The sequence below is a fragment of the Vigna unguiculata genome, chromosome 6 (assembly GCF_004118075.2).
Source record: "Vigna unguiculata cultivar IT97K-499-35 chromosome 6, ASM411807v1, whole genome shotgun sequence".
NCBI lineage: Eukaryota > Viridiplantae > Streptophyta > Magnoliopsida > Fabales > Fabaceae > Vigna > Vigna unguiculata.
In genome coordinates, this window is record NC_040284.1 from 19,709,350 (window position 1) to 19,781,438 (window position 72,089).

The 72,089-nt window shown below is 29.5% G+C and overlaps 6 protein-coding genes across 9 annotated transcripts; 2 read left to right on the top strand and 4 right to left on the bottom strand.

The window, feature by feature from the left end:
- Positions 1-3,877: 3,877 nt before the first annotated feature.
- Positions 3,878-9,398, bottom strand: LOC114187221 (uncharacterized protein At5g43822). Its single transcript, XM_028075405.1, has 7 exons — positions 9,106-9,398; positions 8,869-9,011; positions 8,653-8,771; positions 7,561-7,740; positions 6,584-6,640; positions 5,353-5,417; positions 3,878-4,221 (listed from the first exon to the last, which is right to left on the bottom strand). The coding sequence occupies exons 2-7, from the start codon at positions 8,998-9,000 to the stop codon at positions 4,178-4,180; spliced, it is 597 nt and encodes a 198-aa protein (XP_027931206.1). The 5' UTR covers positions 9,001-9,011; positions 9,106-9,398; the 3' UTR covers positions 3,878-4,177.
- A 5,057-nt stretch (positions 9,399-14,455) lies between these two features.
- On the top strand, positions 14,456-23,382 carry LOC114188965 (enhancer of mRNA-decapping protein 4-like). The gene is made up of 12 exons (XM_028077650.1): positions 14,456-15,320; positions 16,317-16,366; positions 16,446-16,602; positions 16,704-16,925; positions 18,390-18,518; positions 18,752-20,287; positions 20,701-21,060; positions 21,149-21,268; positions 21,404-21,574; positions 22,433-22,591; positions 22,708-22,833; positions 22,935-23,382. Exons 1-12 carry the CDS (start codon positions 14,682-14,684, stop codon positions 23,241-23,243), a joined length of 3,978 nt encoding a protein of 1,325 aa, XP_027933451.1. The 5' UTR covers positions 14,456-14,681; the 3' UTR covers positions 23,244-23,382.
- A 9,071-nt stretch (positions 23,383-32,453) lies between these two features.
- Positions 32,454-33,182, bottom strand: LOC114188912 (chaperone protein dnaJ 11, chloroplastic-like). Its single transcript, XM_028077581.1, has one exon. The coding sequence runs from the start codon at positions 33,138-33,140 to the stop codon at positions 32,685-32,687; it is 456 nt and encodes a 151-aa protein (XP_027933382.1). The 5' UTR covers positions 33,141-33,182; the 3' UTR covers positions 32,454-32,684.
- Positions 33,183-41,046: 7,864 nt separating this feature from the next.
- On the top strand, positions 41,047-53,373 carry LOC114188956 (vacuolar cation/proton exchanger 5). Of its 4 annotated transcripts, none has more exons than XM_028077638.1 (12): positions 41,047-41,428; positions 49,087-49,186; positions 49,613-49,873; positions 49,957-50,024; positions 50,112-50,140; positions 50,498-50,694; positions 50,781-50,993; positions 51,298-51,432; positions 52,281-52,397; positions 52,466-52,519; positions 52,926-53,042; positions 53,151-53,373. In XM_028077638.1, the coding sequence occupies exons 3-12, from the start codon at positions 49,613-49,615 to the stop codon at positions 53,244-53,246; spliced, it is 1,287 nt and encodes a 428-aa protein (XP_027933439.1). In that variant the 5' UTR covers positions 41,047-41,428; positions 49,087-49,186; the 3' UTR covers positions 53,247-53,373. The 4 variants fall into 4 exon arrangements, with proteins under 4 accessions (XP_027933439.1, XP_027933437.1, XP_027933436.1 ...); XM_028077636.1 differs by lacking the exon at positions 41,047-41,428 and adding an exon at positions 48,682-48,911; XM_028077635.1 differs by lacking the exon at positions 41,047-41,428 and adding an exon at positions 48,688-48,911 and having other exon boundaries at positions 49,087-49,126.
- A 1,679-nt stretch (positions 53,374-55,052) lies between these two features.
- LOC114187194 (H/ACA ribonucleoprotein complex subunit 2-like protein) lies at positions 55,053-56,518 on the bottom strand. The gene is made up of 4 exons (XM_028075362.1): positions 56,223-56,518; positions 56,084-56,153; positions 55,890-55,995; positions 55,053-55,353 (listed from the first exon to the last, which is right to left on the bottom strand). The coding sequence occupies exons 1-4, from the start codon at positions 56,350-56,352 to the stop codon at positions 55,192-55,194; spliced, it is 468 nt and encodes a 155-aa protein (XP_027931163.1). The 5' UTR covers positions 56,353-56,518; the 3' UTR covers positions 55,053-55,191.
- A 1,663-nt stretch (positions 56,519-58,181) lies between these two features.
- LOC114188959 (protein STRICTOSIDINE SYNTHASE-LIKE 11-like) lies at positions 58,182-59,638 on the bottom strand. Its single transcript, XM_028077641.1, has 3 exons — positions 59,374-59,638; positions 58,833-59,123; positions 58,182-58,739 (listed from the first exon to the last, which is right to left on the bottom strand). Exons 1-3 carry the CDS (start codon positions 59,613-59,615, stop codon positions 58,247-58,249), a joined length of 1,026 nt encoding a protein of 341 aa, XP_027933442.1. The 5' UTR covers positions 59,616-59,638; the 3' UTR covers positions 58,182-58,246.
- Between the last annotated feature and the right edge of the window lie 12,451 nt (positions 59,639-72,089).

The window sequence follows — 72,089 nt, forward strand, 5'->3', positions numbered from 1 at the left end:
ATGATATACAACCATTGTAAATCAGAAAGTACGTTGTAAATTAAATTAAACTTGTAATGTCTAATAAAAAAAGGTTACATAAGGTATAGAATGTAGTGTTTGAAATTTTAAAATAAGATAAAAATGTATATAATTTAAATTGAAGTGAATTTAAAGTTTTGAAGTATTGTGATAAATAATATATCTATAAGTAAATCTTAATAGTTAAGATTGTTTTGAAGAAAATTCACCTTACAGTAAAGAAGTTAAAATTCAAATATTCATTTATTTTAAAAATTAGTATATTGAGTTATCATCTTAATAATTTTCATTATCTAAATATTTAAAAAATATTTTGCTATCTTTGATTATCTCAATATTTTAATATAAAATATTTAAACTGCCATTTTATTTTTAAGATTGTTTAAAATATTAATAGTTTTACCATTTTGCAATAAATGGTCATACGTCTCTTATAAATGGAACAAGCTACTTGATAGTGGATTTTTTTTTTCCATGTAGCACACTTTTTCCAAAATATTACCTGGATACCATACTGTGCACAATATTTGCATGCATAGCACAGTTTTATTTTATGTTGAGAATTCGGTTTCCGGGTAACCGAATTCTAAATTCAATTTTGTAATTTTTTTTCTTATACCAATCTAAATTCGGTCCCCAGAGACCAAAATTCTGTACTGGTTTTTTTTTTTTAATGATGGAAAGATAAAGTTTTTTTAAAATAAATCTAATTAATTTTTATTTTTGTTATCAATAAAATAGAAATAATTAAATAAATTATTTTAAATAATAGAATTATAAATGTGTTATTAGTTATTAGAAATAAAAATAATTTTATTTGTTTTTGAATTTGTTGATTTTAAAATTGATATAATTAATTTTTTTTTAAATAGATAAGAGTAAAAAAAAATTAAAAAAAATCGAATTAGTAATGTTTTATTAGTTATTTGAGGTGTTATTTGAAAAAATAGTAAAATAAAGAATGATTTATTGTGTTTATGAATTTGTAAATTAAAAAAATGAATTTGTATTGTATAGTAAGTGATTTTATGTGTAATTTCAAAATATAAAATTCAATTTAATTTTAAATTTTGTTTCATAATTTGTGAAGTATGATTTTTTTTTTTTAATATGTGTTAACAAAAATTGGAATTATAAGCTTCTTTTAATTTTGGATAATTGTTAAAAATTGTATATTTTAAACATTGTAAATCTGTCTAAATTAATTTAGAAATGAAGGAAATAATTAAAATAATTTAAAACGATTTCATTATTGTATATGAAATTAATTTTTTATATGTTTTTGGTTTATGTAAAATAAGTAAGAATAAAAGATAATAAGAAAAGACGTGCCATTGAATTGAATGAAGTTTATATTTATTGAAGACAAATCAAAGTACAACATAAACTAAGTGGTTTGATGCAGATCATGAAAGTGCAGGGTTTTTCTTGTGTGTCCTTCAGTTCTACAATAGGACACAAATTCGCATATCAGTAATGCAAGAACTTAATCATTCCAAATGCTTCATTGCTAAATAGTGAACAACAACTTCTTTAGATAAAGTGAACAAATTCAACCATCTTAAAGTACAATGTTAAAACATATAAAAGAAAACTAAATATGAACAAAGTTGTCACACTTCTCAAGGCATGAAAGTGCCACTATTGAAGTTCATGTGCAAAACATTGCACTTGGGTTACCATTTATTAAGTCACGGGTTGACACATAGGGAATGAATTCATATGTTGTTAATTAAATTACAAAAATTTTATTCCTTAACTCACCAACATATACTCCCCACTGGTAATGACGAGAGTGAAGATTGAAATAAGTTTTGTACATTCTTTCACACATGTTCAAAATGTATACCACAGATTAGCACTTATGTAGCAATGGGTAACCAAAAATACTGCACACTAGTAGTGAAGAAGAAATATATACACCTTTATTTTCCTTTTCCAAACAACAAATAGGGGCAAACTAGACTCACTTGAAGGAATATGAGTATGAAGATTTAACTTTATCATATGAACTCAAGGCATGAAAGTGCCACTATTGAAGTTATTGAAGAAAGAAAAAATTCATGTGCAAAACATTGCACCTGGGTTACCATTTATTAAGTCACGGGTTGGCACATAGGGAATGAATTCATATGTTGTTAATTAAATTACAAAAATTTTATTCCTTGACTCACCAATATATACTCCCACACATGTTCAAAATGTATACCATAGGTTAGTACTTATGTAGCCATGGGTAAGCAAAAATATTGCACAGTGGTTTCACACATCCTTTCACACTTTCTGCTTTTTCCCTTCCAATTTGCATTTCCACCTTTTGTTTTTTCTCTTTTCGCTTGCTTCCAAATAAAACCAACGTGAAAATTGAAAAAAATAAAAAAAAATAGAAAGTGACAATAAAACGTCAAGTTGTCAGTGAAGTTCTCAATAAATGGATGTTAATATATCATTTTCCTTAAACTTAATACCTACTATAAATTCTAACAATAAATTTTACATTATTTATTTTTGTATAAAAATAAATATTTTATCAATAAAATTCTTATAAACAAATCAAAATATAAATATATAAATAAAAGATAATTTGTACTTCAAACAAATTTTTTAATTTAAAATATTTAATAAACATTAAAAAATAAATAATAAAACACCACATTAAACATTATATATTAAATAATTTATTTAATTATTTTTATTTTATTGATAACAAAAATAAAAATTAATTATATTTATTTTAAAAAAACTTTATCTTTCCATCATTAAAAAAAAAAACAGTACAGAATTCGGGTCCCAGGGACCGAATTCAAACTGGTATGAGAAAAAAAAAAATTATAAAATTGAATTTAGAATTCGGTTACCCGAAAACCGAATTCTCAACATAAAATAAAACTGTGCTATAGATGTAAATATTGTGCACAATATGCTATCCGGGGAATATTTTAGAAAAAGTGTGCTACAAAAAAAATCCTTAATAGTGATCATAATTGGAAAATCGTTGGAAGAGAGATCATTGAAGAAGAAATAAATATATAAGGTCTAATATTATTTTTAATAAAAACAATAATATCATCATTAATATTAATTTAGATTGGGTAAATGATTTAAATTCAGAGGAGTCGAAAATTATAGAAAACATGTTGAATGATCAAGATTCACACACTTATGTAGAAATCAATTACATCAATGATAAAATATCCAAACTTTCACATACCGAGGTATTTTATATTCATCATTTATCCCTCATTCCAATATTAGGTTTCAACAATATTTTCCTATTACAAGTTTTTTCTTCCACTGTTATTATCATCTTCTAATTTTTTTTAAATAATTTGATTATTAATAATTTTTTAATCAATTATGATGATGTTAATGTACTCATATAGAATCCTGTACAATAAGCTCAATTATTGAATTCAAAGTTCACTTTTCTAAATTTCGAAATATATTATTTATAGTTTTTTAATCTTTCTAATTTTGAAATATACTAATTTTAGTTTTCCAAATTATTTTGACAACTTTTTATGAAAAGAAAAATAATATATAAATGATGTTTGACCGACTAACAATTGAACATTTCAAACTTTAAATAACCCAAAATAGACAACATAATTTAGAGAAACTTAAATTAAAATTTAGTTATTTCAGGTGGAAAAGCATATTTTACCAGATAATACCAGATAACAGTCTATATATACAATGAATTTACTTATATAGTACTCGAAACCAATCTAAAAAGAAGCTCGCAGAGGAGAGGATAACCCATAAATCGCAATGCGAAACCAAAAATTTTATTATGAATGTCAATGTTTGAATAACATATACATCTAAAGATATTCTTGAAGAAACCCTAATCGAATATAAAAAATTCAAGGATTACATATATTTTCAGTCAATCTAAATATACAAATACTTTCTTTTAATCCCAAAAAAGACTGTTTCCTTTTGCTTCCTTATATTTGGAAACGATATTTAACCCAAATCCTAATGTTATATTAGTTTCTAAAATTTAAAATCCTAATCAATTCAAAGAAAACTGGAAGTCCAAATATGACAGTATATTGTCAAAAAGTATTTAAATAAAGATAAAATAAAAAAAAAAAAAAAACTGATGCATAACCCAGTTCCTAGTCAACATCCATAGTAGAGAGAAGGATCATCAACTCAGTTCTTCGGCAAATATCATATCAAATACAAATTGAACTGCGGCCAAAAGTCAAACAGCAAGAAAGGACATTAGTACAAGTGTTTCATTCAGCAATGGTTAGTGTAAAAACTTCTCCATACTATCATCCTATCATGTGTTTTGCCACATTCAGATTAAATCATAGTTAGCTGAGAATAAAATGAATAAAAAGTGCACAACTCCCAAGTACTATATTCTTAGGAAAAACTCAGGCCTGCATATCAGGTATTGTGTTTCTAAAACAACGCAGGAAATGCATAAAAAAATAACAAGAGACCAACTCTAGGTAATATGACAGTATCCAGTCTCTCTCTCCCAAACAGATATTAGTATCTGAAGCGATTACTTTCAGATTTTCAGATAAAACCCAGATTCTTCTTACATACACCTTAGTTATCTTGTGGTTCTATCAATAAAGAACACCAAAGACAACGTATCTTAAAAGTTAAAATTGTTTTGTTGTACTGGACTATCTATATATTCTCTTCTTCCCCTTTCCTCACACCCCCCCACCCCACCCCACCACAAATAAATGTGTTATAAACATCCCAGAAACTAGATCATCTGAACAAATTAATAAAATGTCCATCTCTTTAGTTTAACATATTTAGTTCTCCTAAAAATGAGGGGTACCAGACTTGTAGAGTTTTAGTTTATAGATTCTTTAAACAAAACAATGTAAAATTTCAGTAGCAAAAACTTTTCCAAACCAAACCCATTGTTTTCATGTAAGCAACACCTTTGTTCCACACAGCAATTATACTTGCAGGGCAAGTTATGGTTCCCCAAGTCCCAGAAATTTAATGAACTCCAATTTACTTTAGAACAGTTGAATCAAATTTGACATCTTACAATGTCTATATAAAGCAATCCAGAGTGAAGACAGTATAATAGTAGATTCTATTCATTAACAACAGAGTAATTGTGAAATTAAAAATAAATAAAAAAATTAACTATGCTCCAACAGTAGTGACCTAAGGATTATATAGGAGGTCCCAGAAGCATACGGAGGTCTCATTCAAAATGAAGCATTCCAAATGACTATCATAAGCATTGCATGAAATTAATGGTGCTGACATGCGTATACATTTTTTATTGTTAATGACCAAAACATCACTTCTACTACCTCACAGATAATTCTAGCATACCTTCCTCAGTTTGGATATTGGGTTGATCAACCAAGAGTTGCTGAAGTGCACCAAGATCACTAACACTGCAATGCAGTAAATGCAATGTACAGAATAAAACATTGGACAGCATAAGTACAGGCATTGGAAAATGAAGGCAATTTTTTTCATGAATGAAGTAAATGATGAATGTAGCTATCTCAATGTATATATAATTGGATGCAAGAGCAGAAACATATCACTAGTTTACATCGTTGCCTTTGCTTTCCTTGATAGAAAGATTCCAATGCTAAATGCAGAATGTAGATTTTCGGCTACACTTTCTATGACTATGAATAACAACAAAGTATATCATGGTTTTGGGAAATTAGAAAATAAGTGATGCAGACCGCCACAATCAAATAAAAGAAACATAGAAAAGAACTATGCAAAGGTGGAGTAAATATGGGAATAGTATTATTTATCGCTGAAATCGGCAAAAAGAAGAACGTGCACTAGAAAGGATAGTTCCTTCTAATACTCCAGAGCAACATCTCCTTACAGAGTAGCGTAACAACTACCCGGTCCAACCATAACACGTCAATAATCATTCCCCTTCCTCATACTCTCATACTCCTTAATAAAAGGGATTCTATTCTCTCTCTATAACTAATTTTTTTGCCAGCTCATTATTCCTTTTTTGCTATATCTGATCTTTTCCCTTTTCTTTTGTAAACAATCCACTTTTTGGGCTTTGTGGCAGCTTCTTGGACAATTCCTCGGGCCCAATGCTTACTGGTTGATCCCCATCAATAAGGAGGTAGTAGGTATTGTAAATTTTTTCTACTTTTGTAATTCTGTAACTTAGTAGAGAGCTCACTAAAGGTATCAAAGTTGGCTTAAAGGAAGTTGAGGTTTAACATCTTCATTTCACTGATCACTCATCTTCTCAAGGAGGAGAAATAGTGATGCCTTTGTGAATTATCTGAGTATACTAAGTTAACTAAGTCCATGAGAGCGCTTTTGTTTAAAGTTTGACTGAAAAAAGGCCACCTGATTTGAATGGGATAACAAAATTCTTTTACATGCTCTCGAGACTGGTTCTAAAGGTTACAGGCTTACAGCACCATCTCATTTACATTCCCACACAGTCACACATATATTGTCAAAGCAACAAAATATATTCAAGTGCATGTGTGGGCATGGACGCACAGTCACACAGATACACAATCATGACATTTGAATGGCTAAACAGTAGCGTTCGTATTCATACCTGGGTTTTAAAGCCATTTCTGATAGCGCAGAGATCACTGATGATTTTAATAAATATCTATTACAAAAGAAAAAAACTAGTAAATATTTTTTTTACTCAATCAACATGGTGTTATCAGAAGTAGAAACGAAGGAAAAAAGCATTTCTGCACAAAGCCTTTTAATGGAAAAAGTTGCATTCCATCAATCATCTCGAGAGAGGAACCAGTTGCTGATAGTTTTGGGAGAAGGTGTATTTTAAACTTAACACAACCTCACAAAATTGACTTATAGAGTGAAGTTTACACCTAATTATATATTATAATTTAGTTGATGCGGAATCTCCAATTCTAACTAGGTTAGTGGGTGTTGATCTAGTAACACAGCCGAACTCACTTTTTCTCAAACCAAAATCTATAAAACTAGCAACATATATCAATCGTACTCAATGTCCAAGCCCATGCAACATAGGGCAACAACTATCCCTATCCAAAGAGTACAAAGGCACACTTTGAGCTCCACTCCTTTCCTTTTCAGTTAATCCTTCCTACCATGTCAGTCCCTTCAACCAACTTATACTACCAACAGGTTGGAAAACTCCTACTGAATTCTTTATATAAGACAATACTTTTCGTTTGATAATTTAGACGACATCATTCTAACTAGGATAGATCTAACTTAGATAGTTGAGGCCTTTAGTTATTTATATTTTTTCTTTTCCTTCAACTTTCATTTCTTCTTCATTAAGGTCTTACTATGCTCAATATACATTACAAATCAATGTTTGACTTTTCTCTTGAAAGAGAGTTAAACTAAAGTAATAACATTGAAAAAAAAAACAACAAACTTCATAAATGAAATGCAATTCAAATGTTGCCATGTTCATCACACTTCCTGCCCATCTTTGAATTTGATATATTCAAATTTAAGTTTACGTTACTGCATTTCTGGTTTGTCAAGAAGCACAATAATATACACTAAGAAAAAGTTGTTCCTTACTCAGAGTTGTATATCTCATGTATAAACATCAGGCTATCAAGGCAATAAATAAGACTAGGTTTCATGCCAACTTGTTGCTGCAGTTGTTTCTTATTCAGGTGAGAAGAACCGCCGTTCACTAGTTGTCTACTGTCTCGGTGAATTTTGTCAAGAGATAAGGCAATACAACGAAACTCTTCCCTGAAAATTCGAATTAAAATTTAGTCACAAAAACAAACAAACCATCCCCCTACAGATCATCAATGTTCATAACCTTGATCATAAAAGCTGAACGAGAAACACTTCATAATTTCTTATTTTGATTATGTACACCTAAAGACTCAAAGAAGGATAAAACAAAGACAATTACCATTTCATCAACATCTTGAAAAAAATAATCACTATGCATTGGTCTAATCTCTATGGTTCTTTCATATAAAAGATATCATATATAACTTGTATACATTGCACAGCCTTCTCTGTCTAAACTTGATACAATGATATAATCAATCCATGTCAACAGCTGCTAGTAAAAGAGACTGGAGCTCATTTCAAAAGCTGTTCTCAAGAAATGTTTGGCCAAAAGTCAAAAATATTTAAAAAACTACCATACAAGTGCACTTCAATGTTGAAAAGACCTAACTAACACACAAACGTAATTTAGTGAAAACATTTTGGTCATTCTGCATGAAGCACAAAACCACATTTAATCTTTGAAAACGCTCCTCGAAGAGTTGGGGTTTGTGCATTGTAGCTAGAAGAAATTAGGTCCTACTTGGTTTGGATAATTTTTTCCATATACACTTCTAGAAAAGAAAATAAAAAAGGGAAATAAAATGAAATATTCCATACGCTAAAGGAACTTATTTTAACTTATCTGCATAAGAAAATGTTGGCCTATGGGAAATTTTATTTCATTTTTCCTTTTAAGCATCCCTCTTATAAATGTTTAAGGAAAAACTTATCCAAAACACTCTTAGCCAACATTTTAGTACCTATGTCATTAAAAAAAATTGGGAACAACTCCAAAAAGAAACAAGATTGAATTAGCCATAAAATTAAATTAAAATACCTATCAGTTTTACATATCACTAAATATCAATAGAAACTCACAAAGTCTTTCGCATGGAAACCAAAATGTTGCTGAGCGATTCAATTTGCTTCTCCAAAAGAGCACCTCTCATGCCACTGACACAATTTAGAACACCATGATTGTTGGAATTTTGAAGCAACTACAACATTGGCAGTATCAAGGTCAAATCATTAATAAATAGGATAGAAAAAATAAAATAAAAGTATACAGTAAAAGTATAAGGCAATTCAAATAACCTGTAACCTATCGACAATATGGGAAGCGTTCCTAAACTGTGAAATTAAGCAAGATTGAAGTTCGTCCCATCGATTTATCTCTTCCCTAACTTTTAGGAATTTTGACCGAAACTTTTTCACTATCGATTCCATTATTGTCAATGCTGAACCGACCAGTCATGAGGCAGAAAAAAGTAATTGTCAGCTACAGCTAAAAATCGCGTTTTGAATCGTTTAGGTGTTCGTTTCGAAGCGTACCTCACAACGGAATGTTCAAAGTCAATGGCGGCTGAGCGATGACCGTTGCTTGTCGGAAATTAATGCAGCGCTGTAGACGTTGCTTGGCGTGGTGGGATTTAGTGTCGCTGTGGATGTGATGGCGAGCTCGAAGGTGGCGCGCGGTAGGAGTTGTGGTGTGATGGGAGGTAGTGACGCCGTGAGGAGTGGTGGTGGTTTCACAGTAGGAAGCCGGCGACACTCGCGCGGTGGTGGAAGGCTGGCACAGTTGCTGTGGAATAAGAGACGGTACCTTAGGAGAAGAGGCGAGTGGCACGTGCATTTTGTTTTAATAAAATAAAGTTACTTTAAAATTATAAATTGACTACCCGTCCTCCTCCTAGAGAGAACAATTCGACTATCCGTAAAATTTGTCAATATTTTAGGATGTAAAACTTTTAGTTGAATTATTATTTTGATATTTTTTTATTTAAAAATATTATATTGATCTTTTAATTTTTTTTAGTCTTAATTTGATTTTTATTTTTTTAAAATTGATATAATTTAACTTTTTTTGTTAAAATTTTTGAAGTTGAACAAGAATTTTTTAGTAGAATCATGTCAATTACAATAACAAAGGAAATTATTTTAATTTACAACTTTAATTTTGATGAAAAAATCTTGATCCGATTTAAGATATTTAACAAAAAAAAAGAATAAATTGCATATTGAGAAATACTAAGACTAAAAAATATTGGAGCACCAATTTGATATTTAAAAAAAAAATAATAATAACCAAGAACGTAATCCCATAATTTTTATATAAACTAGTAAAAACATTGTATTTACTTTTCTTATAATAATAAAATTATTATTATTATTATTATTATTATAAAATTAAGGTTAAATTATGTCTTTGATTTTCATTTTCGTAGTAAAATATTGATTTTGTCTCCTTATTTTTTTTATCTCAATTTGGTTCTTATTTTGAGCAATTTGATGCAATTACGTTAGTAGTGTAGTAACATGGTGTCACATATCAGTTCCTGAATTTTATTTTTTTACTTTTTTTATATTTATTTATCTTTTAAAAAAAATTGCCACGTGTCATGCTATGTCGTGTCGTGTGGTAGTGACAATGCCACATGTCACTATTATGCCAAGTGTCACTTCCTCATTCTCGATTTGGTCCCTGTATTTTTTATTTTTGTCTCAATTTAGTCTCATTTTTTATAAAAATTGAGGAATTTTGTCCTTCTCCAAATTGAAACAAAATTTAATTTTTTTATAAATATACAAAAATATTTCTATCAAAATATATATTCAAATAAAAAAATAATATTAAAGTATGATGTAATAAAATATCAATATAATTTATAATTTTTTTTCTATTAGCATTATTTTCTATTAATAGCTTTAAAACAATTTTAAATAAAGTTAAATGTAAAATTTAATTTAAATAAACTTAATATTGTTAAAAATATTTACTAGAAATATCAAATTTAATAAAAATATTTGTATAACATTTATGTAAAAAATAATTTTTGTTTCAATTTGATGAGAGACAAAATTGCACAATTTTTACAAAAATTATGACTAAATTGAGACAAAAATAAAAATACAAAGACCAAATTGAGAATAAGAAAATGACATATGATATAATAGTGACACATAATACTGTCATTACCACATCACATTTTCACTGTCACGTGGCACGATGTCAGCTGAACATGTGGCAAAATTTTAATTTTTTAAAAATTCAAAAAAAAGAAAATTTGGAACTGATAATGTGGCACCCTTTTAATGTTGTTACTATACCACTAACGGAAAGGGTTTAATTGCATCAAAATTTTCAAAATAGAGACCAAATTAAGATAAATAAATAAAGTGACAAAATCGATATTTTGCTACGAAAATGGAGACCAAAAACATAATTTAACCTAAAATTAAATATAATATTTTTTATGATTTTAATATAATTTTTTTTTATTTATAATGATTAAGTTTAAACAAACAATCAAATAAAAAAGAGTTAAATTAAAAATATCACTTAAAAGATAATATTAATAAAATAATTAATTTTATTTAAAAAATATTTAAAAGGCCAAATTGAAAAATAGATGTGGGAAAAAAAGACTTTTCCTTATATATAGACACAAATGTATAAAAGTTTTTTAGAATATCAAATACATAATATATATTAAAAATATTAAATTTTAAAAAATTAAATTTAAAATTCTATATTAAATTATGTAAATATAAAAAGAAATGGGGATCATGGCCCCCCTTAGTCATAACAAATGACCGTCACTGTTAGAGACAACACAACAATTGGACTATTTGTCCTCGCTTATAGGGTAACGACCTTAAGAACCACTGTAGGACTATTTGTCCTCACAAAATATTCAATTGACATAATTAATAATTTGGTTTCAGACAAAATTTGGTTACAAAAGAACCTCAGGTACCTGAAATTGTTAAAAATGATGATATCTCAATAAATTATGTCATGAATAAGATAATATGGAATCAAAATGAAGTTAACGTTGACGATGCTTTAGCATATAATATAACGATGAATGTTATGAGTGACATTGAGGATCAAGATTGTCAACAAAGAAATGGTTGACCAAATTGAAAAGATGAAATAGAAGTAAAATTATATTTGTTTGTTAAACAAAAAGGCTTTTGGACTTGTAGTCCGCACATCTGAAGGTGTAAAACTCATTGAGTTCAAATGAATTTTTGTGCAAAACAATATTATAAAGAATGATAATACATTAAAATCCCTAAAGGATTTAATTTACCCAACAATACAATTTCTAAAGTGGATTATTCAATAAAATTGAACAAGTCCCTTTTATGGATTAAAGCAATCAAGATATATAGTTGTCCTTGTAAGTACTTGTTAAAAGAAAGGTACTCATCGTTGTACTTATGTAAAAATATCGAAAAATGAATTTGTCATGTTGTTGTTTATGCATATAACATAAATATCGTTGAAACTCCTAATGAGCTCACAAATGCAATTAATTGCTTAAAGAAAAAATTTAAGATGAAAGATATTGGAAGTACAAAGTTTTGTTTAAGATTACAAATTGAGTATTTAAATACAAGTGTTTTTATGCATCAAGAGGTTTATATAATGAAGGTGCTTAAAAGGTTCTATATGGACAAGTTATATCATTTTTGCACTTGAATTGTGAGGTTCGTAGATGTTGATAAATGTCCTTTTAGACCTCACAATGATGAAGAACTTTTTGGTTATAAGAAATACCATATTTTTAATGTTATAAGAGAACTTATGTATTTTGCTTATTGTACTCGACTTGATATAGTATTTGCTGTAAATTTGTTAAGCAACATATAATTCTTCACCTACTAGAAGACATTGAATTAGTGTCAATATATATATATATATATATATATATATATATATATATATATATATATATTTCGTTACCTTAAAAGTACTTTGAATATAGGCTTATTTTTATCCAACTGATTGAAAATCAAATGAGTTATGTAGATGCAGGTTATTTATATGATCCTCACAATGGTTGATCACAAATAAGATATTTTTCACATGTGTTGGCACAATGATTTCATGGCGGTCAGTGAAACAAACCATAATAACAACATCGTCAAATAATGCAACTTTTAACATTACACGAGGAAAAATGGAATCGACAACCATATATGAAAACAACAGTGGATGTATTGGTCCATTGGAAGAATGATATATTAAAGATTTATTTACAAAGTCTTTGCCAAGGAGAATCTTTGAGCAATTGATTCACACGATTGGACTTGTCATTTCAAATATGTAAGTTTACATGAGGGGAGAAATAGAATATGTGATGAATAATATTATATCAAAGAATAAATATGATGTACTATTTTTCCTTGACTAGGTTTTTATCCCAAATGTTTGTTCTTAGTAAGGTTTTAAATGGACATCCAAGGAGAGTGTTATAAAATTTATGGATGTCCATTGAGTTGCTAGCAATTACCTATGATTGATTGTTATTCATTAGTATTATAATCATTGAGTTGTATCCCTTAGATTGTCTTTTATATCTATAAATATGAACTTCTCCTATTGATAAATGACAAAAAAATCAGTTTCTATTCTCTATTTTCTTTCTCTCCTTTATTTTATAACAGAAACTTATTATAAATGAATTAAATTTATTTTTTATTTCAATGGGTAGTCAAGTTAATTACCTTAAAAAGTTACACAAATTTCAAGAAATTATTATTGTTTTCTTATAGAATTCTCTTCTTCCATTTTTTTATATCATGATGCAGTTTATTATTTATCTTGTAAGAGGAATCATATCGTGATTAGTTTATTTAAGATGAATGTATTGAATAATATATTACAATTTTGAAAATATGTGATATATTAATATATTTTATAAACTTCAATTCTGTAGTTACATTATGTAGGAAAATATTAAGTTTTACGTGACAAAGGTTCACTATTCGGATAAAATATATATATATATATATATATATATATATATATATACTAGTGTAAATACATGCGCTATTGCGAGTATTATATTATATTATAATATTATTAAGTTAATATATAAACTAAAATTATATTTATTAAAAATAAAGTAAAATATATCATAACAGATGAAAGAATAACAATTGATAAATAAAAAAGAAGAGAAAAAAGAAGCAAAGATAATCCATTTTATAAAAAATTTGTAAAAATAACGGTCAAATTTTAAAAGTTTAATAAATTATTATATTTAAAAGATAAAATTGATAGTTTGAAATGTAGACACATAAAGAAGAATCTCTTTATATATATATATATATATATATATATATATATATATATATATGATAACCAAATATTAATAAATTATACAAATGCATTTATTTGTACCAAATAATACAAGATAATATCATACTTATTCATACACAAAAATCATTCTCAAAATAATTAAAGAGATGAAAGTTGATGTAATGTAAAAAACATTCATGACATGCTTTAAATAAAAAATCATAAATGACCCTTGATGTATGAATATCCTCAAATATATTTTGTTAAAATATCATATAAATACTTCATTATGTAATTTAAATTTATAAACTACTCTAACCAATAATTTTATTAAAATTTAGTAAGCTAGCTTATGAATAAATCACTACTAATTTACAAACTTTTCCTTTAATGATTTTTGTTTTTATTTGGCATGGTGTGTAGTATAAAAAAAGGGAGGTGAAAAATAATTACGTTTACAAATTATATATAGTATAACCACGAAAATAGGATGATCTAATGGTAAACATTGAAAAAACAATACACCATATATTATAATTATTACATTTATAAAATGTTTCATAAAATTTAGTTTTAGAAGTGAATGAAAAATTGTTGAAGGGGCTTTTTTTTCCACTTCCCTCCTCTCTCACCGCACACACTCTTTTTTCAACTTCCAATCTTTCATCTTCCATCTTTCAGATCTCTCTCTGCACTCGTCTCAATCCCAATCTCGATCTATCTTCTTCTTCTTCTGGTTCTTCTTCTTCAAGAATTCCCCAATCTCATTACTTTTCATCAGATTGAATTGCGAATTGGCGCTCAATTCAATCTGATGATGGCTTCCCCAAACAACCACCACCCCAACCCCAACGCCCACCCTCCTCCGCCCTTCGACATGCACTCCTTCTTCAATCCTCCGCCCCCTTCTTCCAACCCTAACCCTAACCCTAGCCAATCATCCCAATACCCTCCGCCCTTCCCCGCCGCCGCGCCCTTCCCCTTCCCGGCCTTCGACCTCCCTCTCCACCACCACCGTTCCCTCTCCTTCCCCACGCAGCCCATCCCTCCGCCCTCCAACCCCAACGCCGGTGCTCGCCTCATGGCCCTCCTTAGCAACCCCTCCCCCCCGCTCCCCGACTTCGCGGTTCCCTCCTCCTCCCCCTCCACCGTCCTCGCCGCCGCCACTGCTGCTGCCGCAGCCCTCACTCGACTGCCCAGCGGCAAGGTCCCCAAGGGAAGGCACCTCTCCGGGGAGCGCGTATCCTACGACGTGGACGTCCGGCTGCCTGGCGAGATCCAGCCGCAGCTGGAAGTTGCTCCGATCACGAAATATGGGTCGGATCCTAACCCGGTTTTGGGGAGGCAGATTGCGGTGAATAAGTCGTATATATGCTATGGGCTGAAACAGGGGAACATTAGGGTGCTTAATATCCACACTGCTGTCAGGTCTCTCCTCAGAGGCCACACTCAGGTTTGTTTCGTGTGTTGAATTGTTTTAGTGTTGCGTTGCATTGGCTTATTATTCTGTTGAGGCCTTGTATTGTGTTGGTTTTGCCATGAAACAAAACACTATGTGGCAGCGCTTTTAGTTATACTAAGAGGTGAGTCAGGTGGCCACCAATGGGAGTTGATTATAAATGTGGCCAAACTTAGTTCGAATTCCACATGAAGGAGGTGCTCACATTTAGTGTCTTATCATCCTTTGGATAGGATTGCCTATTAGAGAAGATACCTCCGGGCAATGAAATAATTTTGGAGAGGTAGGCAAAAAGAAAAAAGATATAAAGTAAATTAACAAAAACAAAAAAAAAAGGGAAATGATTTGGGTAAACAATAATAGAGGTTCGAAAAGTAAAGCAGGAGTGGTAAATATAATAAATGGTTGGTGTTAATACTTAATAAGGTACAACAATATGGCTTTTCCCACCAGGTTGGCTTTAGTGTGCAAATGTAGATGAGGGTGTTGATGCACCACGAGCTTTGAAATATATTAGCTTTAGGTTTGTCTATGTTTTTAACTGTTTTTAAGATTCATTTTTAACATTTGTGGTTAGTTGTGTCCATAGTCGGGTGTGTAAGGGGGAAATATGAAAGTTGAATTATATTGTTCGAACATGTTATGCTAATTTTGTTAATTTCTTGAGCCTCAAGTTCAAAGGACTAAAAAATAGAATATAACTACAACAGACGTGGGAACATTTTTACACTGGATTTCACCACCAGTTTTCCTTGTTTCTTAGTTGAATTTACTTTGACTGGCTGCTATAATTCTAGCTTAAAGGAAGGATTTTATTTTTGTTAGTTGTAGTAGAGTTATTGTACGCATTAAGGTTATTTTATGGCTCGTTGCCTACGAAATACTGAGCCGGTTTTCAATTTCATACTATACTGCTACATGTGTTTTTAATGGGAAAATTATCAGAGCACGTAAATTTATCCTTTGATTAATATTTTTTCCCCTTGTCAGAGGGTCACAGACTTGGCGTTTTTTGCTGAAGATGTTCATCTCTTGGCTAGGTAGTTTTTTGTTTCCTGAAAACTTTATATGGTGCTGTTTGTTTTTGTGTCTGTCCATGGGAATATGCTTTTTCTGCAGTGTTGGCACAGATGGCCGTGTCTACGTGTGGAAGATCTCTGAAGGTCCAGATGATGAAGATAAGCTTCAAATTACAGCCAATATTGTTATTGCTATTCAAATAGTGGGGGAGGAGAAAGTTGAACATCCTCAAATTTGCTGGCACTGTCACAAACAAGTAATTGCCCCGTATTTTCCTGTTTCATTGTTCTCAATTACAAAATCTTGAAGCAATGGTTTACCTCTCTTGTTATTTTAATTCAACCTTTTAATATACAGGAGATTTTGATAGTTGGTATGGGAAAACATGTTTTTAGAATTGACACCACAAAGGTTGGAAATGGTGAAGCGGTTGTGGCAGAGGATCCTCCTCTGAGATGTCCTGTTGACAAGCTCATTGATGGGGTTCAGCTGGTAGGCACACATGATGGAGAGGTGACTGATTTATCCATGTGCCAATGGATGACCAATCGATTGGTATCTGCATCACAGGATGGCACGGTTTGTGTTTTTATTTTTTGTTATTATTAACTGCTACGTTTTGGTTTCCCTGGTTTTCATTCATTTTATTGGTTGAAATGTAACAATTTTTATTATAGCATTTTTCTAATCAGGATAAACAATGTGGTGGCATTAATGTTCGTTAAAAGTCTATATGGTTTTCTTTTGGCTTGCATTGGTATTTACTATAAAACCAAGCACGCAAACATATGGGTACATTCAAGAATATGGATGGATAGAGAAAATGAGTAATTCTTGTATGAACAATACTTGTCACAGCAGTCAATAATAATAATATTAGCGGTGGATGATGGCAAGCCAAAAATCTGCCCTAAAATTATGGTGGATGACATTGCAGAATATGGTGGAAGCTTGACATCTATAATTAAAATAAAATTATATATACACAGGAAGTATGCTTAGAAATAATGTCTAAAAGAAAAACCAGTGACACAAATGAAAATCAATAAATTAAAAACGCATAAAATTTATCAAAACTAGAAATATACAAAATCATGTAGAGGAGTAAGGAAAAGAGCATGTCTAAGAGTCTGAGCTTAACTATTTAACCATTATGATATGAAAGTCGAGTATGTACAATTGTTCTCTTCAATAAGCAACAACAATTAGATTCATGTGGAATGACCAACTCAATTTGCTTCCTCTAAAAAACATTTTTAAAAGTTATTTTTGTTTTCCTCCGTGTTCACTCCTTCTGCCATTGTTGTCACCCATCACATAGCATTGTTCTGTAGTGAAACTATGCCAACGCTTTTTTAATATTATCTTAAATTTTTGTTAGTTGTTCCTACAGGCACCGTGCCGTGCAAGTATATTGCTTAAAAACAATATAGTAGATGCAGTTACGAAAAATTTGTGAGGACAAGAAAAATAAATAGATACTATTATTCAACTGTTTTTGGTAATGATCTCTAAACTAAATTTGATTTTGAACCTTGGCAATTCTCATTATAAAAGTCAGCAAAATTAAGTTGGCATTGAATACCTAAGTGAAATTCCAATTTGATTGGAGAAGTGATACCAAAAGCTTTTAAAAACTGCATCTAAATCTTGTCCATATGAAACTAGGGTAAAAAGTCGTTGGATAACTTTTTTGAGATTATTTTATTTTACACCAACATTTCAAATCTAACAGATTAGAATGATCTAGATAGTCTGAAAAAAATACCAGCAGAAAACTACCTACTGTTTTCTTTATAATTGTGTGTAACTGACAAGTACCTAAACATTTGGGGAACCCACTCTCTCAAAAGCTAGCTATTAAAGACAGAGAACCAAACATTTAAACACTCCACCGAACATCCCATATTACTAGATATGTGACTTGGGCAGTCCATAATAACCAAGTTCCTATCAGTAACTTTATGTTGTGCTGCATTGCTATTTGTTTAATTTGTTATAGATGTCTCAATTGTATTTGCCTATTATCATCAAATGTGACAGATAAAGATCTGGGAAGATCGCAAGACACAGCCACTTGAAGTTTTGAGACCACATGATGGACATCCAGTTTTTTCTGCTACATTTTTTACTGCTCCTCACCAGCCTGATCATATTGTTCTTATCACAGCTGTAAGTGTATTCATCAGCTTTAGTATTTCAGGCCTTTATCTCAATTCTTGCTTTGCAATATCTGGACAATAATAAATTTTATTTACATTTAAAAAGCTTATAAAAATTAGCAGAGATCTGTCCACTGTTTGTTGTTTCAACCAGATAGTCCGCCATAGAACTAATTTATCATTGTGACTAGTCTAGTAATATTTGTTTTCCTTGTTTACAAATTATAATTCACACCCGTGTAGGGACCACAAAATAGGGAGGTGAAGCTATGGGTATCAGCAAGTGAAGAAGGTTTTCTGCTCCCAAGTGACACCGAATCCTGGAAATGCACTCAGACGTTGGAGTTGAAGAGTTCAGCTCAACCATCTAGAGATGCTTTCTTTAATCAAGTTGCAGCATTGCCTCATGCAGGTCTACTTTTACTTGCAAATGCCCAGAGGAATGCTATATATGCTGTACATTTAGAATATGGTCCTAATCCAGAATCAACACGCATGGATTATATTGCTGAGTTTACTGTGACCATGCCCATTCTGAGTTTTACTGGGACAAGTGATATACTGCCTCATGGTGAACATATAGTTCAGGTTTATTGTGTCCAGACACAGGCTATTCAGCAATATGCTTTGGATTTAGCCCAGTGCTTGCCTCCACCACTGGATAACGTGGGACTAGAGAAGTCAGATTCCGTTGTTTCCGCTGATGCAATTACTGTTGAAGGATTCCACACGTTAGACTCTTCTGCTCCCAAAATAATGTTACAAGCAGGTAGTACTGAAAATGGACTCGGACCTAGATACCCTTTAAGCTCTGGCCATGTTGAGGCGCCTATTTCAAGTTCAAACACTGAAGCTAAGCCTGTTACATTAGCTCCTTCTAGTGGCGAACCTGATATCGTTTGTATTCCATCTCCACCTCTTCCTTTAAGCCCAAGGTTATCTAGGAAACTCTCTGATATCAGGAATCTACAGTCAAATTTGGGTGATCATGTTGGGGAACATCCTGTTAATGATTATTCTGTAGACAGACAAATGGATACCATTCACAGGAACCTCTCTGAGACATTTAATAGTGAGTCAAAGAATGATGAAAAGAAAGTGAAGCAGGATCACATTTCTAGTGTACTTAATCCTTCTGTCATGTTTAAGCAACCAACCCATCTAATCACACCATCTGAGATCACAAAGGCTGGTTCCTCTGAGAATAATATAATTGATGGGAAGAGCGAGGGAGAAGGAAAGATGCAGGATGTGGGTAATGCTGAAGTGGAAGTGAAGGTGGTGGGTGAGACAATATCTAATCAAATTGATGAATTTGGTAGGCAAGGGTCACAACAAAATCCAGTTTCTGATAGTAAAGAAAAAATATTTTGTTCTCAGGCCTCAGATCTTGGCATTGAGATGGCTCGAGAAGGCTGTGTGATAACTGCTGGGGACACATACCTTACAGAGGAACCTGGACAACTTGATTCAACAGGAGCGGTGTCACTATCTCAACCTCCTGATACTGGTGAGGATGGACTCCAAGATATGGCAAAAGATGCCCATGAAAAGGTTTCTGACTCATCTACATCTGTGGCAGTGCCGCCATCTCCTGTCCCTAATGCTAAAGGGAAAAGACAGAAGGGTAAAAATTCTCAAGCATCAGGTCTATCTTCCTCATCTCCAAGTGTGTGTAATTCAACTGATTCATCCAATGAACCGAATGGAAATTCTAGCCTTCCGTCTGCTGAAAATGCTTTCCCTCAAATTCTGGCAATGCAAGAGTCAATCAATCAGGTGATTTCTTGAGAGTTTTTGATTGGTCAAAGATGATTCATAGCTAATCATGCATTACATTTTAATTTATTAGCATGTGTTTGAAGGGAGTTTTTGTTGAAAACAGATTTTTAAAATTAAATAAACTTTTTTACAATAGACTAACTTTTCTTCTGAGAAAAAGCTGAAAACAGATTTTTATTTCTTGTCCTTCAGAGTGTAGGGGTTTTAGCTTCTCTGTAAGTGCTTGTCCATTAAAAATTCCCCAGTTTTTAATTTGCTAAAGGGATGTACATATTGTTTGTTTGTGTATGCACTTATTTTTTATTTCATTGAATGAGTATGAACAAATGTATTGAAGCACCATTACAAGAATGGTATTTTTGCATATCTGGGAATTTGATTTATAATTCATGATCCTTCTTATTTGGCAGTTATTGACAATGCAAAAAGAGATGCAAAAGCAAATGACAATGATGGTCGCTGTTCCAGTGACAAAAGAAGGTAGAAGGCTTGAGGCTGCCCTAGGGAGAAACATGGAAAAGGCTGTCAAGGCCAATAGTGATGCTTTATGGGCTAGAATCCAGGAGGAGAATGCAAAAAATGAAAAGTTGTTACGAGACCGTATCCAGCAAATTACAGGTTTGATTAGTAACTTTATGAATAAAGATCTACCGGCAATACTGGAGAAAACAGTAAAGAAGGAAATGGCCTCGGTCGGGCAAGCAGTAGTACGTGCAATGTCTCCTGCTGTGGAGAAAATAATATCTTCTGCTATTGTTGAATCCTTCCAGGTTTGCAAATTATTTTTCTATCCAATAGACATTATAATGAAATTAGTACATTGTCTTGCTGGGATCTAATTGGCATTTCATGGCATAGAGAGGAGTGGGTGATAAGGCAGTGAACCAACTTGATAAATCAGTTAGTTCAAAACTGGAAGCTACTGTAGCTAGGCAAATCCAAGCACAGTTTCAGACAACTGGCAAACAGGTGCTTCAGGTACACGTCTCTTTAATTAGGCTTTCGCTCTTGAGTTGTATTATATTGCATCATTCTTGGAGTTGGTGGTATTTGTATTTGTAATTTCTTCTAAGGTAGCATTTGTTATTTACTATGTACTAATTTCTTCTGTAGGAGGCACTCAAATCCAGTTTTGAAACATCAGCGGTTCCTGCCTTTGAAATGTCGTGTAAAGCCATGTTTGAGCAAGTGGATGCTACATTTCAGAAAGGCATGGCTGAACATTCCGCTGCTGTGCAGCAACGACTTGAATCTGCGCCCACTTCTTTGGCAATGACGCTAAGGGTGAGTAACCTGGAATGCTTGTTTCTTTTTGGGTCTTCCATAGAACTGTGCACCTTTTAATTTGGACAAAATGCCTTACTCAAGACATATTATCCTCCTAGAGAGATGGATTATTTTAAATGAGTTGTGGGGAAAATGAGCTAAGTGTTGGTATGCATAAAAAGAAGAGCACAATGATTTGTGCCTCAGAAACATTTTGTTTACATTTTTTTGCTGACATAGCATGGCATTTTTTCTTGGCGGGCTAGTGTCGACACTTCAAGTGGATTTGTTTCCATTCTTATTTCAAAATGTGCACCAATTTCTCTCTAAACCTCTGACACAGTGATAGAGTGCTTTAATAAGATAGCCTAGGAATATATCCCCTCCCTAAAACAGGTGAATCTGGATCTGGGTAAGGCAAAATGCTTACAAATTGTAAGAGATCAAGCTTTTGTAGTATTTTGTTGTTGATTGAGAAACACTCGTTCTAGTTGACTTCTGTAGGCTCTCCTGAATTTTAAATGCCTTTAGGTAGGTCTTTTGTTTTAATGGAAAGGCGGGTACTTTCTGCAAGAACAACTTTGCATCTTTGTGCATGACTGCTTCCACTTGCTGAGTGGGGTAGGGTCATTCCACCATCAGCAGCATAGAGAGAAGCTTGTTAATTCTTATTTGCTTATATGTCATGTAGATGATGCTAAGTATTGATTTTTTAAAATCTTAGTTGCTTAGTTCGAATATGATGTGACATACTTATCAGCTGTGAAAAAAATGATTCGTTATCAAAGAAGCTTTTCGACATGTCAGTGTTATTCTTACGTTACTTGTCCCTCATTTGTTTCTCAACAGTAGTATTCCTCTTTATGCACTTTTCAGGATTCCATTAATTCGGCATCATCAATTTCTCAAACTTTGAGTAGAGAAGTGCTTGAGGGCCAGAGAAAGTTAGTAGCACTCGCGGCTACAAGAACAAACTCTGGCACGTTAAATCCTATGCCGGTCCAGCTGAACAATGGTCCTTTACTTCGTGAAAAGGTGCGGTGACTTTGCTAACCATTTGTGGGCCATAGTTGTAGGTAGTGTTAACAGAAAGCTTTACTTTCGCCATTACATGGTAATAATTGGTCGTGCAAATTTGCATTGCGAAACAGGTTGAGGTTCCCCTGGATCCCACACAGGAGCTAGCAAGGTTGATTTCTGAACGGAAATTCGAGGAGGCTTTCATTGGAGCCCTACATAGAAGTGATGTATCCATTGTATCATGGTTATGTTCTCAGGTATGACTTGAGTTGGAGAGCATTAATTGAATTTCTTAATACTGATGAACACTGAGTACAGTAGTAAGTATTAACTGGATGAATCGATTTATGGTAATCAGGTTGATTTACATGGACTGTTGGCAATGGCTCCTCTTCCTTTAAGTCAAGGTGTACTGCTCTCACTTCTGCAGCAACTAGCCTGTGACATTAACAACGACACATCACGAAAGATCGCATGGTTAACAGATGTGGCTTCTGCCATAAACCCATCGGACCCAGTGATTGCGATGCACACACGGCCCATCTTTGAGCAAGTCTTCCAGATACTCAATCATCAACGTAGCTTGCCTTCAACGACTGCAACTGATCTCTCAAGTATCCGTCTTTTATTGCATGTCGTCAACTCCATGCTCATGCAATGTAAATGATTCTCTCTCTCTCTTTTTTCTTTTTTCCTTTTTTCATTTTCAGAAATGTGCAAATCCTTCGCCTTGTGAACCTCTAATATGATTGGAATTTTGTACAAAGCTCAGTGAGTTTCGTTCAAATGGTCGAATTTTGGTAGTAGGTAGTCCATCTTTAAAAATACTCTGCAGTTACTAAATTGGTTCACTCTAATTTCACGACCTCTTCCATTTCATATGGAAGCCACATAATCCCAGAAAGCGATAGTTATTTTACAATAGCTCTGTCAAATTGGGATTAGAAATGTACTAAAGTATCAATCCGTTTATGATTTATGCAATAAAATTTATCCAATTTACCATTGCAATTTATTTGGATCGATGTCTATAATTTTTTAAGAAATAAATGTTATAGTTATTTCAAAGTAAAGCATTGATTATTCTATTTATTGAATATAAACTATTTGGAATAGGTTATGAAGCTAATATCTATAAAGTTATTTAAAGTTTTTAACAGGTTTCAAAGTCAAATATGTTTAACTGGATTTGGTTGAGTTTGGCATGGAAACCAAAATGAACAATTAAAGTTGCCGACAGATATTCAAATAAATTCTGTTGCTGAAATCCTATAAAATTTTCTTAATTAGGTTTAAAATATAAATTTATTTTGTCTAACAAGGCTGATTATTTTATTATTTGTTATTCAATTTGGGATTGATCACTGCCAGGAAATAATGTTGATGGATTAATTCAATTTATAAGTATAAATTCAATTTATACTTCTTTATTTTGTTAATTTAATTCTTGGGAGTAAAATAATATTAATTTAAAATTAAATATTATGATGATTAATTGAATAGATTGTATTATTTGTAATTTTTAAATAAGTTTTAATTTAAGTCTTACTAAAATAATTAATTATAAGTGTAAGGACTTGATAAATTGTTTAAGAATAGAAATGATATAACATAAATGAAGTATACACATTTTCTTATTTAAGTAAAAAATTTATAAATAGAAATATTTAACTACTCATTTTATTTCATAAAAATCATCATCTTTCCAAAAATTTGTCTTCTCTCTAGATTTTTAAAGAATATATTCATCTTTTTTGTAAATTAAAATCCACCTTAAAAATTTTAATACAGAAAAACATGTTCACCATATCACAATTTCTTTTAAGGTAAGTTCCTCTTTGTTATTTTTTGGGTTAATTATGTTTTTCATCCCTCAAGTATTATGCGATTTTGTTTATAGTCCCTTAACTAACGTTTGCTCCAATTTGGTCCCTCATGTTTTGAAACGATTGGAAATAATCCTCATTTCTGGACGCCGTTAGTTTTGTTTGACACCTGGCAAACGAACTGCCACATATGGATCCCGTTTTAAGCTGTGTAAGTGGAGTGTGTTTCTGCACGTGCTAATTAAAGAGCAGCTTTAATTAAATAAAACGAAAATGTTATTTCTTCAGTGGGAGAGTTATTTTGTCTGAATTAAGTGGGTTGTGTTATTTAATTAAGTTCTCCGAATTAAATGAGAATGTCGCTGTTCAAATTAAAAAGATAGGAAAGGTCGTATCTTGAGTGGGAGAGTTATTTTGTCTGAACGAAAGCGTTGCACAGACTATTCTAGGGCTTGAGGGAAGGGATTAAACCATTACACAACAATCAGGAGGTTGAGGATAGGGATTAAAGCATCGAAGAGTAGAATCAGGAGTAGAATCAAGAGGTTGATGTAAGGGATTCAAGTATTGAAGAGTAGAATCGCGACCTAAGGTAAGTTCGTTCCTTCATGTTTTTTTTTTTTTTTGGATACTTGGTCTGGTTTGGTTGCATATTTTGGTTCGTGTATGGTTGTATTTGTTTAGTTTGTCTATTGATTGGAAATGTAGGGCTGGAAATGGGGTTTGCAGTTGCTTTTCATCATATGGGTCGATTCGAAAGGAATAAGGGATTAAAATACGTTGGGGGTGAGATTCATGTAGTTAAAGGGATCGACCCCGATTTTTGGTCTTATTTTGAAGCATTGGGCATCCTCAAAGAGTTTAAATACAAGGGTGATGTTAAACTGTGGTGGAAGGGTTCAAAAGAGAAGCTATTAAACAATCTACGGACGCTGAATGATGACAAGGATGCAATGGCTTTGGCTTTCTTTGCAGAGGAGACTAAGGGAGAGGTTGATATATACGTTCAACATGTACCTAGTCAGCCTGAAGTCGTACACTTTATTTGTGATGGTGTAGCAGAGGAGGTAGTGGGTGAAGAGAATGTTATACACCAAGAGGAAGTACTGGTTCAAGAAAGTGTGGTAGGAGAAGAGGAAGAAGTGACTGCAGCTAATGTGGTAATTGAAGAGGAGGGAGTGGGTGTAGATAATGTGGTTGTAGAAGAAGAACAAGTGGCTGCAGATAATGTGGTAGTAGAAGAGGAAGAAGTGGCTGTAGATAATGTGGTAGTTCAAGAGGAAGGAGTGGCTGTAGAAAATGTGACTCAACAGGTAGCAGAAGAGGAAGTAGTGGCTGAAGATGTAAATTGTGAAGATGAAGAAGGTTTAGGTGGAGAGAAATTAGATGACAGTGAAGAAGAGAGGGTGGCAGACGATGATGATGGGTTTGGGATGGATATTGATCCACCTGTGAGGAAGTTTGGGCCTGTTTTAGATAGGTGGAAATCATTCAAACGGAATTCAAGCAGCGTGAAAAGGAAAAGAGATATTGGTGAAGGGGCATTGTGACAAATGAAGAAGTTGGAGTGCATGACATTAATGAGGACTACGAATAAGATGAATTAGATTTTGATGTTGACAGTGATGAGGGTGCTGGCACAGTTGGTCCCAAATTTAGTAAGTTCAGACCTGAAGATATGAATAAAGACTTCAAATTTAAATTGGGAATGGAGTTTGGATCTTTGAAGGACTTTAAACAAGCTTTAATGGAGCATAGTGTTCTTAATGGAAAAGAAGTAAAGTTTGTTAAAAATGATCAGAAGCGAGTGAGGGCAATTTGCCAGAAGAAATGTGGTTTTCTAATCATGGCTAGCAGGGTTGGAGGGAGGGAAACCTACAGAGTCAAGACACTTATTGGGCGTCATAAATGTGGAAGGGTATTTGGAAATAAAAATGCAAATAAGGACTGGATTGCTCAGGTCCTTATAGACAGGTTTATGAATGTTGGTATTATGACTGTGGCTCAAATTATTGATGAGGTGAAGAAGACATATAGTGTAGGTAAGACATATAGTGTAGCTACAAGTTCCATTTTCATTACAAATACTAAGACATAACAGTAACCAAAAGTTTGAAATTCCATTACAATTCCAATAATATCATAATCACAACTACAAAAAACTTCCCACTACAGTAATCTCAAACATTGCAATTAACTTTGAACAACAACATGAACACCATTACAATTGTTGAGACCCACGATATCACAAATAAAAAAAACAGGAATGTCCCAATTTTTTTCTCTTGTTGCAATTTCATATTCAACTTCTCATTTTTCTTCATCAAATCAAGCATAATTTTCTCCCTTTTCAAAGAAACTTCATCTTCTTTACCTTTTTTCCCACCATCAACTCTTTTTCCACCACTGGCTTCACTTTCTTTTTCTTTCCATTGAAAATCAGATTTGTCGTCGTTAACCCATTCAAAGTAATTACAATGTGAATTGGTCTGCCAAAGAAAAAGATGAAACCATTACCACAAATACAAAAGCAACATCCAATAAGTCACGGGATTTGAAACTTACAGCCCAATTTCGACATCTCCAAAATAATCTCCCTTTGTTTTTCACAGTAGATGCCTTTAGGAGCAACAATCTTTCCCCACACCCACAGACTTTGGATGACATTTCTGAAGATGACACACAACTTTGCGACATTTTTGAACCTGTATTCCGCGGCGTACATGGAAACCCTTTGCTACCACTCTTCATCAGTCAAGAACACAATAACTATGCCAAACTTTGCCTGCCCAGTGACGATATGCAGCAATTCCTCACTATCTCGAAGCCCCAATTCACAAATTTCAATTTTAGGGTTTCAAAATTTCCCAACCCCTCTTTTATTTGGATGTCATTCTCTGTAATTAGCACGTGCAGAAACACACTCCACTTACACAGCTTAAAACGGGATCCATACGTGGCAGTCCGTTTGCCAGGTGTCAAACAAAACTAACAGCGTCCAAAAAGGAGGACTATTTCCAATCGTTTCAAAACATGAGGGACCAAATTGGAGCAAACGTTAGTTGGGGGACTATAAACAAAATCGCATAATACTTGAGGGACGAAAAACATAATTAACCCTATTTTTTTTGGTTGGTTTTGAAAAGTTTTGCATGTGATTCTAATAAGGTAAAGATGAATTTCTATTGGTCCAAACACAGCGGTGGAGCTCTTAAGAAGCACACGGGCCATGCTTCCCCAAACTTTTCTATTTTTATTTTTTAAAATTATGTTTTTAATTTTTTTTTCAAGTTATGTATATTTTTAAATTTTTTAAATTATATGTATCCTTTTAAATTAGATAGTATTATATTGAAAAAATAATAAAAATTAAATTAGGTATTTTTTTATTTCTTTTATAAAATATAATATTTAATGTTAATAAATAGTAAAATATAAAATCAAATATACTAAAGAAAAAAATTATTAAAATAATTTTCATTTTTTCTTCTCATTATTTTTTGAGTTTTTCATATGTTGTACTCATCTCTCAACCCCACCTGATTTCTTTTGTTATAAAAAAAAAAAAAGTTAAACATAAACTCCTTATTTTTACTCTCATTTTTTATATCTTTTCTTCCATTTTTAAAGAAAAAAAAGAGTTAATTTTCTCAATCTCTCTTGATAATGAAATACTTGTTTAATATTTAGTACTATTTTTTATCTCATGACATTTTGTATATTATTTTTTATGAATATAGAAGAGTAAGTAATGTATTATTTGATTTTTTTTACAGACAATTTTTATGTGGAGTTGATTATCATAATTTTTGTTATCTCTAAATTTTTGGTTAGATTATGATAAATTATTTTTTTAACTTGTTTTTTAAATAGGTATATTGATGAAAAAAATCCATTTTTTAAAATTGATAAAAGAAAAGTGAAGATCAAAACATGACAATATCGTTGGTCATAGCATAACAATGAAATGAAATATTTGTGACGACTTTTGAATCGATATATGCACATTAGTAAAATGGAAAATGAATATGTTGTAAATAATATGGTTATTTATATTGAAAAAAAAATAGTTGAAAAATTTAATTATGATTGAATTATTTGATTAGTCCAAGAATATGAAAAAACAATGGACAATCCTTCAGATATATATAGTTTTTTTATAGTTATAGCTATACTAAATTTTCTATTCATTTTTATTGAATTAGTGACAATAATGTTAAATATATAAATTTTAAGTATATTATTTTGGCTCCTCCAACAATTTTGGTCAAGATCCACCACTGCTTGGCTTGATATATTATGCATGATTTATGAATTATGTAGAGTTGCTAGACAAAAAAAAAACTATTGTTGGATGAAATTCAATTAATTGAAAACATGAGAAGTTTGGTAGTTGATTGGGCCAACTCCTATTGAACAAAGTTCAATTAATTGAAAACTTGAGAACTTTGGCCATTTGACGTATTATTTTGTTAAAACTTTCAAGGATTTTTTGATGGGTGAGCATCCCTTGTCATCGAGCAAGCAAGTTTTTGGTTGGACAAGTAAAATCTCTAACTTATCATCTTTTGTGTAATTATGTTGTTTATCAACTATAATGATTATGTATTATACGAGAACACATTATGTTGTAAGAGCATAGACGGACTTTCTTATAGACATAGGGGAGAGCCATGGCTCCCCCAAAATTTTTTTAATTAATTTTTTTTATATATTTTTTAGAATTATATATATATATATATATATTATTTATATTAATTTTTTAAAATTTTTCTTAAAATCTCATACATAGTCTTTTATCTTTATCTTTTTTCTTTTGTATCTCCACCCTTTTCTCACCTCTCCCTTTTTATATCAATTTTCACCCTCCATTTCCCATCCTTTTAAAATAAAAATGCAACATGGTAAAATTAAGGAGTTAAGTAATATTTTGGACCGGTCAATTTCTTCTGTTGAATACGTTTATTTTGTACTTTTTTTAAACAATTTGTTTTTCTTTTCCATGTGATAAATTTGTCTAGTGTGTACCACTAGGCGATGATAAAACTATTTTTTCCAAAATAGGCGATATGAGACAAGTTTATATTAGAAAAATTATGATGAAGAGTAAAAGAATTTGATTTTTTTTTTCAAAACAAATGCTTGTGATGAAGATAAAAAAAATGCATCTATCTCAATTAAACTTGAGAAATTTCATGAGAATCCAAGAATTAAAGACAATAAAAAACAATTCTCTAACATTCTTAGAGTTATATATAATGAATTTGAAAAAATCTAATTTGGCACCTGAATATTTTGTCCAAGTTCCGCCTAGGACAATCTTAGTAATGACGAGGTGAGGATAGAAAATGAATTATATTTTGTAGCTATTATTTTGTTCTCTTAAAAATGTATGTATATTTATATTTTGATTCTTTTGTAATAAATAAGTTTTATTTTGAAAGTTAAGAGAAAAATGTAAATATATTAACATAAATATCTTAAAAATTAAAAATTAAGTGTGTCGACTTTTGTTTCACCTTGACTATAATATTAATATTGTTAAATTTAATATATCATTTATGATTATATGAATCTATAATGTTGTTAAATTTAATGTATCATTTATGATTATATGAATCTATAATGTTGTTAAATTTAATGTATCATTTATAATTATATGAATTATAATATAATATTTTAAATAATGTCTATAATATTTTAAAAAGTAAAGATCTAATTATTTAAACAATTTTTGTGAAAAAAATATTTTTAATGGATTTGAATGGCTTACAAATCACATCTTTCTTGGAGTCAAAATAATTATTTTCACGTCATGTTTCAATTTATTTATCAAGAAATTGTTGCGATTGATGAGTAACTATAATTTTCATACACATTTTTTTACATTCATTTGACATTATTTTTCGTTACCTTTAACTCATCTTTTCCTTCTACAAATATAAAAGTAAGGATGACAATGCAGGATAGGCAGTCAAGCAGACCGATCCATAGACCTGTAGTGAAAAGCACAGGACAAACTGGTATTTTGAGCTTGCTAGCTTGCATAAGCCCGACCGCACAACCTGTAGCCTGTGTGGGTTTGGGATGGGACAAGACGGGCTGGCTTACTAGCCTGCATTACTTTTTGCATATATAATTTGATACATGCTTTTTGCATATTTTTTGAAGCTGCACATGTAAGTTGTTTACTTCCAGATAATTATTTATTTATGATGTTGCACATGTGTAGAATTAGCAGTTAAATTTTGTCCACAAATTCATGTATGCAATATTTATTTGCTATATAAAAAATATTTAATTACTGAAGAAAAGCATGCCAACATACCAATACCAATACCAATGCGAGACAAACCAATATTTTTAGCTCAGTTATTATCCCATAATTTAATTAAAATTTTAGAATATATATATAATTTAAATATAATATCGCAAACTATATTTGTATTTATAATAAATATAATACATTTGTATAATTTTATATTATATATATATATAATTTAATTTTACATTTAAATATTGTAAAATATTTATTTAAAAGTTAATTATAAACATAGCTTGTTCATGCGGAAACAATTAAGGAATATCAGGGAACACAAATAGCATCTACTCCAATCCTCGACTTCTCGAATTGGTCTCTTCTTGACTTGTACGTGTCGTCTCTTAACATTGGCGGTCCGGACCCTTAAGGGGTTACCTGTGGGAAGGATTCCGACCGATTAAGTCAGCAAAAGGCTCTCAAAAGTCAAATATCAGATTAATGAATTAATGAAAGCGTACCTTTAATTGTTGATGTCCACATGTATTTATAAAGTCATTAATTATGTCTGCCCCTGTTATGAGTTGGGCCCCTTATTAGCCATTTTGGGTCAATAATCAGGTTCTCGATGGGCTTGGGCTAAGCCCAAGTCCCAAGCCTCTGTGGGGCCTAAATTTGAAGTTAACGGATCTTGATCGCACTGTATCTTTTATAATAGGCGGCCTAGGCCGTTATGTATGTAATTTTGTGGTTGACTATCCGTCTACTGCTTTTATCGTAGGACTATATATAAACGTCACATGTTTATCTAAATGTGCCTTGATATACATAGCTACTCAAAAAAAAGTTATTTTCTATTTTTATAATTAGTTAATAGTATAAAATTAAATTAAATCATCACTTTTATATAATCTAGTACAAAAGAGATACGTATCTCTGTTTTTTTAAACATAATTAAAAAAAATGTAAATATGAAATCTGTTTGTCGAAATTTCATTATATAGTTATAAGTTATAAATATAAATATATAGTAGTGAAGAATTTATAGTATATAACTACTTCGCATATTAAATGTATACATCAAACTAAGATTTTTATTAGTTTCAAACCAAAATAATATATAAAAGGTTAGAATTTAGGACCACAATTAAATTCTGAACCACTTTAAAACAAAAAGATTTTATAATGTTTTTAAAAAATAAGATTTTTTTTTTTTGGAAAATAGTTATAGTGAAAAGAGTCTAGAAGGAAATACATTACATAATTTTTTAATATTTAAAGAACGTGACTTTTTATTTAAGTATATTTCCTCAGGAGAGAAAATTATTTATTTTTCTTAAAACCTTCTAAAAGAGTTAATCTTAAAGAAAGTAAAAACAATTTCATGAATAATTATAGAATAATTTTTATATCTAACCTTTTCCTCATATGACAGGAGAATCCATCCGTGGATTTTCCAAATCTTGGAATCATCTTTTCTTCCTCAATTAGTTTTTCTTAAAAGGTCTACTATTTTTTTTTTGTCTTTTTTTTTACAGTAACATGACATTAAGATAGTTAATTATCATCGTGACTCACATTGCAAATGCGTTTTCCTACCGTGAAAACGTCAGGGATCAATATTCACATTCTCATGAGTTTTTCATGACCATTAATTAATTCACAAACGGTTAATTTGAGATTTTGGAAACTCGCCTTCAGGATTCGAATAGAATCTCTCACTAGCTTTTTCCCAAATCTTCGTTCATCTTTCTCATCTCATCCTCTTTAATGAAATTGCCGCAAAAGAAAATTTTGAAAATAGGTATTCACACAACCAAAACATTTTACATTCTCACAAAAAGAAACAAAGCAAAATTTGCCTCATCCTCCCACTTTTTCGCTCAGTCTGTTTAATGTATACATCTAAGTCAGTAATTTCTGCACATCATTTTCAGTCAGCGATTCCTTTCTTGCCTGTGATTCAATCCACACTTTTCTGTTAATCGCCCGAGCGAAGTTAAGCATCCGAAGCAAGCTCCGCCTACCAGCATTGGTCCGTTTCCCATCTCCGCGTCGCGTAAAACGTCGACGAGTCATTCTGACTAAGAGGAACCGGAAACTGGCGGTGTCTTCCGCCGTTCACCGCCGTCAGCGTTCGATCGTACATCGCCCTTGCCGATGGATCCGATAGCGTCTCGTACGCGCTTCGGATCTGAATGAAGTTTCCGTCGGCGGCTTCGCCAGTTCTGACGTTCTCTGCCGAATGCCGCACCACCGCGTCGGGATGGTAGCGCTTCGCGAGGCTCCGGTAAGCCGACTTGATCTCCGTCGGCGACGCGTGGCGCTCGATTCGCAGCACCTCGTAAAGGCTCGGTGCCGGCAGCCGCACCTGGACCGCTTCCGCCGCAACGGCTCGGATAGAGTTCCGGCGGTGAGAGCCGGTGGATGAGGAAAAACGGAGCGAAAAATCTCCGGCGGCGAGATTGTGCGTCGTCATCACCGGAAATTGAACGTAACGTTTAGATAAGAGGTTCTTTTGCGAGGTTGAATTGAAATTGGGTTGAGGGGTTTTATATAGAGGTCAATGAAGGAAAGATAGATAGAGTAAGGGGTAAAAGGGTCATTTAGCGCCACGAGGGATGGGTGCTTAACTGTGTGGGGTCTCGATTTCTATAAAATCGCAAATGCTGACGTGTCCCTGATACTGTGCGTTTTACTACGGCTTCTAGAAGGCCCATATTTGTGGGATGGGTCAACACTTCGGGTCCACTCCACTTTCTTGCATTTTTTAGTATTTTTATGATAAAATATCTTTATTTGTTTTTCTATTGCCAATGTAATAATAAATAACTTATGCGATTTTGTGTAATGAAAAATTTGTTTCAACATTTCACTTTCTCTTAATAAATTTTTTTATAAATAAAAAATATTATTGAGAAAAGATATTTTAAAATATGTAAAACTTACTATCTTAATATAATTTTGTTAGTTTTATTTAAACTTTGTATTAGTATTAATCAAGTGAACCTATTTTTTTTAATAATTATCATTTGTATTTTTTGGAGAAAAGATTAACATAAAAATGTAATTAATCTTTAAAAAGGTTGTATTCAAAGTTAATTGTATATTAATATTAATTTTTCTCTTTAATAAACATATGTTTATTCAAAATAAAATATTTTTTAACATGCTTTGAATTCAAAGATTTGGTTTAAAAGAGACATGCATGGTTGTTAGAGTTTAGATTTTTCTTTTTTTGAAGGGTTGGTGTTTAATATTTGAGAGAAAAATGCCAAGAAAGTGAAGGCAATTGAGAAATGGAGTTGGATTGGTTGAATAATGATCTTTCAAAGTGGTTCCTTTCCTCTTGAATTCTATATTTCTTAGAGACTCACATTACTCTTCTTTTCTTAATTCACACGCACTTTGCATACTTTCCCTTTTTCTTCTTAATCCTTCACAAATTCATTCTTATGTTGTCAATTCAAAACTAACCTAAATTATAATGTACTTCTTTTACTTTCCTTATAGGTTGTTATGCATGAAGAAATAATAGAAAATAAAATGGTTCTTCTTCACATCATCATATAGTTTTAAATATATTTTGACTTCTTTTCCAATGATCTCAATCACTTTCTTAGTGCTTATAAAGGTTTTCTTTAATAAACATTATCTTCCTCCACTTCGTTAACTATGAACAAACACTTGCCCCAAAAGAGTCAATAAAATTGATTATTGAATTTATTTAAAATTGATTTTATCATAGGATTCAACTCGTGCCAACAAATCTAAGTTGTTATCATTAATCAAATCACGTTATGTGATTTCTGTAATCTAACAGTAACTGCGTAACTATTTTTGGATACGAACACAAATAATAATAAAATAAATGAAAGGTTTTTCAGTTTGTAGATAAGATTTCACTATCATTATTAGAAACGGATAAGGATAAGTAGTTTAAGAGGATAAACTAAGAAAAGAGATACACAAGTATTGTAACAAAATGGAAAAAGATAAAAACAAGTGCTGTTATTAATATGATCTAAATAACTTCCATCCCGCTGTAATAAGTTTATTGCTCTCAAAAAGCTTGAAACTCTATTTATGGACATTTATAATTCATTTAATATTAAAAAATAAAACTGTGTGTATTGTTTCTGGTTAAAATAACCGTAAAGAAAAATAATTATATGCATTACAAACATAATAATTTTGCATGATCAGTATGGTATTCAAACTATTTGGTATGTGATTGAAATAGATTTTTAATAGAATTCAAACTATTTAGTTATCATTTACTATATCATTTATAGATATACAAACTTAAATTAATAAACCTTCATTGATTATCAATTCTAAAATTTGTTAATAGATTAAATTTTTAAATTTTTAGACGGACTCATAGAATATATTTAATGCAAATCTTTCATATTTTAAATTATCAATTTAATCCATATGGATTCTTACTTATCTTCTTTTTACTATGTTTGGAAATTATTATGATTTTACTTAATTAGTAACTAGGTTGCAGATCCAATAACCTAATAATATATATATATATATATATATATATATATATATATATATATATATATATATATATATATATATATATATAACTTTTGAATCGCTGAGAATTTTTATAAGAATTTTGTAAGATTACAAAGTAATTTTGGTGTTTAATAACTTTAAAACAATATAGATTTTTTTTAAAAAATTACTTGAGAATCATCTTTACATATTTCTATCACATGATAAAAAATAACATGATTAAAGAGAAATAAACAATTATACTTGTAAAAGTAATTATTATAGATATATGATAATATATAAAAAAATAATTTTGTTTAATATATAATTTCGCATCTTTTCTCTTAATTATATTTTAAATTTTTTAAAAATATTTATAACAAAATATGAGAGAAAATGTTCACTTTCATCTTCATATTTTATATTTCTATTTTATCTTTGATTATATTTTAAAATAAAATTTATATATAATATTATAAAATTATATTTTTAATTTTCATCTTTAATTATATTTAATATTAAATAAATATATTAAAATGAGAGATTATTGAAGATTTGATTCTTTTTCAAGTTATGGAAGGAAGAACGTGCGGAAAAAAATTTCTTTCCAGAAGCTCTTGATTGATTGTAATGTTTTTCTTCCCTTATATTTTTCAATGATTTTGTCAACTTCAGATGTAGAAGTGCAAAAGTGAGTGATGAAAAAAAAATAATACTTTATTTTATTTCTTTAACAAGAAGAGTAGATTTATAAAACAAAATTAGAGATTTTTGTAATAATGTAACCGTTATACTCTATAATATTATATATTATAATTGACCTCCGTTTATATTGATATAATATTAAAGTTTTTTTTTATTCTTACAAAAAAAATTTAAGTTAAAAAAATTATTTAAATTATTATTGACTTGAACATTTAAATCATATAAAACTATTGTATATAGAAAAATGCACCTTCAAAATCTTTTTTACTTAGCCTTTTAGCCGTCAAAGCCTTTGTAACTTCTATTTGTACAACATCCTAGACATAAAATATTTAAAAAATTTTAGAATATACTAATTAATCCAAAGGCTTTCAAATTGGAATTGGAAAATTATACAAAACATTTTTTTTATTTTATAATTACTTCTCACAATTATTAAAAAACATTATATCAATACTTCTTTTAACATTATACTAAGCATTCATAAAATATTATAAAGTGTATTATGAAGATCTAGATATGAATATTTAAGTCGAATAGAGTTTAATAAAGTGATATTTCAATATCTTATTAATAAACAACTATGTTACAAATAAGTTTTCAAATCAATTTTTCTATATTCGAATTCATTACATAAAATCTTATTATTTTTTTAAAATTTATTTCTCTTAATCTTTTTCTACTTTTTTTTTTAAATCTAACTCATCATTCATTTGTTCTTCAATCAGACACCATTACTAAGTTCAAACATAGAATTCTACAACATAGAATTTTACAACTCTATCGGATCAAAATCATAAATGCAGTGAGTTCTTTTTCTACCCTTTTCTGGAGTCAAAATTGTGTTCATATGTTCCATACGAATACGATCAGGTTGCATGTGACTCAATTATACTTAAAATGATTCTCTGCCTATTTGTGATTTTAGTAATATGTTCAGATCATTGATATGATATTTTTGTGTGTAGATAGAATTATTTGTGAGAGTAAGCTATTGGAGCAATACTTTAAAAAGCTATAGAAGTATCAAACAAGATAAGGGAAACTAGATATAATTATTGTCGTTTTGTTTTATTTGGACTGACTAGTTGATCCTTAGTAATTGTGATTTAGATTGAATGATTGTCATATTATGATTGTTATTTTAGATGCATGGAATACTCTTGTTTGAGTTGGCTTGGTATATGAGAAGTGAAAATGTGTTATTTGTGATGATTGTTAAAGTTGTTTTTTGAGTTGTGAAATTAGGGGTTATCACTGTGAAAGGGTACTCGTAACTCTAATGAGTTTATTTAAGCACATCGGTTCTCTTTAGATGTGTATAGAGAAAGAAAACACTCAATTTATTGCCATTTTTGTTTTATTTGGATTGACTGGTTGATCCTTGATAATTGTAATTTAGATTGAATGATTGTCATATTATGTGATCTTAGATGTATAGACTAGTCTTGTTTGAGCTGGCTTGCTCTACGGAAAGTGAAAATGTGTTATTTGTGATGCTTGTTAAAGTTGTTTTTTGAGTTGTAAAATTGCGATTTAACATTGTGAAACGGTACTTGTAACTCTAATAAGTCTATTTATTAGTTTTGTTTAGATGCATATAGATAAAGAAAACACTCAATTGCAGTTAGAAGGACTACCTATTATGCATATTTTTAGTATGCGTTATGTAGACTCACTGAACGAGTATCAAATTTGGGTTTGGCAGAAAGTTAGGAGAGGCCTCCTTGTTGGGCGAGTGGACTCTTGCTGAGCGAGTAAGTGAACTCGATGGACGATTCTGTGATGTGGTATGAAATATATGTTTTGATATATGAATGATCTTTGAGAAACTATTGTGTTTTTGGAGTGATTAGAGTTTTAAAGAAAAGTAAACTTGCTTTATAATGAAAGAAATTGTTGTGATTTGATATGTTGCATGTGGTGGGATGAGAAGGTAGTAATTTCTAGGGAGAAATACTACTATGTTTGGTTGATGTGTCAAGTGTATTGATGTTAGAGTTTATAGTGAGACTACATGCCTTTACTAAGTAATTGAACTCATATAGGAGAAGATACTTAAAGTAAGAGTTGAAGGAGGTTCTTATAAGTAGATTTGGCGTTGGGGGTTAAGTTTACAAATAAGTGATTTACCCTATTATACTTCGGTATTAGATGTGGGCATGAGATGACAATGACCATTTAAGGGAATGATGAATATGTGCATGGTCTCATATTCTAAACAATATACTAAGTTCTTTGAATGTCGTGTTTCATGTATGATGAGTACGAAAGAGTCATGAGTTTTTTTGTGAGTGATAACTCAACTTATATACTTTCATATTAAAGTTTATTGTACTCCTTTAATATCTTTGTTTCTTTTATCTTTCAATTTTAACTTAAATTTAGATTTGTAATTTTTTAAAAACTTTAACAGCTACAACATCACTCGAGCAAAGATTGACAACATACATAGTTATAGATAAATATAAGGAAAATATTTATACTATTTTTGAATGTTATATTTGAGAGAAAAAAAAATGATAATTAATTTGGTGGCACCAACAGCGTAAAGAATCTCATAAAAAGTATAATAATTAAAAGAAAGCGACTAAAAATATTTGTTGTACCAAACGCCAGGGAACAATGGTTGTGGCCATGTCCCACTTTCTAGAAACCTAGAAGACAAAGAAAAGTGGCCACACATGGCATTGTAATGGCCAAAATAACACCAAGTTCATGATATTGTAAAATATGAAAATATTATTTTTTCTAAAATAGTGTCAACTATATAAAGTCTATAAATTAATTTGTAGGTGAAACTTAGTTTTCACATTTCTTTCTGAATCAAATTTTTCAAATGGATCGATAAATTGATTTTTGACAAATTTTTCGCATCTAAAAAATTCAGTAATTTTACTCAATATTTTAATTCTTTTAATTATAATTATTAATTGAAGTTTTATTACTAAAATAATTTCATCATTTGCTTTATAATAACCCTTTCTTCTCTGTCCATTTTTTTTCATATTACTCAGGTATCTGGTATCTGAGAAGTTGTGTTTTTTTATATCATGAATGAAATTTTTAAAGCATACAACCAAAAGAAATGAAATTGTCACTTAAGTGAAGATTTGAAAAAAGTATATATATAGAATTATCACTTAAAAAGAATTCAAAATTATAATATAGTGATAAATTCTTCCTCACTATTTCTTTATTCATAATCGAAAAATAAATTACACCATATCAATAAAAAAGAAAAAATATCTCAAATATTAGTTAAAAAAAATTAAAAAATGGGTTTAATCAATAATTTGGTACTGTATTTAAATAATTGATTCATTTGGTCATTGTATTTGTTTTTGACTCAATTAAATCTCAATTAGTTAAATAGAGTTCATGTGATCTTTTCTGTTAAATTGATGTTGACATTGTTTGAAATGGGACCACTTGTTAGACTTATAAAAGACTGAATTAATAATGTGGTTCCTATATTTTTGTTTATGATTCGTTTTTACACCTATATTTGGTTTGGACTTAATTGAGTTCTTGTGTTATTTAAAAAGAAACAATGTGACCTTATGTGAAATCAATCTTATTATTGTTAGGAAGTAACCACTCCGAGTTCAAACCATCTTTTATCTCTAATTCCTTCTTCTCTAATGACACGATCGCACCGAGATCATTTTCTTTAGATCCAAAACTGCCTCCTTCAGATCCAAGATTTTCGTTAATATCTAATGCATTGCAAAACATGAACACACAAACCTATTTGTTGTTTTTGGGTTTATTTCCAAAATTCGTGAAGGACAAGATTCGTAAAGGATGACACTGATGGAAAAAAGACCACATTGTGTCCATATATAAAAAAATAAGGATTCAACTTGAATCAGAAGAAAAAATGTAGGAAATAAAATTACTAATTAAGTCTTTTATTTGACTAAAACGTCAGTCGCCTTTTAAATATCATTAATAGTAATTTAATGGGACACTTAGTTGACTCTACTTAAAAAATATTAGGATTCAATTGAGTTAAAAATAAATATAAAGAAAAAAAACAAAAACTTGAATATGAAAATTAAATTACCAATTAAACAAAAATTTATTTATAATAACTCTTACAACAAATCTATATATTCAATTTATTTATTTATTTTGACTTTATTTGTTATTATTATTTATATGTTTCTTTAGTTTCTCCTATTCCTCCAATTGGCAGTAGAATTGAACATTGGTCATATTAAGTTAGATTGAAATTGAATTGGTTACCAATTTTATATAATTCTTAAATTTAATATTTAAATCTTTTAATAATTTTTTCTTGACTATTAGTCATACTAGAGACGGATTGTGTGACTTTTTGAGCGGGAAGAGTCACTTAACTTTGTGTTATCAAAATATATTCTATTCATTTTTAAAAAAGACACTTAAAAAATAATTCATTGACCATTCCCTTCTAAGTGCAAAGTTACGTGACTTTTCTCACCCTAAAGTCATTGCATCTATTTCACCTACGACCGAATAAAAATGCAGATCTTTTCTATAGTTTTTATTTGGACCGAAAAAAAAAATTGTATATACCAAAATTTGGAAAATCAAGTAAATTTGAGTAATCAAGTTGGATTAGATTAGTGGGTAATATTATCTGAATTTATATTTTAATATTTATAAATTGGTTAATATATTTTAAATTTTAATATTTTTTAATACGATACTATTTGTTAAAATTTAATAATAAGTTATATAAATCATAATCTATTATAATAATTATTATTAAAATTATACATGTTATTTTTTCAGTTAAAAATTCACTATACGCCATTTATTCAAAACAAAAATTATTTTCTTCATTAAAAATATAATTTAGTATAAATTTGCAATCAATAAAATCCAACCGAATTAATCTGTAACCTAAATAATTCAAATTTGACTAACTCGATAGGTTAATCGATAGGTTAAATGGTTGAATATGAATTTCAAAATATAAAATTCGAGTTATACTAAATTGTCCCTTAATTCCTATTTAAAGTGCATGCATTTATTTATTTTATTTACGGTAAGTGCATGTATTAAGTTATAAACAAAATATTAATCAGTACAACATAAAGCGACATGTATTTTCTCGCAATGAAGTTCCGAAACGACACAAAAATGTCGTTTTGGCGTTGGAAATGAGTTCTGCATACAGACACGCAACAGAGGCGTGCATGATGCCGTGTGAAATGTATTTCTTTGGGCCAGACACAACCTGCTCCAAGAAGCGTTGAAATTGACACCGTTTAGAGCCTTGAACACTCATGTCATACAAAAACGCGTGCGACGCCTACAACATTGTTGCGGTGGTGCCTCCGCGTTGCACGACGCATTGGTGGAGGGTCACGGTGGTTTCCGATCTGAGCATTAGAAGGTAGAAGAAACACGTTTTGGAAGAGGAAGAAGGTTGAGGGAGATCATGTTGGGCTTATGAAGCCTCTAGTAACGGTCGATGTCGTCGGCGACGATGGAGGAGGTGCAGTGACAACACTTGCTTCTGGTGTTGCTGTGTCAGAGATGAAAGAGGAGTTGGAGGTGCACCCTTTTTCACTATGCTCACTCTTCTATTTTTTTATTTGATTTTCGTTCGATCATTTCATTTTTGCACCTCATTGTCTACTATATCGTAACCCCTTCTTTGCTTTTTGGCTTTGCTGTTTACACCTCTGTACTTTACTAACTTGCACCACTACTTTTCTATTGTGCTGGTTTGTTCTAGCTTAATTTCATATTACACCTCCTCATATATATATATATATATATATATATATATATATATATATATATATATATATATATATATATATATATATATGTATATATATATATATATCCGTGTCCTATGTTCAATATTTTTCAATTTAGTTGTATTTGTGTCTCATGTCCGTATTAATGTTTATGTTTCATGATTTTTTCACTATATTGGATATTAGAAGTGAGTTCAAGGTAAATAGTCAACATAAGTTAATATATGACTGATATGTTTTAGAAATATTATGATGATAAATTTTTTCTTTAACTTCAAAATATTTGATTGTTGAAAAATTTAAGTGTGGATCTATATCTCAAGTTCAGTTATTGTATAAGAAAAAATATTTATATACTCATTACTTTAAGGTTTTAAGTTAAAGGTGGTGTTAATCTCCTACATAAGTTATGATCATGTCTATTGATGTTATTTATTTCGATGAATCTTTCATTGGTTTCAGAACCAAAAGTTAATCTTTAATCTGACTCAGTTATGTTAAGATGAATGACAATACAAGTAAAGGAGTTTCATGCTTTAGTTCGAGAGGAAGTATCAATTCATTATGTGAATTGAGTTTATGTCTCATTGATCTTCTCCCTAATGAATAACTGAAAGTTAACCTCTTAGATTAGTTCAACCATGTTTAAGAGCGAATCTCTTTAGTGGCAAGGAGGGACCATGACCCTCCCAAAATTTTGAAATTTTTTTAAGTGTATATATATATATATTTCAAATTTTTTAAATTGTAGGTAGTATATATTAGGAATTGATGAAAATTAAATTGTGTATCTTTTCATTTCTTTTATATGAAGCAAAACATTTAATGTTAATAGATAATAAAACATAAAATTAAATATAATAAAGAATGAAAATATTCAAGTTTAATTTATACGAATTATATTAATTACACCAACAAAGCAAATCATTCATATTAAGAATTTCAATTTTAATGAAAAAATCATTGATCTGTTTCAAAAAATTTAACAAAATTTACTATAAAAGACCAAATTGCATAAGTTTTTTAAAAGATCGGGATCAAATTGAAACTACAAAAAAATTGGATGACTAACTTAACATTTTTAAACGAAAACATGAATTAAAAGAGTAATTAAACGAAATATTTATTAACATAATTTTTATTTTCCTTTTCATTGTCTTTTTAGTTTTTCACGGATTATAATCATCTCTCACTCTCGTATGTTTTCTATTTGTTCATAAAAAAAAAGTTAGACACAAACTCATTATTTTTGCTCTCATTTCTCATTTATCCTCTTCGTTTCTTGTCTATTGTCTCACTTGATGAATAAAACATAATTTCTTTTTAGCTTTTTGCATATTCATTTCCTTATGAATATAGAAAAGAATAATATATTATGTGTTTTTTCATGATTGATTTTTAATTGTGACTTGACTATATATATATATATATATATATATATATATATATATATATATATATATATATATATATATATATATATATATATATATTTTCTTTTAATAATTATGTGTCTCAATTTTTATTAGATTATGATAAATTATTTTTAATATTATTTACAACAAAAAAAGGTATATTGATAAAGAATAAAAGAATAAATTCATTGTTCAAAGGTGATGAAAAAGAAATTATTGATAAAAACAATATAAATTCTACTTTTTCACATATTTTGAAGCATTACACTAATAATCAAAATGTTCGTTTACATAAGTCATTTTTTGAAGCATTATACTAATGATCGAATCTAATAATCTCAAAATTATATTACTTTGACCTCTCCAACACTTTTGGTCAAGATCTGTTACTAATCTATAACAATATATAAAGGGGATTCCATTTTTTGTGTCCACTTTTCAAAATACCGATTTTACTCCTATAAATATAATAATTTATTAAATTTTTAAAAATTGACCGTTATTTTTACAAACCTTTTATAAAATCAGATGTTTCTATTTCTTCTCTTCTTCTTTATTTATCAATGGTTAGTCTTTTATCTGTTCTGATATATTTCACTTTATTTTTAATAAATATAATTTTAATATATATATATTAATTTAATATATATATATATATATATATATTAACTTAATAACATTATAATATTATCACCTATTAATATAATGTCACGCATATTTAATAAATGTATACACACAGGCGCTAGTCATGTTAAGATGAATGACATGACAAGTGAATAAGTATTAGTGGTTTGAATTGTTTTCTTTTGAAAGAAAGTATTAATGTGAAGAAACTCCCTTAAAATTAAAATAGAGATTATTGTAAAATTGAAGTGTGAGAAGATAAAAAAAAATTGAACATCATATAAAAAAACATGTATATTTATTGTTTTAAAGCTTTAGGTTGGAGAGATGTTGATATCTTTTGTGAATTGGTCCCAATAACTTCATTTACATTTCCGATCTATATTTTAGTTCTTTACTTTTTTACCTTCTTCAGCTTTATGATGAAGTTCTTCTGGTGAGATTTTTGTTGGTTTTAAAATATGAAATTTAGGTAGGAATATTTTCTTATTAATTAAATCTCAAAACACTCTATAATTCTCCTTTTCATAATTGCTCTCCAACTCATCGTGTATATATTGTATTTTCATAGATATTAAAGAATCTCATTACAACTTCAACCAACTCAATTGATTGAGATAATTCACGAAATTGTAGAACAAAAATTGTGATAGAAGACAAAATTGACAGAGTGGAAGAGAAGATAAAGGTGTTTATTACTCTTCTTTTTTGTTTCTTTAACAACATCATAAGAGTTAGCCCCACGTGTCATAACTTCTAGAAGGATTCTCAATCATCTACCTTTTTTTTTCTTATTATATAATTTTTCTGCTACCTTTTTCATGAATATGTGAACTAGCTGCTGCAAAGACATACTTTTCATATAACCATTTTCATTGTTTTATTAAGTGTTTTTATAATATTTAGTTAATTAAAATATAAAGTTAATTAAGAGGTGGGTATTTTTATAATTTCACTTTTAGAAATTTCTAACACCACCATAAGGAAATAGGTCATTCTCAAATGAAAAGCAGCATAGAAAAGAATGGTTAAATATGTTTTTGTCCCTCAAGTTTTAGTAAAATTTGGAGTTAGTCATTCTTCAAAATTTTTGACCAATTTAGTCTTTCATCTGTAAAAATGCATAAATTTAGTCTTTTTAACCAAATTTTGTTGAGGTTATATGATGTTTCAAACGTATTTCATGATAGTATTTGAATTGTTTATTTGACACATCTTTGCTTCAATGTTAACTCAGATATTATCATAAAATGTGTTAAAATGTTAAATAGACTTAACAAAATTTGGTAAGAATGACTAAATCCGCAGATTTTTTAAGATGAATGACTAAATTGGTATAAAGTTTCGAAGATGGATTAATCCTAAAATTTACTGAAATTTAAGGGACCAAAATCATATTTAACCCTAAAAAAAAAACTCCAAAAGAAATGCTAATAACATAGTCCCAACATTCCATTCCAATATATTTTTTATAATGCGGTCCATTTAAAAAAAAATTAAATTTCAATTTCATAATGAGAGGATGCAACAATTATGCAAAGAAATATTTATATTTTCAGGTGAGTTTTTGTATTATCTTTTATTATGACTTTAAAATATATTAATTTTAATATACTAAAAAATATTTAATATATTTTAAAATATAAAATTAGTGTGTTTTAAAAGAATATCATACTGAATTAATTTAGTTCTATATTAACATTAACAGAGAAATTTAAAAGAATATCATATTGTATTTAATTTAATATAATACTACTCTAGTCATTTACTTCAGTTTCTAACTAAACCTTTTAACACACGCACCGAAATTCAGAAATCTTTACTAAATAATCTTTCAAGTCTCGAAGCTTATTAATTTTTTATTTTGATTCAAACACATATTGTTTAAATCCCCCACATCTTCCAATAGTAATTAATTATATGCTGGATTAATTAAAATAATTCCACAACAAATTACAAGCACTATTATTAGAAAGATTAACAATTTTTTTAAAAGTAAATAAAATAATAATTTATCCATTTTTAAAATATAAAAAACTCATAGAAAAAGGAAAACAAAACAAAGAAAATGGAACCCAAATCCAAACCCAACATGATCAAGATAATTAACTACTCTAACTAGTTTAATTTCACTCTCGTACATCCTAATATTTTCTCTTCGAGTCATTTTTTCTAACAGTTTTTTTTTATCTACAATAAAAATTGAATAAAGATTGAGGTACTTCAATAATTTTACATAAATATACATGTTAAAATAGCATAAATCACTAAAATCTAATCTAGACTTCAATCATTTGATACACTTTTTATTACTATCATCAATTATGCACTCATAAATTATTTTTGAGTTAATTTTCCTTAATATTGCTCATGTAAATATTTTTACCCCGTCAACCTTTGCATTTGTGAACAAAAAGTAATTTCAATAATCCATATTCTTTTCATTAAATTCATTCAAATAAACTTCCAAATTAGATTTCTTTTTTATTCGATGCTGACATTTTTTTTTCTAATAGTAATCTATTCAATAATATCTTATTTGGAAAATAACCCTAAATTGATTTAAGTTTGTGATTTTCTTTCGTAAATTTAAATATACCACTTATCTTTCAATATCTTATTTTATTAAAACAATAATTTAAAATATAGTTGAAAGCTCTACTAATCTTAAAAATATTAATCTCATTTTTGGTATTAGTAAAGAGAAAGAGGATAGCATATATTTTTTTTCAAAATTCTTTGTTTTATATCTTTGACTGAGTTATATCATCTCAATACTTTAGCAAGTGATGATAAATTTAGTTTGTTATTAATAATAAAATATTTTTATGCTACAGTAAAATATTTGATTAATAATCAATTTTAGTGACAAAAAATTATAAATTAATATAATGATTAATTTAGATAACAATTTATAAACTAAAAATTATTTGTAACAAAAATAATTTCAAAAAATTATAATTAGTCTTTGATAATTAAAATAGTTTTTATTATGAATTAGTTCATAAATTGATACAAAGGTTTTGATTACCAAAAATATTAATCACTAAATTGATATCTAATAAAAAGTTAATTTTTATTTAAAAAATTGATCTCTAAACATATTTTTTTTATCATTAAAATTAGTCAGTAATTAAGAGTTTTATGATACTATTATAATTTTTATATTGAAAAAAAGTAAGGTGATTTCTTCCTCCAAACGCCAAACGCATGAGATAAGATGACTAATCTGGTCTTATATATGCTGAAAATTTATATTCTGAAATATAAAAATATTTATTTTAATAGAAGATTGTATAATTTAGAATTTCTCTATATTACACAATTCAAGATTGAAACTGAAAATCTTAAAACAGAGAACATGACTTACTGAAATCTCCAATACTACCACCAAACACACTACAAGCTTCAAAACATACACGAACCTTCTTATACTAACACGATCAATACCTAATAAATTTAATTCTAAAAGGGAATATTTAATTTTTTAAAATTTATAGGGGTTCAGGTTGAAATTACGGAGGTGTAGGAAGAAATGCTCGAAACGAAAAAGAAAAGAAAGATTGGGTAACCAAAATGAAATGTTGGGCTTATTTACGTGATTGGCAAGGGGCCATTTCTTCTTACACCTCCATATGTTTTTTTTCTGCACCCTAACATTAAAGAAAACTTTAACTCTTCTCTTTTTGGATTAGGCAATCTGAAAATGAAAAATTACTTTTTAAATTGTTCTAAGCTTACTGGACTTTTCAATCTATAGACTTTCTAGATTATAAAATTCAAAAACAAATATTTATTAAATTATTGAATTATAATTTAAAAATATTTTTAAGGAAAAAATGATTTCCAGATTATAGAATTCAAAATATATGGAGGTTCAAGAAGAAGAAAGATAGCCCAAAAAGGGAGTAACAGCCCACACTAGCACTTCTCTCACGAAAAAAAGATTGAAGTTTACATGTTTCACATTTGAATTAACTTGAAAAACAATTCCTACCGAACACAAAGTTAGTTAATAGTAAGTTTGACTAAACTTTTTCTGTAAAAAACATAAAATAGAATAAGTTTTTCTTCGTAGACAAATTCATAAAAAAACATGTCTTAATTAGCTGAAAATTTTGTTCGGATTATAAAATAACAATGAAAGCCAAGTAGTAAACAAATTAAATTACACTACATAATGTCTCATTTTAATATCTTTACTAGTAATCTATAGTTTATAATTTTCTGCTATAATTGGATTACTATCACAAAATTAAATAGTTTTATTTAAAAACTCAAAATAACTCATGTATAAATAAAAAAAATGATTTAAAAAAAAGTTAATATTTATGAATGAAAATCTTATAACTTCAACTTTAATATCTTTTCACTTAAACAATTTATTTAGCCAATTAAAGTTTTCTTCATATCACAATTTTCAAAAAACATATTTGACTTAGTCTTCGGTTTTCTGTGAAAATCAAATTAATGTCAAGTAAATATTTAAGCAATGAAATTCATTATTTTAAAAATATATAATGGTGAGTAATATCAAGTTAATTAATACAGTAGTAAAGAAATTTTGAATAACTTATATAAAATAATAAAAGAAAAAACAGATACATGCAGAATAACAACTGAATTCTATGAACTTACCACCTATAATAAATTTTCTAACTTTCGCATCAATTATTTTAAAAATTATATCATAATAAATTTCTTATTGATGTGGACCATGTAAACGTACCCATTAAACTCAAATAAAAAAATATTTACATTCCATTCTTAAACCGCCAACGTTAAATATGTCCAGGAATCAGGTGTTTCGATGGAACAAAGTCAACGAGAAATCAAGGTTTGGAATCAAGATGAAATCAACGACAATGCAAAGTCCTACGAATGTTTTTGTTTGACAACTAATGACAGAGACCGATATAAAAAATGAGGAATGCGTGTTAACTAACGGTTAAGAAAAGTATAAAATGAATATATATGAATAATAATAATAATAATAATCATAAAAAGAAACTGCTCCAGAAAAAACTTGAACCAAAGCAAACGAATCCACAACAAAACTGAAACTGAAATTCACCCAAACCAAAAGCTTTTTCACTCAAAACTCGAAAACCGAAATTTTCATTCACGTAATAGAAATAATTGTTCTGGGGCAGTTTGGTTGCTTAATAGTTAATACCCACTTGAATAATACACACAAATGGAGACTCGTGTTGAAGGGAAACCTACTCGTGTGTAAGTACTTGGATTGGAATCCTCAAATTTATTCAAAAGGATTGTTTTTTCTCTGTTGGGTCGGTCTTCTTTATTAATGTTAGTATTTTATGTATTTTTGTTGAATAGCGTGGCTACTTATATATATGTATATATATTTTTTATTTTTCCCTAATATTCAATCTCTTCATTGCAGTGCATCAGAGTTCTCAGATAACTTGTCTGAGACTTGCAAGGTGTGATCTTTCTCCCATTTTGGTGAACCCTTTGTACAATTCCTTTTGAATTTTTAAAGGGTTAGTGTTTTTATTTTTACTTTTTTTAATTTATGTTACCCTAATTGGCAAGTCAAATGGGACTTTCTGTAGTTTGTTGGTGTTTATGACTGTTTTATTATGTTGTAGTGAATGTAATGATTTATGCAGTTTTACATAGGCTAGTTTTGCTGCTTCTATTATGATATGACAGTGTTTATTCAGAGTGTGTGAATTATACCTTTTGTTTGGAATTCGAGTGCAATGATGTTTGATTGTAGTATTTCCGTCTTTTCATTTTGTGCTAGTGAATGTTTCCTTTCAAAGTTTTGTAAAGAATCAGCTTGTCAGTTGTAAAAAAAATGCAATGTTGGAAATTACTGGTGTGAAGAAAGTGCTATGATATGATACAGAATTCGGTCAATGATTGTAGTGAAATGTAGATGATTTCTATTGTTTGTGTCACAGATGGTTACTCCTAATGGAAGAGCAATGCACAAGTCCGATGATGAAATTCCTTTTGACTCTGAAATAAATTTTCACCACTCAGAATCTAGTCTGGTGGAGGTACTTGGATCACATTCTGGAGAATCTCTGACTGTTCATCGTGAAACATTGGCTGGTATTGTTTATAGGAGCATACAAGTTGTGATTTTCTCTAACAAACTCAATTTGCTTATGCCTTTTGGGCCTCTTGCAATTCTTGTGCAGAAGTTGACTGCTCATCTTGTGAGTCGGAGTTCATACAATTCTTAATTTTGCTTCACTTTTTGATTGAATATCTTGTATTAATTTGTGAAGATGAACTACAGGGTTGGGTCTTTGCTCTGAGTTTGTTGGGTATAATGCCTCTGGCGGAGCGGTTAGGTTATGCTACCGAGTAATATTACATGTACTCTTTAAGGTTTTGAGTAAGGTTTTCACATTTTCTGGTTTCTGATGTTACCCTTTTCTTGGTCTTGTATAGGCAGCTGGCATTTTACAGTGGAGATACTGGTAAAGTAATAATAGCATTCTTCTAAATCTGTCTTCTGTTAAATCAGTCTAGAACAAACACTGAAATAAGTTAAAGAACAACCACTGAATGTAATATAATGTTTGTATGTGTGTATTTGTCTGACCAGTTAATTATTCAGACAAGTATCTCTTAAACTTTAACTATCATTTTTATATGCTATATATTTCATTGAAAAAATGACCCAGTTACTAACTTCAGCCTTACATGGTTTGAATATCCAATTGCCAAATCAGTTATCTACGTGCAGTATCTTTCTAAGTGTTTCATTCTTCTTTTGTTATCAGTCATGTTCTTGTGGTAGTTTATTTCTAATACTATTGTATTGTATGTTGCAGTTGGGGGTCTTTTAAACGCTACATTTGGAAATGCAACAGAATTGATCATCTCAATATATGCACTGAAAAATGGAATGACACGGGTTGTCCAGCTCTCTTTACTGGGATCAATTTTGTCCAATATGTTACTGGTGCTTGGATGTGCATTCTTATGCGGTGGGATTGTTAATCATAAGAAAGAACAAGTGTTTAACAAGGTAGACATGTTAGTTTCTGTCTTCTTTTTTTTATATCCCTTAGTTTCATTATGCATTACTTGTAGCTGATTCAATTTAGCATGTAGGCAAGTGCTTCTGTGAATTCAGGATTGTTGTTGATGGCAGTCATGGGCATACTTTTTCCAGCTGTTCTACACTACACACACACCGAGGTTCGTGTTGGGAAGTCAGAGTTGTTCCTTTCAAGATTCAGCAGCTGTGTCATGCTTGTGGCCTATGCTGCATACCTGTTTTTTCAGTTAAAAGGTCAAAGAAGTCTCTATGTATCTGTGGACGAGGTTGGCATTCTTACTAAGCTTCCCTTTTGTTTCCTCAGTCGTTCTTTTGTTTGTGGATATGTGGTATGCCAAGTGATATCATTGATTTGCTTGCTGTTGAGTATATGTAATCGTAATCATAACTTTGTCATGTTTAGTTATAACCTATATATGTTCTTTTCAACTCATAACTTTTGATGTTCATTACTAGGATGAAGCAAGGCTTGTTTGTGCTGCTTGACATTCAAATTATTATCTTGTTTCCTGTAAATGCTTGACATAACATTTTAGCTCACCAATCTGTGGTAACATGATGTGAATTCAGGAAGAGGTTCAGAGTGGAAACAACTCAAATGATGATGAATCACCAGATATTTCTAAATGGGAATCAATAATATGGCTTTCCGTTATGACTGCTTGGATATCAATCTTGTCTGAATACTTGGTTGGCGCTATAGAGGTGGATATCACATTTTTACTTTTAACTTATTGAAGCTTGGAAGCTTGAAAATACTTGGTGAAGTAGCAGTCAGCTGTTTTAGATTTTATCAGTTATTATTTTTTTTTCTACATAACCATCTATCAAGTCACTGACACATATCACATAATCCAAGTCTTAAATGTTAGTTTGACATTAGATGGTTCATATTTATCTGCATCAGATGCTTAGTCATATTTAAGATGTGATGTTTGTGAAGTTAAACATTTTTTGTCTACTAGTTAACTTAATCTGGATTTTCTGATAGATTCCCAAGGGTAGAGTGATAATCAGGATCACAAAATGAATGAACTGATAGATATGTAAATGAATTGGACATGAAATAACTTCTTCTCTAAGGAGATGCCACCTTACAACTGAGTAGAGAAGATATCCTTTGTTCTCAATGATTCCTCGTATCTCTTACAACCTTTAAGATTTAAGAATCTCCTGCAATGGAATAATTGTCAACCTAAATGATTCCTTTTTAACTACTACTTTTTGCTGAAAGAACCTAGGCCTTCCAAATTATAGCTGTCTCTGTTGTCTCCTATGATGTTGTTCTTCCTTCATCTTTGCCTTTGGTCTTATCTCTGTGATATCATTCACTTTCTTTTTTTTCTTGTCCTTTTGTATATTTACTAGAAATGTGATTTTCTTAAGATGTCATTATTTTTGAATTATAAATAAACTGAGATATAGTGGTCATTCTTCCTTCATCTACCCTCTTAGAATTCCTCACCCAAATACAGGGAATGTATTTTAAATGAAATTTCAGTATGTTCATATTTGGAGGAAATAAATGTTCTATTTGATAAACTGTTTTCCAGGGAGCATCTACTGCATGGGAAATTCCAATTGCATTTATTAGTGTCATATTGCTTCCGCTAGTGGGTAATGCAGCAGAGCATGCCAGTGCTATAATGTTTGCAATGAAAGATAAACTTGTGAGTTTCCTTTCATTTACTCACAGACATAGATGTGCACACATATTTATTGGTTTTATTCCTTGCAGGACATTTCCTTAGCGGTTGCAATAGGTTCATCCACACAGATATCAATGTTTGTGGTAAGTATTATATTATATTGTATGAATGGGCTTAACCATGTGCACAAATATAGCTAATTTTTCCTTAGCTGAATGTATTTAGCTTCTTCCTTTATCTAGTGATTCATGGCTTGATGCAGCATTAAGGGGGTTGTTTCATTCACAAGTGCCTCCTCATAGAATTTGGATTCTCTACTGGGTTTTTTGTGTTGTTTCTCTGTTGTGTCTTCAAAATACACTGATGGACATTGATTTTGATATTTTAAAATATATTAAAGAACTTTTTAAAGTATCAACATCGGTGTATTTTGAAGGCACAACAGAGGCCAGCACCAAACAATTCGGTATAGAATCTGAACTCCTCCTCATAACATATGTCCAGTCTGTGAAATTTCATTTTCATCACAGTTTCCTTTTCATTATGCAGATACCATTTTGTGTTGTTATTGGCTGGATAATGGGGAATTCTATGGACTTGAACTTTCAACTATTTGAAACTGCGGCACTATTTCTTACTGTTATAGTTGTAGCCTTCATGTTGCAGGTATGTGTTCAAAGATTTACTAAAGAATGAAAATTAAAAGTATGGTACTAGGGAGGACATGTTAGCAATGTCTTGATGATTATTGTGACATTTATTATGCATTTGCAGGAAGGAACTGCTAATTACTTCAAAGGACTAATGCTTATTCTTTGCTATCTGATTGTGGCAGCCAGTTTTTATGTACATATAGATTCCTCTGAATAGGGTACATGTGTCTTACATTGTATATTTAGTTTTCTGAAATGAGGTTGTGAAGATTTTGTTGTTTCTCTGACTCAGATATGAAATTATTTTTCCACTTCCTATTCCATCTTGTGATTGTGTTTCACAATTGTCATTCTCTTGCGTCCTGCTTGATGCACAAATTCAATTTTTCTTCAATTGAAATTCGATCTCAATAAATTTTAGTCCAAAATATTTTAAGTTCCCTTGACAAAATCAGCTTAGACTGAAATATTGTAATCTAAATTGAATTTTACCATATTTCTTTCTCGACCTATTTAGTCAGTCATTTAATGGGCTTAATTGGAGTTGGATTTTATGAGTTGATTCATTTTTTTTAAATATAAGTTATATTACTTTAGTAAAAAAATAGATGCATTATAATTTATATACCAAATTATTATATTTAAAACTTTTTTTTGCTAATATTAATTAAAATCTAAATTACATATTTTTTATTTTATTTATTTACTATATGTTTATAGTGGGCCAAAATGAACTATTGACTTGACATAGGGTCAATTACGACCTAAACATCGTTGTTTATTTAGAATATACTAGGTACCTATTAGGACAAACCACCAATTATAATTCTTGAAAACACGTAATTGTTGGTTAGAAAATTTTTACAATTTGTCTTTGGAAGGCACATGAGATACATTAACCTTGTTTAAACTTGCTGATGAACAAATTGATAATAAAGTGAAATATGTTTGATCTGTGAATGTAACACTAAGTTTGAGTACAAGTTACATCGATGTTGTCACAAAAATAAGGTGGACACTACATGGGTACTTGCAATTTCACGAAAATGTGAATGTTCATCAACCACAGCTCAAAAGTTGCAATGGTGTAAACCGTATTTGGATTCTCCGGAGGATCTCACAACTATACTTTTAACACAACGATGACATGGGTAGCCACTGAACATTGATAGATTGATGAGGATGTTTTACACAATTTACCTCAGTGCATGCCAAAAAGTAGGAGGAAGAATACAACATTTTATGGAGGGTTTAATGGAACAAAGCAGATGTTTGAGATATTGCAGATAAAGAATAATGGGTTTACGCACCAAACTGAGATAACTATTTCATGACAAACGACAAATAAGAACAATAAAGATTAGGATAATGAACAAATTCCAATAATTTTGCTAAAATATATGGCATTAGTAGTACGTGATCCTTCATGTAATTAAAAGCACATTTTTTATTCAGCTTGCACATCCAACACACAGTTCATTTGTACAAAAAGAAACTAGGCCGCTATCAACAAACCAAGGATAGTTCATGTACAAGCACCCTTCAGGTAATCTAACTTATCACTTCACTTTAATTATGATGAAGAATTAAATCCTAAGTTAAAAAGTAATTTGATAATAAAACCAAAACGAATTTGGCTAAGAACATTAAGTAAAAACACATTTTCTCTCATTTTTTAATTATTTTCTAAAAACATGCATTTACTAGTGTAAAACTGTATAATTAGTCGTCATCCCTTTCAAGCACCATAATCAAATGACAAACTTAAGAAGTACTGCAAACTTAAAGTATTGAGGGCTTATGTAAAAACCAGACCTTCTAATTCAAAACACCCTCTTCTAAGGTTCATGAAAAAACCAATTTCAAACATTTTTTTCGCAAACCATCCTCTTCTAAGATTCATGATCCAAAACCCTTTATAAATCGTAGAAAATTATAACCAACTAAAACATTCTAAATTGTAATCAGGACTAATTCAGCCTTTCCACGAGGGAAAAGGATGAACCCAGTGAAATGATCAGGGTAGTGGCAAACTATATGATAAGAAACTGATAAGCAAGATAGGAAAACAATTAAACTCATACTTCAATTCAATGTATGATACACTACCACGACATGCGAATCCATCTAGAACAAAGAATACAGATACATGTGTGGTTGTTTCAAAAAAGTGAAGCTGCAAGCTCCTTAACTTCCGCCACAACTTGATCGTAGTCAGACTTTAGTTTCTCTTGTTCTGCTTGCTCTAATTCACCCTTTGCAGGTTTAGTCTGCACCAAAACACAGCAAGTAGGCCTCTTTGTTGCTCCTGCACCAGCAAGGTCCTGGAAAACGATATAAACAACAAAAGTTAAATGAATCTGGGATAATAAGAGTTCCACCAACACATAAGAAAAGAAATCAACAATATTAGAACAATATCGATACTTATCCTACTCTTACAAACTTAAAGAGAAAAATATGACATGCTTTAGAAAAATAAAATGTGTAGATAGCAGAAAAAAATCGTAAACTCAGTACTATAAGCAGAGATAAGTGAATTAAAACTTCAAGCAAAAAATAAAACAGGCATGGCCAACTAAAAAGAAACTTAGTTCATAAATTTGGTAAAACAGTTTCTTCTTATAATGCAATTCTTCATATAGGATTAATATTTTCAAACTGAAAAGTAATTTAAAAATAAAAGATAGAGATAATATAAATCTTTACTTATTCTAATTATATTCTTCAAAAAAAATTGACCAGTGCAGTTGGTTTAATTCATTATGAATAATGAGATAGATTAGTATCAAAGCATACATAAACATACATGCAAAGAATGTTCCTGCATAAGAAAATGTAAAAAGCAGCAATAACATACTTCTTTAGAATTGACATAAATGTATGGAATGTCAGACTCTTCACAGAGAACGGGAACATGGGTGATAACATCAATCGGTGAAATGTTGCCAGCGATAACACAGAATCTGAAACGATGAAAAAAAAGGCAGAAAATTAGGGTAAGCAGTTTTGGAAGAGTGAAAATTAGGGTAAACAGCGGAGGTAAAAACATACCCTTTATGACCTCTCCGAATGCTTTTAACGACCTCCTTGACTCCTCTCTTTAAGCATTTGTGTTCGGCGGCTGAAAGAAGAGAATATTAAAAGGAAGAAGAAGAATGAATGAATGAAAATGGAAGAAAAGAAAAGTTACCTCTGCGAACAAGTTTTAGGGTACGCTTGCAAAGCTTCTTGCCGGCAAGGGGTTTAGCGATGGGAGCTAAAGACTGTGTCTTCTTCTTCTCTTTCACCGCCGATCTCTCTGCCTCGCTGTCGCTACCCATCTCTCTCTCTCAGTCTTTCTCTGCGCTCTCAATTGGAAAATGATGAAAGAACCCTTAAACCTAGGGTTTATTTACTCAATTCAGGTTTGGGTCAGCCCAGTCTCCTCCTGGGCTTGCTTTTGCGCAGTCTTTTTCTTTGGGTCTTTCTTCCTCTACCTCTAAAATTTCTTCTACTCCTCAAACAAAATTTTAAATCCCAAAAATATCTTTTTTGACCATTTAATTAAAACTACGAACATCACATCTTAAAATTATTTTCGGAATTCGGCTTCGAAGTGAAAATATTATTTTTAGTTTTTATATTTTGGTTTAATTATTTTTAATAATATATATATATATATATATATAATTTTACTTTTTAAATATATATTAAAATACTTAAACTTTATATTAAAAAAATATTAATTTTGTTTTAATTATTTTAAATTTTATTTAAAGTTTATGTTTTCTAAATTTTAAATATTTTCTTAATTTTATTTATTTTTTATGTTTTCATACTTCTTAATATATATTTGAAAAATAAAATAAAATATTAATATATATGTATATAATTTTATTTTTATTTAATGTACTGAAACATAAATATAAAAATAAAAAAATAAAACAAAAATATTATTAAACTTTAAATAAAAAAACAAAAATAAAAAATATTTTTTGTTTTTGACTTCCGGAAGTTGATATTTTGACTTTCGGATGTCGACTTCTGCTGATATATTTTGACTTCCAGAAGTTGACTTCTGTGATATATTTTGACTTCCGGAAGTCGACTTCCGGTAATATATTTTGACTTTCGAAAGTTGACTTCCGATTATATATTTTGACTTCCGGAAGTCGACTTCCGGTTATATATTTTGACTTCCGAAAGTCGACTTCTGGTTATATTTTGATTTTCAGAAGTTGACTTCCGATTATATATTTTGATTTTTGGAAGTATTCTTTATCGGAAGTCAACTTCCATAAACAATTTTGGGAATGTGATCTAGTGGCTTCGTTCAAATCGTCAAAAGGTATTTTTGGAATATTTGAAAATTTTGGAGATGTAGAAGAAATCCCTTTTCTTTCTCTTTTATCTTTTGCACATTGTAATTTTGTAATTGTAGATAGGTAATTGCTTTTTGCACCCCTATCAAGTTTTTCCATCCTATCCATTTTGAAAATTATTTGTAAAAGGGGCTCCAGAATCTATATAATAACTTTCGGAAAGAATTTTCCAAAATAACCCTATATGAAATGTGTTACGAAAAAAGCTTTTTGGAACATATGAAATATTTTTCGGAAAACCTTTCGGGAAATAATTCTTTTCGTATTTTATTTGAATGTTTTTCATAAGAGTACACAAGGAAATTGATGGGATGTAATAACCAATCACCTTCTATATAAAGAGCAAAAGTTAAGGTCTCTTATAAGGTGTAAAGGTTAATTTTGTTAAAATTATTATTAAGTATTTGAAAAAAATTATTTTCTATCCTTAATTTTATATATTTAATAAACTATGTTTAGTTAGATAAAAATGTATAAATACACCACTCTTTATAAGCATACACAAGATGAACAAATATTATATATTTAAATTTGAGTCATTTCGCTTCGTTTTTAAGACATTATATTATTATATAGTTATCAAAATATCCATAAAGTTGAATATTAAAAAAACACCATACTAAATAAAAGTTATGCCAATATTTATATTTAATTTTTGTATTATTTGTATAATTTTTCCTTTAAGAAACATTTATTATTTCACCCATGCATCCCTATGCGTATTCACAAAGCCATTATTAGTTAATGAAAACATGAAAAGAATATATGTATAAAAAAAAAATAAAGAGTAAAACAGAAAGTAGGGTTGGATAATTTTTATTTATTGGTGTGGATGAAAGTTCCCACAGAAAAACTAAAAGATAGTAGAAACGGAAACATAAGGAGCATGCAAGGAGCCAGAATAGAGTGTCCCATTATGTTCATGAACCTCACTCACGCTCTCACTTCCTAACTCTCCAACAAGAGACACAATCCGTGAAACTACACCGTTCTGTTCTATTCGGAGTCCTCTAGGTATAATAACAGGCCTTGAAGGTGGATTTGGCCCTAAAACATCATTCACTGCAACCCAGAATTCACCCCTTGAGTTCCTCCTAATGTTGTCTGGTCTTCCTCTCAGTTGCAAGAATAGTTCAGAAGAATTTGCTCTTGGTCCTTTCAGCCAAAACCTTCGGATCCTATTTGCCAGATATTCACTCACAAGAACAAATGCTCCATCTCTGCTCACTGCAACCCCAGCTGCCAGAGCAAGACCCCTAATCAAAACTCTTGTTTCATTCGTTTTTGGGTCTACTGAGAATAACGTCCCAGATTGATCTCTACTGTTTTCTAGTGCCCTAGCATCCCTGAAAGAAAAAATCTCACTTTTGTTAACAAAATATTAACGATTTTAACATTTGTGATTAAAAAAAAGAAGGAAAAGTGGCTCCTTAATTTACCTGAATCGGAAGTTAGCACTAGCTTGGGTTAGATAAATGATTCCGGTGTCCACATCAATGTCAATTCCATCGAGAAACTCAAAAGTAAAGTTGCCATGATTCTCTTGTGGTCGAAGAGATTTGAAAATTTGAATGGGTGCTCCTCCTTTGGGTCCAATCTTCACAAGCCCAAAATAAGCATCTGCTGCGTATAGGTCGTTTGTTTGATGGTTGAAACGTAATCCTAAAGGTCTTCCACATTCTGCTTGGAGTTCTGAGAAATCAGCAAGCCCATCACACAATGTCTTGTTCCTGAATTCGACCACCAAACCAACATCAAAAACATAGGATGATCTTCACATAATGTCAGAGTTAGTGTTACAAATTACAATACTTAACTGTGTTCATTGAGACTAAGATTCCATATTTATAAAACAGATTTATAGTATACAAATATACAAAAGTAGCTGCAAATCTCATCTTATAGACAGGTTTTAACTCGTGTTGTAAAATTGAGTTAGAATTAAAAGTTCAATTTTTAATATCGATGTGTGAAGTTTACCTGGTTGGTGAAGTGTAGCCATATTCCTGGAATCCCCTTGGACCAATGTATTTGAGAATTCTTCCATCTGAAACACCAACAAATGGCCCTTCACCGTTTCGATTAAATGCTACAGATTCAGGGCCTGTGAGTGGTGACGGTAGTGGTAACCTTGACAGCATTACAGCCACTGATGGTGAACACAGAAGGAATGTCATGAAAATTGCAGAGAAAGTGATAACCATTGTGATGTTAGACAACATATTGCTATGCTAATGATGTTTTATCAATGTATGACACTGAACAGGATTCAGTGGTGGTATTTATAGGCTTGTGTGTATGTGTGCAATGTAAGAGAAACGTGAAGAACCTGAGTTTGTAACAATGTCGGTAAAAAAAGCAGAGAATTTAGGAACACCAATCTGTCATAAACGTTCAGTTTCCTGAGGGAATGGATTCAGTATTGGGAAAAGTAACATTCTATGTGTAGTTTTTGCATGAAAATGTGAATTTGCAGCATGGGTAGGAAATAAAGATGGATTGTTAGTTTTGTAGTTTTGTTGTGAAACCTCGAAACTTTGTTCTCAACGAACTTTGTTTTTCTCGTGTTGTGTGGCTCATGAAAATTGTTTTTCTTGTTAAACTTTTATCTCACTGTGTTCATGACATCATTTGATCTTCTTCTTCTATGTGTCTCAAAGCCATACATACATATTTTCCTCGAAGTTTAATATTTTTGTGATGAATTCTGTTCCATATGAGAACAAATATAAATTCTGCCTCAAGTGTTTTATAGCTTTAAATATGGTACGAGTGATTTTGAAACCACAATGCACAGAACCAATTTATTATTGTTTTCAATTAATTGGTAACATTCTTAATTGATTTGAATTGGTTAAAAGGGTCTTATATATAAGAATGGAGGGACAATATTTTTTAAAATATTTTTAACTATATTATTAGTCCAAAATATTTGGAACTTTCACGATAACTAATCTCTGGTAAGAAAACTTAGTTAATCCCATGTAATAATCACTCTTTTTAATTATTCTTTTACATTTACAATATTAAAATGAAACATCATGTATCATAACTAATTAGGTTAAATATAAGTTTAGTTTGACGTGAAATTTAAATTCTTCCAAACTTTATATTTTGATCTTAAAATTTAGAAAATAATAAATAAAGTTATTTTAATTTAATTATGTTAAATTTTTTTGACACATTAAATGCAAATGTATTTTATGATAACATTTAAGATGTTTACATGATTTTACATGTTCTCACATTATTTTGATGTATCAAATACATTTTATACTATCATTTAAGTTATTTATACAAGTTGATATATTTTCATTACAAAATCAATTAATAAATATGATTGGCATATAAAAAAAAATTAACATATAATCAGGTTAATAAAAGAACTACGTTCATTATTTTAAAGTTTTTTTTTAACAAGAATGAATTTCATTTATCTTTAAAAAGAATTAATCCTGGTTAATATGGTTGTCCTATAACTTCATTAACCATAAATTTTCAATATTTTTAATTTTCTTCTTTAGATATAAGATCCTTATGAAAAATATACTAAATATTGCATTTGCATCTAAAATAAATAAGACTGAAGGAGAATAATCATTATTAATTAGTAATACAAATATACAACCATCAATGTTAGACCATTGTTATGATCGAGGGAGTTATGGCTCCTCCAAAGTTTTAAATTTTATTTTTTTTATATATTATATATATTTTTTTAAATTTTATTTACTTATTATTATTTTATTTATATTAAATTTAATAAAAAAATTTATGGTATCACCTATTATATATATATATATATATATATATATATATATATATATAAATTTTTTGTTTAAAAAATAAAATAAAAATCAATTTGATGAACATCGGTTAATAAAAGATAGTAGGGTTTTGTCACTATTTGCAAGGTTCTATTACAATAAATCATTAAGGAAGAATGAGAGTAAAAAGAAAGGTAAAGAGATAGATTAGAAAATAAAAGATTAAAGATGTACCAAATCTCTCGTGAATCGATGTTAGTATCTTATTATGATTTATGTATTTATGATTCAACTATTATGATATTTCTCTCAAATTAAGATTTTTTTCCAAATTAGTATGCATAATTATGATTGTGGGGTTCTTTAATAAAATTGACACGAACTCTATTTATATTTATTCCGAAATTATTATAACCTAAATTATAAAATTTAGAATTTTTTTGTTTTCGGTTATATATGGTAAAATTTGTAAAATTTTATGAATGTAGCTTGGGTTGTAGTATGAATCATGCTGCACAAAATGAATTAGTTGAATAGCCTTGAATTAGAGTAGAGATTAAAATTTCCTATTATCTTAATTCAATGAATTAGAAATATTATAAATTGGAAAATGCAGATGGTTTAAACAGAAGAAATGAAGAGTATTTTTATTTAATTAGAAAAAATAATTCATATATAAAAAATCTAATTTGACACCCCTATAATTTTTGTTCAAGTTCCATCACAGACAACAATAATACTTATTATTTCTTATAAATGAAAACTTAACTTGATATTTTGAAAGCTTTTATTTTCTTTACCCCATAAATATTTTTTCACCCCATAACTATTTTATTCTTTTTAAAGCAACTTACGAATATGGATTTCAACATTGGTTACAACCTCTAAACTAACTTGGCTCACCACGGGTTCAAGTCAGGTTTGATTGATAATTTTTTTTCAAAAGTGGGTTGAACTAAATCCGGCTCACTTAACCCATGGGCAGTGGCGGAACTTGGTGAAAATATCTAGGGGTGCCAAATTAGATGTTTTATATATAATTTTTTTAATTAATTTTTTTTATTTAAATCATGCAATTCAAACTTTTCAATTTTTAATTTTCTTAATTTTTTGAATTCACATAAATAAGTATTCTAATTTTTATTTCAATTCAAGAGTATTCAACTAATTCATTGTATGCAATTGAAAATACAAAATAGCAACATTTTATAATGCTGGGTTATACTAATTTGAGAAAAAAGGGTTCATGCCAATTTTATAAAGAAAAAATCCTAAAATCATAGTTAGAGTTCATACTAATTTGGAGAAACTTAATTTGGGAGAAATATCGTAATGGAAGAATCATAAATCTAACATACATATATCATATTAGGATACTTATTCATGAGATCGTGTGAGTATGCATATTTGTTCTCTCTGTTCTCCAAAATTTTTTTTCTAATCTGTTTTTCTTTTATTTCATACTTTTTTGATGACATGTGGATAAACCTTATAACCAGATATAAAACCCTAATCTCTTTAATCCAGTTATTAATCCATCATATTAATTTTTATTTTACTTTTTAAACAATAAAAATATAATATATATATATATATATAACGTAATAAAAATAATATAAATTTTAAATATATATATATATATATATATATATATAATTAAAAGCTTGGGAGAGCCATGACTCGCCTTTGTCCCAAGCAAGGTCCGCCATTGCCCATGGGTTAGATGGATTCAAGTCAGGTTGAAGATAGATTGACTCACAACCCACCAACAAGAACACTATTAATTTTTATTTTTTACAATTTTTTTATTATAATTATTTACTACTTCTAATTATATAGGTTCACAATTTGATAATTTTAAATATTAGAATGTTGTTAAAAAATCTTTGAATAGTTTGAATGTTTAATTTATTTGTTTACCAAATTATATGCATTGATATTTTAATCTTTCACTGCTATCTTTATAATTATTTTTCGAGAATTAGGTGAATATTTTAATTTCACTATTATAAAAAATAAATCAAGTCAATTCACTTTCATTGTAATGTAATATATATATATATATAAAAGACATTTTTAAGTAAGTCAATCCACTAACCCACTAATCCACTAATCCATGGTGGGTCGAGCCGAATTGCAAAGTTTCTAACTTATAAAAAAGTGAGTCAAATTGAACTAATCATTTATTGACTCAACTCATGGTCAGCCAACCTGACTACGAGTTGTCTTTGACACCTTTATTTTTGGATCATCTGTTATCGAAAATTTTTATAACAAGATTTTTAAAATATCTGAAATATGATTTCTGAAACAAGATTTCTGGAATAAGATTTCTATAACGAAACTTTTGGAATGCTTTATGAAACAAGCTTTATAAGGTTGAATTTTCAAGCTTTTCGGAATGTATATAATACCTTATGGAATGATTTTCTCGAGAACAAACTTTTTGGAAGAAATGAAATGTATTGTAAAATAAGTTTTTTGAAACATATGTAATATGTTTTATAAAGAATTTCTTTCGTAGCACATTTTATCTCTTCTTCTTTTTCTGCAATTGTTTTCCCTATGTGGCAATGATGGCTGTGACGACAATAATGGTAACGAAAACAATGGTGAGCAATGAAGAACACTTTTAATATGGAGGTCCGTTTAGTAATGTTGGAAATGCATAAAGCAAAAGCTATTTTGAATCCTTCAATGTTGCAATTTTTAATTCGGCCATTTCTTTCTGTAGCCTAATTTTTTTTTTTTTTTTAAATTATAAAGAGGTGGATGTCTATGTAGTCTTCCAAATAGGTCGTTCTAAAATCATCTTCTAGATTGGATAACCCATCAACAACATATCATATGTTTTGGAAACCTTATTCAATTTTGTTTCAAAAACCTTGTTCCAAAAATATTCGCAAAATTGATAATCCAAAAGTTTACCATAGAAATGGACCATGAAAAGTAGAGTGGTCATATTAAACATTATGGAGGTGTAGGTAGTAATTAAAGGCCGATACTTCATGAAGAAAATTAGTGTTTTATGATTAAAGTCAATATTGAAGAATTATTTCTTTTTGTCCAAGATAAATGGTGAGAAAATTTTTCGATATGAGGTGTGAATCTATTACAAAAGGAAGTGATTTTCGTAAGATTGTCGTGTTTTTCAATTGAACAGTAGACAATAAAATATGTCGAAACACTCTTACACACAAATTAATATATAAATGAGAAAATGAATGTGTACACTAGTAATTTTTCCTTTGTAAAAGTAGAAACATAAGTAAAAATTTCCTCTCTCCGGTCTTTAGTTTTTCAGCACTTTTACTTTCCTAGCATTGCATTTGCAAAATTTAGAAAATTTTTATTTTATTTGAAATAATCTAAAGTCCGATATAAATATCAACATTTATATCGTATTGTACGTTAATGACGTAAATGTCAAATTTTACATCAAGTCCTTATCATTTAAAAATAAATAAGTTTCAATTATTTAAAAAAGTGTTAGCACATTTTTTTAGTCATTATTTTTTTCTAAATTTGGCGTAAACAGTATGAAAAAAAAGAAGAGAGAGACAAAATTTTCACATGTAATTACCTATTTATCTTTAGGTTAAATTGCTCTTTTGATCCATCTATTTGTCATGAAATTTCACTTTAGTCTTCAAGTTTTTCGTTGTCTCAATTTAGTCATCAACTTCTTAAAAATGACTTAATTTGGTCATCATTGTTAACTTTGACCAGACGGTGTTAAAATCAACGCCACATGTCAATTTCTTATTTTTTTGAATTTTTTTTTACTTTTTACACGTGTCACTTCATAGTTGTGCCACGTGTCAAAATTGTTAATTTTTGACACGTGACACAATTGTGAACTGACATGTGTAAAAATTAAAAACATTTTAAAAAATTTTAAAAAAATAAAAAATTGACACATGGTGTTGACTTTAACACTATCTGGTCAAAGTTAACTGTGAGAACCAAATTGAGTCATTTTTAAGAAAATGAGGACCAAATTGAGACAACAAAAAACTTGAGGACCAAACTAAAATTTGATAACAAATAGAGGGAACAAAATAGTAATTTAACCTTATCTTTAAGTCTTTAAGTGTGTTTAAATGTCGAGTTAACATTTATTCAAAAAATATAAACCGTATAAGGGCTAAGAATATGTTGTACCGAGACGGTTAGAAAATAAAGTTTAAGTTTAATTTATAAATTTGGTTTATAAGATGAAGTTTGTCCCCTACTTATATATTATAAATTTGTCATATTTTAGTAAATGTGAAACTTTTAACAGACAAAAGTTATTCTTTATATCCATGAAATTTCTGTCCTCAAATTTTTTCTCAAATAATAGTTCATAGAACTTCATTTGGTTCTTTAGTCCTTGAATAAAAATTACAAATAGTAGCACAAATAACAGCTTATACACGGTAATTTAGCTGGAGGGAACAATAGAAATACATATGTGGTTGCTTACAAAAATTGAAGTTATAACCTTAATACCTTCCTATACCCTTTGCAAGTTTTGTCTATACCAAAACACAACAAGTAGGTCTCCTTGTTCATCTTGCACCTGCAAGGTGCTGAAATACAATGAAACTGAAGTGGATTGTATTATGGTATAAACTTTTCTGAAAACATTATTTGAAAAGAAGAAGAAATATTAATAAAATAAGTTTTTTTATTTAATTAAAATTAACTTATAATGTGACGTCTCACTTAGAGTTACATTACTATTAATCAATATAAAATAAATAAGCATTCACACGATGTTCACATTATTCTTGTATAAATCTTAAAGAAAAAAAGAAGAAGAATTTTTCTCACTATACTAAATTATATTACGTATCCATAATTAGTTAGTTTGTTTAATAACATTAAAAAAATATTTCATTAATAATTCATTTTAGTGACAAAAATCGTTAGTCACTGTAATAATTAATTTAAATATCAATTTACAAAATAAAAAATTATTGATTACTAAAGTTATTATTATTATGAATGAAAAATTGTAATTAATTGTTATAAATAATATAAAATACATAACTAACTTCCCTTATCTATTAAGACTTGTTTACTCAAGTTTAAGCTTTTAACTTCCTTTTCTTCGTAAAAAAGTTAAATCCACACAAAAATGAATTTGATAAGTGGTGGATATTGATAAATAATTTTAGTTAAACCATTTCTCCTCCTAAATATACATTTAGAATTAAAAATTTAAAAATCATATAAAATAATTTTAATAAGTTATCTTATAAACCAAGTTTAACTTTAAAAGTTTGTTTCACGTTTTCATTATTATTTTTTTTATAAAAAAATATCTATGAAGAAATTAATCCAAATACATCCTAAACTTCACTCCACTAGTGTTTGTATCGACCAATTAGTGCATAGAAAATTATATTCAGTTTTTGAAAGAATATTCAAATGTTGTCTTTTACTTTGTTGATTTTCTCCGACTTTGAATTTAGTCTCTGTCTTTGAAATTTCCCCATTAACTACATCCAAATTACTTTGACATCTCTTCTTGTTCAAAAGAAGATTGTTACTTTTTTGTATTTTTTTTTAATAGAAAAACGTCTTAAACTTTCAACGTTTAGAAAAACACTCCAATCACCACAGAAAAAGTTCAAACTCTTTTTTTTTTCTTTTTTTGTTGTCTCAAAAAGCTTGTCACTTGTTCATTATTTTAATAAACATGTGTTAAACTTTCAACACTTGAAAAAAATTTCTGACTGAACAACCAAAGACCAAACCCCGTTTTTTCTTTCTTGCAAGCACATGTCACTCAGTGTCAAAGTTTGGTAATCCTAATTCCGAAAGAATGAGTAAGGAACATTCCATTTTGGGAATTAATATATTGTACAAAATTTTGAGTTCATATAATAACAAAATTTAATACACCAAATAAAGAGAGAGAAAAAAGTGTTAATTTTCCATAAGTATAACTTAAATCTTTCGTCTAAACTAATTATGTTGTTTGTGTATAATTAGAATAACGTTAAACATGAATTCATAATCTACAAGCTAAAACAACCTCAAATAATTTGAATTTTCATATTGAAAACATAAATCCAACACTACAAACACCAAACCTACACGCACTTTATCTTCTCATTCAAGTTTTCAATCCTATCCAAATCCTAGAACCCTAGGTGAACACGAAGAACATTAAAAAATGTTGTAGTCAATATTGAGCTACAACATTAGAATTTGTGATTTAAAGTTCCGAAACATGACATCATTAAGTGACAACATTGACCCTTTGAGTCAAAAACAATGTGAAGATTATAGAAGTGAGCTGAAATTAAAAGCTATGGTCCATCCCAATATTTTTGTTTCTTTTCTCTTTTCTCTCATTCGTCTAGATGCAACTTTCCTTATATACTTTACCCTTACCAACCCTGCACATGAATTTGTCTCATGCTAACTTCACCACAACTTCTGAAATGATGGCAGGGATATGAACCACATTTCATTGCATCAAAGACAAGAGTAGTACAAAAGGGTCATTTAGCTAAAAAAAGTTTAGTCCTTTTCGTTTTACAAATAATAGATTTATAAGATATAGAGTGGGGATCCAAAGCCTCACTTCAAACAAAATAAAGAAGAAACTAGTAGAAGAATAGTAGAAGGATACTATAAAAGTGAAGAGTTATTGTGAAAGTTGACAACGTAACTCAATAAATCTTTTAGATATATAAAACACTAGTAGGTGTATGTCATTAAATAATTTATAATTCTCACTCAAAAAATAGAAAAGAAAATTTGTAGTTTTTGTCATGAAAATTATATATATTATTGATTATAGGTATGACCCTTGTTTAATAAGTCTTTTGGGTGTATTAGGATGACAACGAGTCGGGTCGGACACAAATAGTGTTTATCCGTAACTCGATCTGCATCAAAGAAAATTCATACACTACCCGCTCGTTTATCCATTAGATATACGCTTAAAAAATATGTGGGTATTTTAAAATTTGCAGAACCCGTGGATATTCACGAATATTTAAAAAAAGATATTTTATAATTTTATAAAATAATATTTAAATAAAATTAAAAAAATATAAATTAAATTTTAATTTAATCTAATAAAATATAAATGAATTTTAATTTTAATTAAATTTATTTAAATAAAATATATTTTTAATTTTTAATTTTATTTTTTTGCGTGTAACGAATATATGTGAATACAGATAATATGATACATGCATCCTATCTGTTTATAAATAGGTAATTAAATACTCGTTACCCATTACCTGCAAGTAAAAAATATCTGTTGATATTAATTATCTGTCATGAATTTTATTTACAGACATTTGCATGTACGAATATTCTTGTGATTCTTAGATGTACGTGTATATCTCAAAAGAGTTTGAGATTTTTGTTAAAAAAATTATACGAGATGATTTACAACTTTTGTTAGAAAAGTTGCACGATAAATTTGAAGTTTTTATCAAAAGATTGCATGTTGAATAATAATACTCTGGTTAAATATTCATGGATTCAGGTTTTACGGTGTGAAACTATGTTAAAATATTATGTGCTTTTTTGATTTATATTTTATATTCTTATTTATGAGTCAACTTTATTAAAAAGATATTATTTTTTTATTGTGCGATTTGTAATATCTATATATATTAGCTAAATAATAATGTGATTAACGAAAATGTAAGACGAAGTATTGATGTGGTGTGTGAACAAGCAAGGTTATTAGAGCAATTATAGGAGGGACAAAGGACTAATGAAAAGATTGGGGTGAATCACGATGACTCAGAAAACAATTTAGTGAATATTATTGGGCCCTTATTATTTTGTCATCTTCGAAGAAGACTATGCATATATTTAACCCAACCCACACTCCATAGACTTCACAAACACATTGGGTCCAACAATAATTTCAGTCTCAGAGGTCAAGTTTAGCACACTTCACACATAATAAACAAAATTTCTTAAGTCAACCAGGTTTGGCTTCTTACTTATGAGTCAAAAATTGTTGTGACACCTTTTTGTGCTTTGACCTAAGAGTAAAAGGAAAATAGTACCTTGTTCCTTAAAATATTGTTTTGGTGAAGTTGTTGGTGCCATGTTCTGTCAAATTTACGTCTCCTTTTGTTTTTGCTTAAGAATTTATTGTAAAGTTCATCAAATAATAAAGAGTTGTTGGAAAATAGTATTTTTCAGGCTCAACCACCCATAGCACGAGTTTGAATTTAGTTAAAATGTAACTTTTAATAGTTAATATTTTTTGTTTGGATAAGAAATTTTGATGATTATAAAAAATTAAAAAGCATGATATTTGAATTGTTAGATAATTGTTTTTTTTTATATTTGTTTGAATAAAATAATTATATATCTTATGTATATATATACATAGATTTTAATAAAGTAATTGAATTTTTTCTTTTAATATAAATTTTATTATAAAAATAAAATTTTACAATTAAATAAAAAATATTAGTCAAATTTAAATATTCAAATAATATTTAGCAATTTATTTTTTTTTCAATATAGGTGTATATAAAGGAAAGTAACCAGTTGTAAAATTTTATTTCTTGAATAAATTTCATATTTTATTACTTTATTTATTTGAAATATATTTTATAAATTTCTAAATTAAATTTTTCTTTTCATTTTTTCATTCAGACATATATTTTACTCCAATAATTTTTAAATTCACCAAAAAAATTAATTATTTTCTTAAATTATTTTATCCAAACACACTATAAAATTCTGTGAATGATAAAACTTAAAAAAAAAATATGGTATAACATGATTGAAGGATAATTTTGTTCTATGTAATTGATCAGAAATTTAGTCATGTGAACTATGTTTGTTAAAGAATGTTCTTAAATGAATATCACCATGATGAGGGATTTTTTTTAACTCCCGTCTAAAATATTTTACATTCCCAAAAAACAAAACAATTTTTAACATTTTAACCAATGACATGACTAAATATAACTTATACACATAAATATAAATATAAATTAAATTAAATATAAATTAAATTTTAAATTAAATTAAATTTAATCTAATCTAATATAAAATTAATTTTAATTAAATTTAACTTAATAACATGACATCCCATTTAAATCTATTAAATACAATATTATATAAATATAACATAAATAGAACATACGACAATGAAGTATATATGTACTAAATCATTACAGTCATCCAAGATATATTAAAAAGAAAGTCACTGACACATAATAATGCCCCAAAAACATAAACAACAAGCATGACAGTTTGCCAAAAGGTTGCTCACAAAGCAACTAAACTACAAATTTAAAAGAAAGGTTCTTCAAAAGGAGCTCAACTTAAAACAAGACCCAAGCGCCTAACTAAACTGCAGCATGTCCATCATCCTGATGACCACCAAGGATTTCCACATCTGCTTACACCAAATAATTTGTGATCATTGCAAAAAGGAAAAGTCAAACAAAGAACACAAACACAAAGAGAAAATGGTAAGCTAGAGTAAAAAGAAATTTTGAACATGTCATTACCAATGGGTTTCACCCTACCGCGTACAAGGTTAGTCCATGATAATGATAATCTAAGACCTCCTGCTACTCTCATCACTTGAATCAGTCTGCTCTATGTGAGACTGATTGATTCTTTAGAGCTTTAGGATGCAACCTTGCTTGAATCCTTATCTGATTTTATACACTACAACACCACTATGAAATCTCCCCACGAGACTCATGAAATTACGTCTATCTCATACCATAATCATGATCTCACATCAAATCCACATGTTACCTCAAGCATTACAACCTCATGCCAATGCATCACCAACCAACCAATTCATAAATAATTTCATACCAATCACGTCAATTTCAGTCTCATTATATCACATGCAACATACAAAGCATCATACCATTAAGGAATAAGACAACCAACAAATAATAGAGAGAAATTAATTAAACACGCTCCAGCACCTATCTCGCTCGAGCGACAGAGAGTTCTCGCCTAAGCAAGAGCTCAAATAGTGAGCACTGCAAGGTTCCTGCGAATTCTCGCATAAGTGAGACCTCCTCGCCTGAGTTAGATTACTCTCGCTCAAAATTGGAGTTCATTGCTAGAGCGACAACTCGGGTCAAAACCAGGAGGGAGTTCCTGCTACTCTGGCCTAGGCGAGACTTGCTTGCTTGGGCGAAAATACCAATTTTCTCTACTGTTCACGCATGCAAATCAGATTCAAGCAATACAAAGCAACATCTCAACATTTCCAAACAACCACAACAAGTAAGCATTTTAAACATGAAACAGAACTAAAAATGAGCAGATATTTTAAAAACGTGAAAAACCATAGCTTCCCTTACCTGGATAGATGCTAGCAAACCAAAACAGACACCCAACAGCAGTGGTGGATCTTGATCAAGAATGTTGAAGGGGCCAAAGTAATATGGTTATTTGATTTTGATTGAATCATTAGTATAATGTTTTCAAAAAATAACTTATGTAACTGAACAATTGAATCATTAGTATAATGTTTCAAAATATGTGAAGAAGTAGAGTCTATGTTGTTTTTCATCTTCACGTAGTTTTTCTTGTATCACTTCTAAAAAAACATTTATTATTTTATTCTTCATCAATATACTTTTTTTAAAATATATTAAAAAATAATTTGTTATAATCTAATAAAAAATTAACAAACATAATTATAAAAGAGAAATATATGGTAGTCAAGTCACATAATACATTATTTTTTACTTTTATAATAATAAAAAATGAATATACAAGATACTCATGAGATAAAAAATAATAATTTTAATAACTATTAAACTAATATTTCATTATCAAGACAAGAGAGTTACATCTTGTTATTCGGAAAGAAAAGAAACAAATAAGAAATAAGAGCAAAAATAATGAATATATATATATCTAACTTTATTTTTTCTTCAAAAAAAAATACAAGAATGAAAAACT

Bases quoted from the DNA above. Each gene is read 5' to 3' on its own strand.
- LOC114187221 (XM_028075405.1), bottom strand. From the start codon at position 9,000: ATGGAATCGATAGTGAAAAAGTTTCGGTCAAAATTCCTAAAAGTTAGG. The intron at 8,772-8,868 runs GTTATTTGAATT...CCAATGTTGTAG, and splicing joins ATATTGTCGATAGGTTACAG to TTGCTTCAAAATTCCAACAA. The intron at 6,641-7,560 runs GTAAGGAACAAC...CTTTTGTAATAG, and splicing joins CATGAGATATACAACTCTGA to ATATTTATTAAAATCATCAG.
- LOC114188965 (XM_028077650.1), top strand. From the start codon at position 14,682: ATGATGGCTTCCCCAAACAACCACCACCCCAACCCCAACGCCCACCCT. The intron at 16,603-16,703 runs GTAATTGCCCCG...TTTAATATACAG, and splicing joins GCTGGCACTGTCACAAACAA to GAGATTTTGATAGTTGGTAT. The intron at 22,592-22,707 runs GTGCGGTGACTT...ATTGCGAAACAG, and splicing joins GTCCTTTACTTCGTGAAAAG to GTTGAGGTTCCCCTGGATCC.
- LOC114188912 (XM_028077581.1), bottom strand. From the start codon at position 33,140: ATGACGACGCACAATCTCGCCGCCGGAGATTTTTCGCTCCGTTTTTCC.
- LOC114188956 (XM_028077635.1), top strand. From the start codon at position 48,877: ATGGAGACTCGTGTTGAAGGGAAACCTACTCGTGT. The intron at 50,025-50,111 runs GTAATATTACAT...GGTCTTGTATAG, and splicing joins CGGTTAGGTTATGCTACCGA to GCAGCTGGCATTTTACAGTG. The intron at 52,398-52,465 runs GTGAGTTTCCTT...TATTCCTTGCAG, and splicing joins TTGCAATGAAAGATAAACTT to GACATTTCCTTAGCGGTTGC.
- LOC114187194 (XM_028075362.1), bottom strand. From the start codon at position 56,352: ATGGGTAGCGACAGCGAGGCAGAGAGATCGGCGGTGAAAGAGAAGAAG. The intron at 56,154-56,222 runs GTAACTTTTCTT...CTCTTCTTTCAG, and splicing joins CCTAAAACTTGTTCGCAGAG to CCGCCGAACACAAATGCTTA. The intron at 55,996-56,083 runs GTATGTTTTTAC...TCATCGTTTCAG, and splicing joins ATTCGGAGAGGTCATAAAGG to ATTCTGTGTTATCGCTGGCA.
- LOC114188959 (XM_028077641.1), bottom strand. From the start codon at position 59,615: ATGTTGTCTAACATCACAATGGTTATCACTTTCTCTGCAATTTTCATG. The intron at 59,124-59,373 runs GTAAACTTCACA...GGTCGAATTCAG, and splicing joins GGCTACACTTCACCAACCAG to GAACAAGACATTGTGTGATG. The intron at 58,740-58,832 runs GTAAATTAAGGA...TTTTTCTTTCAG, and splicing joins AGTGCTAACTTCCGATTCAG to GGATGCTAGGGCACTAGAAA.